Source organism: Gorilla gorilla, chromosome 19 (genome assembly GCF_029281585.2).
Source record: "Gorilla gorilla gorilla isolate KB3781 chromosome 19, NHGRI_mGorGor1-v2.1_pri, whole genome shotgun sequence".
In the NCBI taxonomy this organism is placed as follows: Eukaryota; Metazoa; Chordata; class Mammalia; order Primates; family Hominidae; genus Gorilla; species Gorilla gorilla.
Genome location: NC_073243.2, coordinates 25956308 through 26021328, shown reverse-complemented (window position 1 = coordinate 26021328; position 65021 = coordinate 25956308). Strand labels below are relative to the sequence as shown.

At 42.1% G+C, this 65021-nt stretch overlaps 3 protein-coding genes and 1 pseudogene across 12 annotated transcripts; 3 read left to right on the top strand and 1 right to left on the bottom strand.

Annotated features, from left to right (window-relative positions):
• The first annotated feature begins 11017 nt into the window (after positions 1–11017).
• Positions 11018–42425, top strand: TMEM220 (transmembrane protein 220). 8 transcript variants are annotated; one of them, XM_055367935.2, is made up of 7 exons: positions 11052–11584; positions 12304–12333; positions 15085–15145; positions 16212–16335; positions 18014–18073; positions 37210–37296; positions 40331–42424. In XM_055367935.2, the coding sequence occupies exons 1-7, from the start codon at positions 11513–11515 to the stop codon at positions 40629–40631; spliced, it is 735 nt and encodes a 244-aa protein (XP_055223910.2). In that variant the 5' UTR covers positions 11052–11512; the 3' UTR covers positions 40632–42424. The 8 variants fall into 8 exon arrangements, with proteins under 8 accessions (XP_004058644.2, XP_055223910.2, XP_063556704.1 ...); XM_063700634.1 differs by having other exon boundaries at positions 40445–42423; XM_004058596.5 differs by lacking the exons at positions 37210–37296; positions 40331–42424 and adding an exon at positions 25774–27285 and having other exon boundaries at positions 11018–11584.
• On the top strand, positions 24841–25281 carry LOC134757586 (protein mago nashi homolog; annotated as a pseudogene).
• On the bottom strand, positions 30142–45805 carry ADPRM (ADP-ribose/CDP-alcohol diphosphatase, manganese dependent). Of its 3 annotated transcripts, none has more exons than XM_019013463.4 (4): positions 45703–45805; positions 35837–36454; positions 34811–34923; positions 30142–30531 (listed from the first exon to the last, which is right to left on the bottom strand). In XM_019013463.4, exons 2-4 carry the CDS (start codon positions 36435–36437, stop codon positions 30361–30363), a joined length of 885 nt encoding a protein of 294 aa, XP_018869008.1. In that variant the 5' UTR covers positions 36438–36454; positions 45703–45805; the 3' UTR covers positions 30142–30360. The 3 variants fall into 3 exon arrangements, with proteins under 3 accessions (XP_018869008.1, XP_004058642.1, XP_055223909.1); XM_004058594.5 differs by having other exon boundaries at positions 34807–34923; positions 45703–45802; XM_055367934.2 differs by having other exon boundaries at positions 34807–34923; positions 35837–36278; positions 45703–45786.
• A 5-nt stretch (positions 45806–45810) lies between these two features.
• SCO1 (synthesis of cytochrome C oxidase 1) lies at positions 45811–62710 on the top strand. The gene is made up of 6 exons (XM_019013464.4): positions 45811–46135; positions 47524–47614; positions 50395–50592; positions 51392–51484; positions 56204–56319; positions 61789–62710. Exons 1-6 carry the CDS (start codon positions 45863–45865, stop codon positions 61921–61923), a joined length of 906 nt encoding a protein of 301 aa, XP_018869009.3. The 5' UTR covers positions 45811–45862; the 3' UTR covers positions 61924–62710.
• Positions 62711–65021: the final 2311 nt, after the last annotated feature.

Here is a 65021-nt window from a genome sequence, read left to right as displayed (position 1 = left end):
GTAACCTCTCTAACCTGAAGAGGATCCCACCAGCTGCCTCTTCTTCCAGATCTTGCCAAGAATTAGGCATCTCCCAACCCCACTCCTGGGCCCCTTCTCCACATTCTCCCTGCCAATCATCCCCTTTAAACTAATAAAAAATGGTGAATAATTTTCTATCATGCATCTTTGGATTGTTTACTGATTACCATAAACATTAGCTGCTTTTGGAATGCATTTTTTCAGCTTACCGTATTTTTTTTTTTTTTGAGATGAAGTCTCGCTCTGTCACCCAGGCTGGAGTACAGTGGCTTGATGTCGGCTCACTGCAACCTCTGCCCGCCAGATTCAAGCGATTCTCCTGCTTCAGCCTCCCAAGTAGCTGGGATTACAGGCACCTGCCACCATGCCCAGCTAATTTTTGTATGTTTAGTAGAGACGGGATTTCACCACGTTGGCCAGGCTGGTCATGAACTTTTTTTTGACATTTTATAATGAAAATTTTCAAACATACAGTAAAGTTGGAAAGTTTTGAGCAGTGAACACCCACACCCCCCCCAGACTCTACATGTACCATTTTACTCTCCTTGCTTTACCCCGCGTCTGTCCATGCATTCCTCCCTCTGTCCACCAGCATCCATCTTATTTTCTAAGCAAGCTGCAGACGTCAGTACGCGTCACCCCAAACACTTCAGCATGCATGTCACGAACTAGAGTTCAATATTGGTTTAAGAGTTTGTTTGGTTTTCCAGATATAATTTGCAAAGAGAGAAATTAACATATCTCATGAGTACGGATGCTGAGTTTGGACAAATACATAAATAGGTTACTGAAATCTCCATCAAGATACAGAACATTATCATCACCCCAGAAAATTCCCTTATTCTCTTTCCCAGACACTCCCTGTCTCACCCCAAAGGCAACTACTGACCTAATGGCTCTCACATCCATGGTTTTTGCCTCTTCTGGAATTTCACATAGAGTCACACAGCATGTAGTCTTCTGTGTCTGGCTTCTTTGGTTCAGCATGTTTTTGCAATTCATGGATGTGACAGCATGTTAGTAGTCTGTTTCTCTTTTTTGCTAGTGGTATTCCATTATGTAATTATATCACAGTTTGCTTATCCATTCTCTTGTTGATTGCAATAATTCTTTTAATAAAATAAAATTATTCTTTCATGAATTTCTAGTTAGGATGCCTCTGACTTTCTGTTAAGAATTCTCTCATCATCATCTAAGGCAAACTGGGCTTGAGTCGTGGCTGTTTAGAGCCTGATCTTTGAAATCAGAAAGCTCTGGATTTCTACTTCAGTCTCCACTGTTACTAACTGGGTGACCTTCGGCCAGTTACCTAACCACCCTGCACCTGCACCTTACTTTTACATCTATAAACTGAGAACAAAAATATCTAAAGGATAGGAGGGGCTTATTAGGATTTAAATAGTTCATTTATTCCTTGGCTCTTTCCTGTAGCAATAGTTAATAAGAACCCACCAAGTTCAACTCCGCTAAGCCTGGGAAGGTAGCAGCAACCAAAAGCAGAGAGAGAGAGACATTGTTTTCATGGGCCTGTTGTTCTGTGGGCTACACAGACACTAAACAACTAATTGTACAGTTAATTATGTAATGGCCATTGTGGTCAGTGCTGCAAGGGAGATGTGACAGCTGCTAAGAGCCTGTGACAGGCTTACATAAGGAGGCTAAGAGTGGAAAGAGGACAAAGTAGGCAAAGGGGGACCCTTCCCGATAGAAGGAAATGCAGTGTCTGAAAGCTCTCTGGAGGGAAGAAGCACTGCCCTTTGGAAGGACTGAAGAGGCTGTGTAACCACAGGGCCAGGGGTGTGTGTGTGTGTGTGTGTGTGTGTGTAACCACAGGGCCAGGTGTGTGTGTGTGTGTGTGTGTGTGTGTGTGTGAAGTGGTGAAGAAGGAAGGTGAGCTGGAACAAGTGGAGGCTGACCAGGCTGGGCAGTGCTCTGAGTATGCAGGGCTTTGCAGACCAGGTTCAAATGTTGGTTTTTAACCCCAGAGCCATAGGCAGCGAGGGGTGCTGGAAGGTAAGCTTCACACAAGAACATCAGGTGGGAGTTGTCTGTTTCGTTCACTGCTATATCCTTAGTGCTTAGATGAGTGCCTTGGATCCATCTTCGGGAGGAAGCGAGGGAGGGAGGGAGGGAGGGAGGGAGGGAGGAAGGAAGGAAGGAAGGAAGGAAGGAAGGAAGGAAGGAAGGAAGGAAGGATGGAAGGAAGGGGAAGGGAAGGGAAGGGAAGGGAGGTGAGGGGAGGGGAGAAGAAGGGAGGAAGGGGGGGAGGAAGAGAGGAGAGGAGAGGAAGGGAGGGAGGGAGGAAAGGAAGGGAGGGAAGGAGGAGAAAAAGGGAGGGACAGAGGAACGGAGAGAGGAAGGGAGGGAAGGAGGAAGGGAGGAGAGGGAGGGAGGGAGGGTCTTAAGCAGAAATTGGAGATTTGTGTCTCATACAGTCACTGGCTGCAGTGTGGAGACTGGGTGGGATGGAGCACAGAGTAAGTATTCTTCTGCTCAGGCTGCCAGAGCACTACAGACTAGGATGATGATTAAACATTGATTTCCTCATAGCTCTGCTGGCTGTAAGTCCAAGATCAAGGTTCCATCAGGGTTGGTGGCCGGTGAGGCCTCTCTTCCCAGCTTATAAATGCCCTCTTCTCCCTGTGTCCTCACATGGCCTTTCCTCTGTGTGGGCCAGGAGAGAGCCAGCTCTGGAGCCTCTTCCTCTTCTTGTAAGGATACCAGCCCTGTGGGATTAGGGCCCGACCCTTACTACCTCATTAGCCTTCATTATCTCCTTAAAGGCCCTATCTCCAAATACTCAACTTATGAACTAGGGAGTGCAGGGGGAGCACAAGTCAGTCCATAATAGGGTGGATGCCATCCATAATAGGGTGGGAAGCCAGTTAGGAGGTTAATGTGTTCAAAGAGGGGAAGTGCTGATCACTGGGACCAGGTGTCAGCAATAAAAATGGGGGACTACTGAGCAGAAAAGTTCACCAGAATCAGTGGTGGACTGAGAGAGGAGGAAGGATGAGGTGTCAGGAATAACTTCCAGGTTTCTACAATGATCATGGTGGCTCCCATAAAGAGATGTCTACATCCTAACCCCTGGGACCTGTGAATGGGACCTTATTTGGCAAAATGGTCTTTGCAAACATTACATTGAGGATCTCAAGATGAGACATCCTGCATTGTCCAGGAGGGTCCTGAATCTGATGATACATTGCCTTATATAAGAAGAGCAGAAGGACAGACACAGAGAAGGTAACGTGAAGAGATTGGAGTCATGTGGCCACAAGGAGCCACTGGAAGCTGTCAAAGCAAGAAAGGACTTTACCCCAGAGCCCTCAGAGGGAGTGCAGTCCTGCTGACACTTTGACTTTGGGTACCTGGCCTCCAGAACTGTGAAAGAATAAATTCCCCTACTTTTAAGGCAAGCTGGTGATAATTTGCTAAGGCAGCCCTAAGCAACTGATAACAAGGAGCACTTGAATGGGTGAGGGAGGGAAACCGGAGGGGCTCAGGTCTTGTGGGATAGGAGGGTGGGTATGAGTTTACATGTAAAAATTCAGAAATTGTGGTGGCTTTCAGATGTCAGGAGGTAAAAGGGCCGTAGCTGGGCTTACAGTAAATACTCATCAATTCATAGTTGTTATCATCATTTACTTTTAGAGTACGCCTACATTAGAAGTGATTGCTCCTCTCAAGCATATCTGAATTTCCTGGAGTACTGGGGTGGCAGTTTCAAGCTCTGCCAGCACCACAGCAAAGCTTAGCTCTTCTTGCTACACCCTTGTTTGGGCATGAATATTTCCTGGTACAAAGTTCTATTTGAATCACTTCTCCGCCTATTGGTTAAGATCAAGTGTAAAGCTCTGTTTGCACTTCTTCACCTCCAGCTGATGCCAACCTCGTACCCACCCAGAAGTCTACATCACAGGCTTCCTGGGAGAGCCAAGGGGAGGCACAGCCCACTCTTCCCTCCTCCCCTCCTTCGTTCCACGCCCGCACGACTCCATTCCCAGCAGAAGTCCGCCATCTTGTGGACACATACAATTCCAACAGCCCAGACCAAAATCAGAAAGTCAAGATCAGAGAGAAGATGGCTTCAAAGTCACTCAACTTCTCTTCCTACCTCCAAATACAGCTTCATCTAATTGGCTCTAAAAGTCAAGGGCATGAGTGGAGAATCTTCCTGGTCTTTAAAATAGCTAAGACATAAGAAGAATGGCATCAAAGGAGGACCTCAAACATCACCCCTTCAGCCTTTGGAGAATTGAGCCCCTGGTCTACAGATGACCCCTTCCACCCTCTCCAGTTCATGGAAACAGGGTAGCTGTTGAGTTAAATGCTCCACTCTTACGGGAGAGAGAGCCCACTTCACTCACTCCCTTCGTAAACCTGCAGAAGGCCTCACCATGAGCTTGAAGAAGTCTAATTTCTGACTCACTTATTGCTTAACCAGGGTACTTAAAAGCTAGTGTATGCCTTTGTTTCTCTATCCATAAAATGGGGATGATAGTACTATCTACCTAATAGATCTGTTGTGGGCACAAGATGAGTTAATATATATGAAGTGATTAGAATACTGCCTAACTCAGTAAATTCAAGACGCTACCTATTACGTCCCCCACCACCAAACCCAATATTCCTACAACATTTCAATGTATCTTCACTCACCTTGGATATTGTTTATATCCAGGTATGTCAGGTGCTACTGGAGAGAAGAAAAAATTAACAGGTTATAGTCCTTACCTTCTGAAATTTGTGGCATAGTCTAGGAGCATGAACAACAACACACATACACACAGAACAATTATTGCGAGATTAAAACTAAGAATTTCCAGCCAAGTGCAGTGGCTCACGCCTGTAATCCCAGCACTTTGGGAGGCCGAGGTGGGCGGATCACCTAAGGTTAGGAGTTCAAGACCAGCTTGACCAACATGGAGAAACCCCGTCTCTATTAAAAATACAAAAAATTAGCTGGGTGTGGTGGCACATGCCTGTAATCCCAGCTTCTCGGGAGGCTGAGGCAGGAGAATCGCTTGAACCCAGGAGGCGGAGGTTGCGGTGAGCCAAGATCCCGCCATTGCATTCCAGGCTGGACAGCAAGAGCGAAACTCTGTCTCAAAAAAAAAAAAAAAAACCCACACACACACACAAAACTAAGAATTTCCATAAAGGGAAAAAAAAAGTGAAAGTATAAGGAGAAGAGCATCCACATTCCCACCTAAGGAGATCAGGCGACTCTAATCGAGGCAAGGTAGGTGCTAGCACAGGCTGACACTCAGCGATTCTGGACGGAGCAAAGGCAACACTGGGAAGTGCTTTGCCATTCCCTTGAAGAGCTCACCTACCTTCTGCAGTCTGTTCTCAGCCATGCAGGATCAAAAACTTGTTTTTTTAAGTACTTTCTATCAATTATTTTTATTTATTGTGTAATCTGCCATGTATGATTTTGAAAGTCCTTTTTTTTTTTTCAATGGGGTCTTGCTCTGTCACCCAGGCTGGAATGCAGTGGTGCAAATCACAGCTCACTGCATCCTCGAGCTCCTGGACTCAAGCAATCCTCCCGCCTCAGCCTCCCAAGAAGCTACGACCACAGGCACATGCCACCATACCCAGCTAATTTTTTAAAATTTTTTTGTAGAGATGGAGTCTTGCTCTGTTGCCCAGGATTTCTTGAACTCCTGGGCTCAAGTGATCCTCTCACTTTGACCACCCAAAGTACTGGGATTACAGGTGTGAGCCACCACACCCAGCCTTGAAAACTTAACTTTGTCATAAGGAGTGGAGGCATTTTTTTATTCCCTGCATACAGTCTGATTGACTTTATCTCCCCAATGTCACTCATTCGTGCTTCTTTCCCTCCATGGCCACTGCTACCCTGTTAGCCCTGGCCAGCATCATCTCTCTCCTGGCCTATTGCAAGCACCTCATGGCCAGTCTCTGCTTCTTCTCTGGGCTCTCCGCAGTGCATCCTCCTCCACGGGGCAGCCCAAGCACACCTCCCATCATGCTCTCCCCACTCAGTGCTCCAGGGGCTCTTCAGCACACTTGGGATAAAACCAAACTTTTTTTGGGGGGGGGGGAGGATGGAGTTTCACTCTGTTGCCCAGGCTGGAGTGCAATGGCGTGATCTCGGCTCACTGCAACCTCCGCCTCTTGGGTTCAGGTGACTCTCCTGCCTCAACCTCCTGAGTAGCTGGGACTACAGGCATGCGCCACCATGCCTGGCTAATTTTGTATTTTTAGTAGAGATGGGGTTTCACCATGTTGGTCAGGCTGGTCTTGAACTCCTGACCTCAGATGATCCATCCGCCTCGGCCTCCCAAAGTGCTGGGATTACAAGCGTGAGCCACCACACCCAGCCAGGATAAAACCAAACTCTTTACCTGCATTGTGCTAGCCTCATCTATGTCTACTTGTACTCTCATTCCCTGCAGGCCCTGAAGACCTTCAGGATTTGGTGTTCTCATAAGCACTTCTCTCTCGGCCTTAAGCACTGGTCCATAAAGTCTTCACCTGTCCTCACCCATTCATCTTTCAGGGCACACCTGAAAATCACCTCCTCAGGAGGTTTCTGAAACCCCTGGGAAGAGGTCAGATTCTCTGGTTTCACACATTCCCATAGCAGCCTCACTTCTCCTTCTCAGCATCACCACCACTGCTGGCTGGAACCCCTACCTATTCGTGTAATTATTGTTTGGCCTGTAAGCTCTACAAGGGCAAACACCGTGTCCCGTGAGGTCACAGTCACATCCTCAGTTATTAGCATAGTGCCTGACACGTAGGAAGTCTTGAATAAATGGACAGAATAAATGGATAGAATAAATGGCTCACTGAGTGTTTCACGCCAATGAATAGGGTGGATATAAATACATGCAGAGGGTTCATTTAACCATATTCTCCTTCCAGTGGCATAAGGGGATATTTGAGGAACATTATTCAAGCCAAGTGTTTTTCATTGTCCATCAAGATGTGTAAGCTTTAAGACTTTCATAACACGGGCTATATTTTGCTAACAGTAGAAACCCAAGTCCTTCATAGAGACTAGATGGGTTTTGTAGAAGCAAATCAATCCTTGCCATGGCGAGGTGCTTTTCTGATTTCAAATATTTTAGCAGAAGGCCGTCTAGCTCCTAGTAGAATTCGTCCACTGCTCCTAGTAGAATTCCTCCACTGTTCTGTTCCAATCCTTTCCTGCCCCAACACTTCATTCACATGGAATCAGCAGAGCCTGGAGACAGCATGGCTTGGCCTTTGCTGATCTGGTGTGCTGGACAGAGGGAGGTAGACGGCATGGGCAGCAGTTTCTGATCCTTGTAATCCTTGTTCCCAATATGTCACCTTGGGAGCATCACCAGCACACACACACTCTGGACATCCAGCACAGGCAGGAGCCACTCACTGGTGATGACCCTGTTTCAGACTTTGTCCGGCCTCCACCCCTGCCACATTCCGGAGTAGCTGACCACACCTGGAAGGATAGATAATGGAGACTACTAAAAGGAAAACAAGTCTATAAAAGAGAATGGCATGGGCATTTCATTGATACACACTTTGAAATGCACCTGGCTCAGAGAGCCACATGTTCTCCACTCTGTAGGCCAGCTAGGTGGGAAGCCAAAGTCTCCAAAATTGGCCTTCTGGAATCACAGCAAGGGGAGGGTTGAGCCTGTGAAATTTTCAACCCACATAAGCCCCAAAGAGGTTGGCCCGACCAAGAAATGTGAGTGTCCACATCTGGTGGAGCAAAGCACTCTCTCCAGTCTGTGTGAGGATGGACTTGGTCTACGCTTGCCTTTCAGATGACCTAACTTGGAGCCTCCAAGCCCATCATTCCTCCTTTGCTGACATTCTTCTTTCACATACTTTCATGCATTCATTTTCTCTCTCTCAATCCTGTGACCCTGGGAGGCCATTTGTGTCTTTATATGAGCTTCCTGTCTCTGCTCCAACTCTTAGCATTGGATTAATAACCCTACTCTCAGGGAATAAGCAAGCACCTCTATTTCCAAGTTCTCAGAGGGCAGATGTCCAGCCATTCTCGGATTCCAGCGGGGAAGTGAGTCCAGCTCACCTCACTCCTGTGGCTCAATTGCTTTTATGATGCTGTCACTGACTGGGCAGCCACGGAGTGTCCAGCAGGATGAAGGGTCCTTTGTGCTGCCCTTTCTGCAGAGGGAAGCCGGCTTTGACAAGACCCTACTGCCTTTAAAACCTCATCTTCTCTGCAGTATTGTATCATAGCCTTTTGCTAAAAAGGGAAATGAAATTACTCTTCAAGCAGAGCTGTCTGAGATACTGGATTCATTTAAACGTATTTTTCATTACTTTTCAGACTAAGCCTTCTCTTCCGTGTCTCTGCAAAGCCTGGACAAACCTATAGCAGGAGGTTTGAGAGGATTTCACACATTGCCTTAACTATTGAATCATGACTTTACAAGTCATCATTCTTTGTTGCAAATTGCAAAAACCCAATTCACACGGGCTTATGTAAAGAAGAGACTCTGTTGGTTGTGAGATTGTTCCAGCTTTCAGGCATGGCTGGATCCAGGCTTTTAATCTCAGGTCCACTTCCTCTACAGTGACTTCACCGGCAGAAAGCCTTTCTCCCTGTGAGGCTTTCTCCTGACAGCTCCAGGCTCACATTCTACCAGCTCTACACATTCATCACAAAGAAAGCTTCTCTTTAATAGTGTGAGTAGGATTGCCAGATTTAGCAAATATTTGGAACACATCATTGATGATCCAAAATTCAGTTCAACTGAGGTTGTCCTTTACTGACAACCTAAGTCCCATATAGGTCCTAGGATTGAATCTGGGCAATTTGGATCCTATACCCATCCTAGACCCAATCACAGTGGTCAGCAGAATGGGATATGTCAGCTGGCAGGCCAAAGTCACCTGCCTATCCCCAAAAGGAGGGGAGCATGGTCAACCCTGTAGTCCACATCCACCCATAGTGCATGTGGTAACCCACAGTACTAAAGACACTGATCCTCGAAGAAAGGGGACTGAACCCTGCAAAGGCAAAACCAACAGACGCTCACTAAGGTGACTTTGAAAGTCCCAGCCGGGTGCAGTGGCTCATGCCTGTAATCCCAGCACTGTGGGAGGCCAAGGCAGGCAGATCATGAGGTCAGGAATTCGAGACCAGCCTGGCCAATATGGTGAAACTCCATCTCTACTAAAAAAAATACAAAAATTAGCCCAGCATGGTGGTGGGCGCCTGTAGTCCCAGCTACTCTGGAGGCTGAGGCAGGAGAATCACTTGAACCCAGGAGGCAGAGGTTGCAGTGAGCTGAGATCGTGCCACTGCACTCCAGCCTGGGCAACAGAGCAAGACTTTGTCTCAAAAAAATAGAAATAAAAAAAGAAAGTCCCAGACAACAGTGAAAACTATAAAACTTCATGGTGGTTGAATGGCATTCAAGAGCTTAAAAGCACTTCCATGCCATTGTTTCCTTGTGGGTATTATAATCATTCCCTGTATTAATTTGCTAGGACTGCCCCAACAAAGTATCACAGACTAGGTGGCTTAAACAACGGAAATTTATTTTCTCACAGTTCTGGAGGCTGGAAGTCCAAATTCAGGATGTTGGTAGGGTTGGTTTCTCATGAGGCCTCTCCCCTTGGCTTGCAGACGGCCGTCTTCTCCCTGTGTGCCCATGTGGTCTTCCCTCTGTAACTGTCCCCTCTTCGTATCAGGACACTAGTCATATTGGATTAGGGTCCACCCTATAACCTCATTTTAACTTAATCATCTCTGTCAAGTCCCTGTCTGCAAATGCAGTCCCATTTTGAGGCACTGGGGGTTAGGGCTTCAGCATATGAATTGGGGGTGCAGGGGGAATGCAAGTCAGCCCCTAGCACTCTCGCTCTCGTTTTTTTCTTTTATGTAAGGAAAAGCACAGTGAGAATAGTCTTCGCTTGTTTCCAATCCCAGGGCTGATTTAGCTGTGGAACTCCACCCAGTGCTGGTCCCCGCTGTCCCCACCCCACCTCTGCAAACACGGGTGCCCACCCCCGCCAGCCGCCAGGCTCCCTGCCTAGTCCCGGCATGGGACCTTCACGGTCCCAGCACCAGGCACAGAGCAGAAAACGTTCTTGAAATAAGTGTTTCGTGAAAAGAATGAAACTGAGAGGGAAAGAAAAAAAAAAAACTAGACAGTTTTAGGAGATTTAGCTCAAAGGAAAAGAGGACAGGCACAGAAGCTCCTGATTTGAAGCGATAAAGACTCTTTAGAACAGCAGAAATGAGGCCTATGGATGTGTAAATGAGCCCGGGGAGGAACTAAGCAGAAGGGCGAATTACAAAACAGAAAAAGACCAGACAGACTAGGGGAGAACAGTGAATACTTCAGTGTCTTCGGTTCATAAGAAATTCATGAGCAATTTTGGAAATTTTGTTGGTTTTGGTGGTGGGAGAGAATTGTAAATATGTATAATATGTAAATATCTTTTATAATAAAAGCGCGTGAAGATAAATGAGCCTGTCTGCCGAAAAGCTGTGAGCCGTATAAGATGTTAATATAACTGTCGTCACTCTAGAAATTACCATAATGCTTACAGGGATTTGAAAGTTCCTGAGCTTTGGAAGGAAATGCATAAATACTAAACAGAACACACACACACACACACACACACAAACAAACATCTCTTTTTCTTTCTCTTTCTTATTTTTGTAAAAACAATTTTTTTCCTTTTTTTTTTTTTTTTTTTTTTTGAGGAGTCTCGCTTTGTTGCCCAGGCTGGAGTGCAGTGGCACAATCTGGGCTCACTGCAACCTCCGCCGCCCGGGTTCAAGCAATTCTCCTGCCTCAGCCTCCTGAGTAGCCGGGATTACAGGCTCCCGCCACCACGCCCGACTAATTTTTTCGTATTTTTAGTAGAGAGACGGGGTTTCACCATGTTGGCCAGGCTGCTTTCGAACTCCTGACCTCAGGTGATCCGCCCACCTCGGCCTCCCACAGTGCTGGGATCACAGGCGTGAGCCACTGCGCCCAGCCCTTTCTTTCGCGTGAGTCACTGCGTCCGGCCCTTTCTTTCTTTCCTTCTTTCTTTTTCTTTCTTTCTCTTTCTTCCTCTCTCCCCTCCCGCCTGCCTTCCTTCCTTTTTTCCTTCTTTTTTTTCTTTCTTCTTTTTTTTTTTTTGTGAGGAAGGTAGCTTTAGTGAAAACAGGGTTTGGAGTTGAACCTATACGGGTTCAAATTCGACTTCCGTCCACCACCGAGACCTGCGCTCCCTGAGGGACTCACTCGCTTTCCCATCCGCGAAACCAGGACGGCGCCGCCTACACCCCGCGGCGTTCGGGGCGGGCTGAATGGGTCGCTGAGTAGGGGCTACACCCACGCCCTTCGCTCCCCGCCCCCGGCGCGGAGCGACGGCCACGGCAGTGTCCCCAGGGCACCGAAACCGAGGCGGGGTCTCGGTCCCTCCGCGGAAGGAGGGAGCCGGACCGTACGTGGCAGGACTCACCGCCCCGCGCCGCGTTCTCCGAGCCATGGCGCCTGCCCTGTGGCGGGCCTGCAACGGACTCATGGCCGCCTTCTTCGCGCTGGCGGCCTTGGTGCAGGTCAGGCGGCCGCGGTGGGAGGGGGACCCGCCCGGCTCCCAGCTCCGCCCCCTGGCCTAGCGGGCCGTGTAACTGACAAGCGGGCAGAGTCGCAGGGGCGCACAGTTAGTGGGGAGGACGGGACTTGGGCTTTCTGCTTGGGGAGCCCCCAGTTTCTCCCCCGTCTGAGAGACGCGGATGTGTTCATGGAAGCGAGTCCCATACCAGGGCTCACACCCTGGAAGGGGCTGGTTCCGCGCGTGGAACTTCCCAGGGGACCTCAGAAGAAGCGGCCCTGGCTCCTGCGTTAACGTCCAGCCCGCGGACGACACTGAACATATCTCAGGGCCTAGGAGACGAAGCAGACCAAAACCCTTTATAGCATCATTAAACTTTTTAGTCGGCTTGGGGACCCCCTTCATAATAATTTCCCTCATTTCTTGAGACTGGTGGGGGTGGAGGGCCCTTAAAATACCCGTTCTGGGTTGGCGAGTCCTCTCCAGAGCTCTCGTGAAGGCTTTTCAAAAATGTGTGGCTGCCTGTTAAAAACATCTGTTGTGTCAGCCAGAAACCCCTTCACCCATCCTCATCTGGACTATATCCTGTTCAGATTTTGTATCCTCGATGCCTATTGCAGTGTCTGGCACTTAACAGATTAATAAAAAATGTGCTTAAATGAATTTAAAAGGAATGGAACAGCACAGGATGTCTGCTAACACCTTGGTATTCTGGCGTTCCAGGTAAATGACCCAGATGCAGAGGTGTGGGTGGTGAGTATGAGCCGCTTCCAGGCTTTCCTCCGTTTGGAAGAATTGGGGAACGGCACAAAACACATGGTTTTATGTCTTTACCCCTCCTCCCTGCTTAATTTTCTGAGAAACTTAAAAATCAAACCCTTGGGAAGCTCTTTTTCCTAAAATATTAATAGGCAGGATCAGAGTTCTAATGTAATGTGTGTGTGAATTTCGAACTTTCTGGAAACAGGTCTTTCTGCAGTATTCCCTTTGGTTAGATGGCCCAACTGAGGACTTTCTTGAGGACTTAGAGTAGGCCTCTCAAGATCAGTTGAACAATTCCTTATGAGTTTCTAGCCAGACACTCAATGCAAACCTTTGACCGGAAAATAACAGGCTTAAGTTCTGAGGTTCTGCTAATTCAGTGACTTATATTTCTAGAAAGTATTAACTCCTGGCTGGGCACGGTGGCTCACGCCTGCAATCTCAGCACTCTGGGAGGCCAAGGCGGGTGGATCACTTGAGGTCAGGAGTTCTAGATCAGCCTGAGCAACATGGTGAAACCCCGTCTCCACCAAAAAATACAAAAATTAGCCAGGCGTGGTGGCATGCGCCTGTAGTCCCCAGCTACTAGGGAAGCTGAAGCAGGAGACTCGCTGGAACCCAGGAGGCAGAAGTTGCAGTGTGCTGAGATCGTGCCACTGCACTCCAGTCTGGGCGACAGAGTGAGACTCCATCTCAAAAAAAAAAAAAGAAAAAAAAAGGAAAGAAAAGTATTAAATCCTGTAAAACCTACAGTCTTCATAAAGCAATGCTCTGATTTGAACCATTTGGAGGAGGGGGCCATTGTTCCATACATCTTCTAAATATCTTTTTTTTTTTTCTTTTTGAGACGGAGTTTTGCTCTTGTTGCCCAGGCTGGAGTGCAATGGCGCAATCTAGGCTCACCGCAACCTCTACCTCCCAGGTTTGAGCGATTCTTCTGCCTCAGTGTCCCAAGTAACTGGGATTACAGGCATGCGCCACCACACCCAGCTAATTTTGTATTTTTAGTAGAGACAGGGTTTCTCCATGTTGGTCAAGCTGGTCTTGAACTCTCGACCTCAGGTGATCCACCTGCCTCAGCCTCCCAAAATGCTGGGATTACAGACATGAGTCACCGCGCCCGGCTCTAAATATCTTTTATCTTCCAAAATATCTGAATTTTGCCCAGTTTCTCTCAATATAGATACACAAGACTGTACAGTACACCAAGGAGATGATTCTTAAGCTTTAGAATAATATTGACAGAGGAGCAACAAGGATGATGGTATCTGGAATTATAACATGAAATTCTATCCAGGTTTTGTTTTTTTAGTGCAGTAAAACCACATTCTGATATTTACTATCCAGATCAGTATGCCTCTGAATCAAATCAAACTGCCTTTGCCTTGGCACCCTGGTCCGTATCTTGAATTCCAAATATTATTTCCCTGCAGACAAGTCTCAGACATCCAGCTTAATGGTGAATTTCCAAAAGACTGCTGCGTATATTCACCTGCATGTCACACTGCTCCTCAGATATGCCCAAGGACCTACCTAGCATCTTTCCCTCCAAAATCTACTTATCCTGACTCACCCATTTCTGTTATCAGCAGAATCATTCTCTGAGTCATTCTTGTTCAGAATCTCAGTCATCTTTATCATCCCTCTGTTCCTTACCACTGCCTTGGAGAGCCCCTCAAAACACAAAATAAATTTGAGTCGGGCATGGTGGCAGGCATCTGTAGTCCCAGTTACTCAAGAGGCTGAGGCAGGAGGCTCACTTGAGCCCAGGAGTTCGAGGCCAGCCTGTGCAACATAGCGAGACCGCCCCCCCATCTCCAAAAAATTAATTAAACAATCTAGGTCTAATTGCTTATCTGTATAGTACCTGCACATTTTACCTTTCATTCATGCTCAGATGATATAATAGGAGGAATAGACCCCATGTCCCCATAGACATCCTCCCTCATTCACAGTTCAGCCCTCCACTACCTCCCACATGGACCCCTGGCACCTGCCTTAACATCTTCTGATATAAGCACAGAAATTGATGTGATTAGACAGCTACATTGCTTGGAAAGTCCCCATCCTTCTTATAAACCCACCCTCCCTACTTATTCCCTGCCAACAACACACACAATAGTAAGTTTGGCTAGAGCCTGCTTGTTATGAACAAGGCTTAGGAATAGGGCCTCTTTAGGGCCAGTCTTCTCATTTCCAAACACTTATCAGCAGTTCCAAAATGAAGAGCCTGACCTTATTACTGGGCACAGCTGATTGTGTATGCATTATTAGAAAACTTTCTGTGGTCTCACAGAGATGCAGTACTGGCCTGGATGGTCCATTGGGTCCAAAGCCAGCAGGGCCATCTAGCATCGTGGCTGCTCCTGCCCTACTTTTCAAAGAACATTTTCTTTTATGCAAGTGGGGAAAGGCCATTTGGGCATGAAAGTTGCTTGGAAGCGACTGGAAAGTTAGTGTGTCTTAAGACCAAAACCCTGTGCTCAGTGTTAGAGCTCAAAGATAAATGAGCTTCTGGAATAGCCTATAGTCTAGGAGGAAGGTAGATAAAATTGCAGGCAGACATGCTAAGTGCCACAAAAGGAGAATCTACCACTTTCTCAATCACCATTGAAACTTAGAGGCAAATCATGGGGCACAGCAGCCACTGATCTCATCTTTCTTTACTTCCTGTATCTCTGAACATCTCATATGTTGGGCATACATCTTAACTCATGTAATTTCCTCCCTTTTTGCTAACAGGTGGTGTACACAATCCCTGCAGTACTGACCCTGCTTGTTGGACTTAACCCTCAAGTCACAGGTATAAGCCTTGCATTCTAAATGGAGAGACAGCAAATCAGATTTCCTCATAATAATGAGGGTCTATCTGCCCAACTCCCAGGAGTAAAACGGGGCTCTCTAGGCCTTTCTTCTCATTTCTGATAATAAAAGGGGCTAATTCTAATCATCCTTACCCATCTTCAGGAAAACGTCAGAAGGATCTGCTATAAAACAGCGTCTTCTGTTTTATAGAAGTGAGAGGACAGATTCTTCTTCACTTTCTTTAAAACAGTTTCTCCTAGTGGGGCTCGAATGTTCTCAGGGGCCTTAGAATAAAGACTAATGAGTCCCACCTTAGTGGGGAAAATTCTAGTTCCCTAGATGCCTGGGCTTGTATAGGCAGCTAGAACTCCATCTGTATCTTTAAGGTAGATCAGTTAGGGCTCCTTTAGATACAAGCTAGAAAATAACTCAAATGTGCTATGAGCTAAGAAGAAAAGGTATTGGTACAGTTTACTGGAAAGGTGAAGGGTGGTGCTGGCTTCAGGCTGGTGGACTCGGAACTTTACCTTCTCTCCACCTCTCAGTTCCACCATCTGTCATGCTAACTTCACTCTTGGGCTCCACACAGTGGCCCTGCAGCCCCCCGTTCACATCTTCACGATGCCATGTCCAGTGGAATATGGACTGTGTTTCTTCACTCTACCAAAGTCTCAGAATGCAGTTGCTGGCCCTGATTGCTTGTCCTTTTGTGCTGATCCAAATCACTGTGGCTGAGGAGATAACATGTATTGATTGACCTAGCCAAAGTCCAGTTTGCTGGGAAACATGGACTGTGAGTGTGGACATGGTGGATCCCCAGAGAAAATAAGGGTAATCATCCTAGGAAGGGGAGCTGCTGAACAACCCAAACAAGAAATGGCCACTGAAGTTTATAATTAGTGCTGTGACCTCTGTGTTGTCCTAAAACAAAAAGGGGCGATGGGGCTGAGGGAGTCTGAATGTCTTTTCTGAAAGCAGACTATGGCAAAACATACAAAAAGATCATTTTTTTTTCCTGTGGGCTGTGATTCCATGGTTAACAACATCAGAACATCTATTTTTAGGTAATGTTATTTGGAAAAGTATCTCTGCACTACACATACTCTTTTGTACGGTGTGGGCTGTTGGCTTGGCGTCCTACCTCTTGCATCGTACACAACAGAACATCTTACATGAGGAAGAAGGCAGGTGAGCGGTGACGGTTGCCCTGTGGAGGGATAGAACTGTGGGATAGAACTAAGGAATCGTGTTTGCAACACCTCTTCTGTGCACAATGATAACTGAATTCCCCCAGTGTACCCTGTGGAGCAGGGAAGGTATTATCTTCTTTATAACCTGATGAAACTGAGGAAATAATGGAGCCAGGATTCAAACCCAGCCCCATCTATCAGACTTCATTATCACTGCTAGTGGCAGTCACTACATATTACATTATATTACTGTCAGGCCGTTGGACTTTGGCCCCCTTGTAACTAGCAACGGTATGATACAGTAATACTCAGTCCGATCTAATATGGTGATAACTCTGTCAGCCTTAAATTCAGTTCTGGTTTAAGCCAGAATCTTATCTACAAGTATGAGCAGCCATCTCAGAGGTCAGTCCTTTTTATTTTTTTTTGAAACGGAGTCTTGCTCTGTCACCCAGGCTGGAGTGCAGTGGCGCGATCTCTGCTCACTACAACTTCCGTCTCCCAGGTTCAAGCTATTCTTCTGCCTCAGCCTCCTGAGTAGCTGGGATTACAGGTGCGTGCCACCACGGCCAGCTAATTTTTGTATTTTTAGTAGATACAGAGTTTTATCACGTTGGTCAGCCTGGTCTTGAACTCCTGACCTCGTGATCCGCCTTCCTTGGCCTCTCAAAGTGCTGGGATTACAGGCATGAGCCACCGCACCCAGCCAAAAGATCAGTACTTTAAGTCAACCTGTTAGACTTGCCCTGGTATGTCTTGTGTCATTTCCTTGTCATGACCACTTGCTCCTATTTTATCACCTCTTCCTTTGCTTCCTCCCACCCTTGTCTCTGAGGACTTATTAATAGGTCCTTTTGTTTCTTTTCTACTCCTACTGCCATCTGCCAACAACAAAATTCATAGACCTGTAAGTTAAACATCACTGAAAAGGTGTTTCTTTGTTATAACCCCCAATCTTTAGAACACTGGAGAGCCAAACTATAGGTTGGGTCTGTAGATAAGATTGTAGACCAAATGGGTTGAATCACTTCCAGCATGAAGCCCATGGGTTATAGTGAACTCAGCCTGGGGCTTCTAGTGGTATTATGGCTGAAGTGATTGTTTTTTATTCTGTGTAAAAGATATGTGCATATAATACATATTTATAGAAGCATATACCCACCCCCAAATTATTAGTCTGATTTGTACTACAAATCATTCCTCTCCCCTAGGAAGTCACCCAATCTCTTGTAGTATATACACAGATCATGTATTGGTTGGGCTCATTCTGCCTCACACTGAAGCCTCTTTAAAAATGTAAAAGTATTGACTGATCAAATCTGGGATTTTCTTAGTTGCACTGTTTCTTCTAGCAACCTGAAAAAAGTGATATATCTGTGGATTTTATAAAATATTCATTTCATTTTGGGGGGATCCACTTATAAATCAGGGCATAGTCAGGGATCTCATACCTGCCTTTTAAGATGAAATGTATTTTCATACGAGGCTTTAAATTCTCTGAAAATCTAATTTATGAATCATGGTCAGATTTGGAAATATTCCATCAATGCCATAGATCTTGAGGGAGAGTCAGTCACTCAATCAGAATGCGCTATCAGGTGGTCATGGAGAGAATGCGATGATATGCATCTCACTTGTAGCCACTTCCAAAATCTGAAATGTACACCCTTTTATAGGGAGCTGTGTGGTCTGGTGATTATTACAGCATGGATTATCCTGTGCCACAGTTCCTCAAAGTAAGTATTCAACTCATCAGTTAAAATCACATCTTCACTTTGGGAGGCCGAGGCGGGCAGATCACAAGGTCAGGAGATCGAGACCATCCTGGCCAATATGGTCAAACCCTGTCTCTACTAAAATACAGAAAATTAGCCCTATGTGGTGGCACACGCCTGTAGTCCCAGCTACTTGGGAGGCTGAGGCAGGGGAATCGCTTGAACCTGGGAGACAGAGGTTGCAGTGAGCCAAGATTGTGCCACTGCACTCCAGCCTGGGCGACAGAGCGACACTCTCTCAAAAAAAAAAAAAAAAGAAATCACATCTTCGAGGCTGACAAAATCAGGTAGTAAGTGAAAATACTGCCATACAAGTAAAAACAGGAATCTTTTGAAAGAAATCTTCCCTTTTCTTAAGGGAAGTTAATAGTAGTTGATTTAAAGTGTCCTGGTCACTCTTGTCCACAAAAACAATAGTTTTCTACAAGGCCCAGTATAGTCATGGGCAGTTGTCAGCCTAAAGGGTGTTCTTCAGGGTGAAGGGAAATGATCTCAGGAGGAAACTTAGAGATTCAGGAAAGAATGAAGAGCAAAGACAATATAAGTGCGTGTGTACACATCAATGAATGTTAACTAATTAAACATATACAGGATAGAAATACATGACAACAGTGGTATAAAAGCTGGAAAAGAGTAAATGGAGTTTAAATGTTCTAAGGTCCTTTAATTGTGTGAGAAGAGATAAAAATATCCATTTATATTAAACTTTGATAAGTCAAGGATTAATGTTGTAATCATTAGGGTAACCACTGGTAGCATTAAAATGAGTACAGAAGGCAGGAGAAGGGGAAGGGGAAACAGAAACAATGGGACAAATAGGAAGCATGTGTTAAGATATAGATTTAAACCCAAATATATCAGAAATTACATTAAATGTAAAGGTAAAGATTTCAGTTAAGAGTCAAAGAATTTCAAAGTATGTAAAAAGATTAAAAACCCAACTCTAGGCCAGGCGAGGTGGCTCACACCTGTAATCTCAGCACTTTGGGAGGCCGAGGCAGGCGGATCACCTGAGGTCAGGAGTTCGAGACCAGCCTGGCCAACATGGCGAAACCCCATCTCTACTAAAAATACAAAAAAATTAGCCAGGCGTGGTGGTGGTCACCTGTAATCCCAGCTACTTGGGAGGCTGAGGCAAGAGAATCGCTTGAACCCGGGAGTCGGAGGTTGCAGTGAGCTGAGGTAGCGCTATTGCACTCCAGCCTGCACAACAGAGCAGGACTCCATCTCAAAAAAAAAAAAGAAAAGAAAAGCCAGCTCTACACTGCTTACAAAAGACAACCCTTAACTGTACTGATATAGAAAGATTTAAAGTGAAAAGATGAAAAAAACTACAAACACCAGCCAAATGAAATACAATATTGCAATTTTAACAACAAAGTAGAATGTAAGGCAATTATTGGAGAAAAACAACTTTTTGTAAATATTTTTAATTTTTTTGTTTTAACTTTTTATTTTGAATTTTCAAACATATATAAAAGCAGAGAGACTAATATCTTGAATCAGATATACTTATCACCCAGCTTCAACAATTATTGGTATGTCCAATCTTGTTTTATCTAAACCTTATCCACGCCACACTGCCAAACTATTTTTTTTTTCTTTTTTTTCTTTTCTTTTTTTTTTTTTTGAGACAGAGTCTCGCTCTGTTGCTCAGGCTGGTGTGCAGTGGCGCGATCTTGGCTTACTGCAACCTCTGCCTCCCGGGTTCAAGCAATTCTCCTGCGTCAGCCTCCCAAGTAGCTGGGATTACAGGCAGGTGCCACCACGTCCAATTTTTGTGTTTTTAGTAGAGACGGGGTTTCACCATGTTGGCCAGGATGGTCTCAAACTCCTGACCTCAAGTGATCTGCCTGCCTCAGCCTCCCAAAGTGCTGGGATTACAGGCGTGAGCCACTGCACCCAGCCAGTTTAAACATATTTAATGTGTTTCAGTCCATGACAGTTATTGTCTTTATTGATGCTCAGACTGTCCCATTTTTGTCCAGTGGCACTTATTCAGGTCTGCTCCTGAATTCTTTCTGACACGACCCTAGTAAACCTTTGATAGCTTCCTTGCTTTCTGGTATGACAAGATGTTCCAGGCGCATGTTATACCCAGGATCATGTTTTAGGCCACAGACCTGGAATCAACAGTGTTTGCAATGTTCGTGAATTCATATATATGTCATAAATGTATATGCATACATAAATATATACATGTACACATATACATTTAAAGTTAAGATGTCTTATGAGTTTATACTAACTACTCAAATTCAGAGGTACCAGTTCTTATTAACCTTATTGAACATTTTATATCTGGATCTCCTTTTAATCATGGCAAAATTTCTAGTCTCAGTGACCTCAACATAATCACCCATTTGATTTATTCTACAATACAAATGCAATCTCCAAATAATAATATGACTACTGAAAACAGGTTCTCTTGTTTGTTTTTGTTATTAGGATATAACCTACTAAGGGATGTACACTCAAATTACTGGGCATATAGTGTTCTGTATGCTAATCCCACCAAGTAAATACACAGTTAGATTCATTTATTTCTAGGGCTAATTGTATTGAAAATATATTGATATTATTTTATAATTATGTAAAATATCTACATGGCTCAAAAGTCAAATCTATAAAATAAGATATATTAAAAGAAATTCGGCTTCTCCAGCCCGCTGACCCTATAGCTTCCCTTTCCCTATGGGGGAAAATTTTTTCAGTTTTATAGTTTATCCTTCCATGATTTTTCAGTGGAGCAAATGTGTGACTTAGTTGTATTCCTGCTTATCTAAGGTAACTGGCAGTGTATTGTACACAGTTGTATTCCACTTGCTTTTCCAGTTACTACATCCTGGAGATCATTCTATAGTATAGAAAAACTTTTCTTACTCTGCTGATGGCTCCATAGCTTAATCAACCAGTTCTCTACTATTTAGATAGTATCCAGGCTTTTGCTATTAAAAATAGTGCTGCAGTTAATAGCCATATGCATATATCTAACATATTTTTACCAGTGTGTCTTTGAGATGAATTCCTGGAAGTGAGACTACTGGGTCAAAGTGTAATTGCATAGTTCGTATTTCTATATACTCCCGAATTCCCCTCCAGATGGCTCTTCCATTTTGCATCCCCACCAGCCATGGCTAACAGTGTCTGTTTCCCCGTAGCCTTGCCAGCAGAGTATGTTATCAAAATCTTGAATTTTTACTAATCGGATCGTTGAGAAAGGGGTAGTTTTAGCTTGCATTTCTCTTATTAAGAGCAAAAGTGAGCACATTTTCATATGGTTCAGAGCCATTTATATTTCTTTTTCTATAAAAATCTTGGTCTATCTCTGAGCAATGTAGGTTTAACCTGATTCTAAGGTTGCTGGTCTTCTCTATTTTTAGAAGCTCTATCTGTGATGTAAGCTGAAAGTATTTCTTTGCAGTTTGTTATTTTCCTTTAACTTTGCTTATGCAAAGTATACTTTGCCATGAAAAAGTCTTTTGTTGTTGTTTTTTCATGTAATTGTATTTATCAGTCCTTTTCCTTATTGCTTCTGGATTTGGAGTCATAGTTAGGAAAACCTTCTCTCTCTCAGGTTTTATTGTAACTTACTCAAGTTTTCTTCTAATACCTGTATGGTTCCATTTGTACATTTAAATATTTGATCTGTTTAGAATTTATCCTGATGTAGGCTAGATGCTGTGGCTCACACCTATAATCCCAGCACTTTGGGAGGCCGAGGCGGGCAGATCACAAGTCCAGGAGTTCGAGACCAGCCTGGCCAAATGGTGAAACCCCGTCTCTACTAAAAATACAAAACTTAGCCGGGCATGGTGGCGGGTGCCTGTAGTCCCAGCTACTTGGGAGGCTGAGGCAGGAGAAACCGGGAGGTGGAGGTTGCAGTGAGCCGAGATCGCGCCACTGCACTCCAGCCTGGGAGACAGAGAGAGACTCCATCTCAAATAAATAAATGAATAAATAAATAGATAGATAGATAGAATTTATCCTGGTGTAATGTTATGAAGAACATGTCCAATTTCATATTTTTCTGTGTGGCTATCTGGTTATCTCAACACCACTTATTAGAAAGTAGATTCAAGATGCCAAAGGAAGACACTTTTAATGACAAAAGATTCAATTCATCAAGAAGATATAACTGCTAAATTTGTATGGACCTAATAACATAGCTTCCAAATAGAACAAAAATTGACAGAGCTAAGAAGAAAAATGGAAAAAGCCACAATCATCTTGGGAGACTAACACACTTCTCTCAGTTACTAACAAACAAACACAAAAAAGAAAAATAACAATATAAAAGATTTTAACCCCACGATAAACCAAGAATGGCAGGATACACATTCTTTTCAAGTACACATTGACTATTTTACAAAAAGACTATATGTTTGGCCATGAAATAAGTACTAACAAATTTCAAAGGACTGAAATCCTACAGAGTATGTTATTTGACCACGGTGCAGTTAAGCTAGAAATCATTAACAAAAAGATAATTAGGCAATTCCTGTGTATTTGGAAGTTAGGAAATATACTTTCAAATAACACTTGGGTCAAAGAAGAAATCACAATGGAAATTAGAAAATATTTTGAACTGAATAAGGTGAATACTACATATCAAAATGTGTGAGATGCAGCTAAAAATCATGCTTAGAGGGAAACATATAGCCATAAGTACATTTTTTTTAAGCTTCCAGGAAGTTAGGAATTTTTCATTTCAAGAAGTTAGGAAAAGAACAGCAAGTTAAACCCCAAAGAAACAAGAAAATAAACATAAAAGCAGAAGTCAGTGAAATAAAAAATCAACATAAAAATAGAGAATTAACAAGGTCAAATATTGGTTCTCTAAAATGATTTATAACATTGATAAGCCCTGACAACACAAAAAGGAAAAAAGAGCACAAGGAAGTACAAATAACAAATATCAGGAATAAAAAAGAGAATACTACTATATATCTAATAAGTATTGTAAAAATCATAAGTGGATATGATGAAGAACTTTACACCAATAAATTTGAAAATATAAATTAGACAAATTTCTTGAAAAAATACAGTTTACCAACATTTACATAAGAAGAAATACTCAGAACAGTCCCATAACTATTAAAGAAATTGAGTTCATAGGGCCGGGCGCGGTGGCTCACGCCTGTAATCCCAGCACTTTGGGAGGCTGAGGTGGGCGGATCACCTGAGGTCAGGAGTTCGAGACCACCCTGGCTAACATGGTGAAACCCCGTCTCTACTAAAAATACAAAAAATTAGCTGGGCGTGGTGGCGGGCACCTGTAATCCCAGCTACTCGGGAGGCTGAGGCAGGAGAATCACTTGAATCCCGGAGGCAGAGGTTGCGATGAGCCGACATCACACCACTGCACTCCAGCCTGGGTGACAAGAATGAAAGAAACTCCGTCTCAAAGAAAAAAAAAAATCGAGTTCATAATTTAAATTTTTCCTAAAGGAAAACTCTAGACCTAGATGGCATAGCTGGAGATGTCTACATAATATTTAAGGAAAAAAATAATACCAACTTTCAATAAATACTTCCAGAGAACAGAAAAAGAAGAAATACTTTCCAACTAATTTTATGAGGACAGGTAACCAAAACTTGACAAGAACATGACAAAAAAATGAAATTACATGGCAGTCTCACTCATGACCACAGATGGAAAACTCCTAAACAACACATTAGCAAATCAAATCCTGCAATATATAACCCAACTACCAAGTTGGGTTTATTCTAGGAATGCAAAGTTAGTTTCACATTAAAAAAACCAACCAATGTTTTCCACCACATTAATGGAATAAAATAAGAGAATAAACTATCTTCTAGAGCCATACAGAAACAGCATTTGATAAAATTCAGCATCCATTTATGTTAAAAGCTCTTAGAAAATGGGCGTAGGAGGGAACTTAACCTGACAGAAGATATCTACACTGAAGCCTGAGACTTAATGGTGAACAGTTGAAAACTTTCCCTCTGAGATCAGGAATGAGATGAGGCTGGCCATATTGCCACTTGTACTCAATGCCATGCTAGCTATTGTCCCAGCTATTGTCCCAGCCGGTAAAATAAGGCAAGAGAAAGAAATAAAATGCCCAACGATTGGACAAGAAGAAATAAAATTTTCATGATTTGTGGGTGATATGAATACGTGTAGAAAATAAAAAAGAATCTAAAAAATTACTAGAATAAGTGAATTTTGTATGATCACTGGATCAGGATACAAGAGTTAACTGCTTTTCTATCAGGAAGTAACAGAAAGTGATAAAACAAAAAGTTAACATTTATAAAAACATTCAAAAAATCCACTCCGTGGGAATAAATCTAGCAGAGATATGCAAAATCTCTGCACACAAAACTATAACACATTATGGGAGAAGTTGAAGAAGACCTAAATAATTGGAGGGCTAAACATATAATGACAAAAGGATGACTAAATAAAATGATAGAACAATAGAATTTAGAAACGGATCTATACATATGTAGGGTTTTGACTTATGGCAAAGATGGTACTTCAGGGTAGCTAAGAAGGCAGTCTTTTCAATAAATAGGCTAGGATAAATTCAATGTCCATTTGGAAAAAAGTGAAACAACCCCTACTTTACAACTTTCATAAAAATCAATTCCAAGGGGATCACAGGTCTATTATAAAAAAGCAAAACAGAGTGTTAGGTGCCGACCGCGGTGGTGCGGCTTTCTTTTAGAAGTTCAGTCTCAGTTGTCTTTTGCAAGCCATGAAGAGTGACTTTTATCTGCGCTACTACGTGGGGCACAAGGGCAAGTTCAGCCACGAGTTTCTGGAGTTTGAGTTCTGACCGGACGGGAAATTAAGATAAGCCAACACAGCAATTATAAGAATGATGTCATGATCAGAAAAGAGGCTTATGTACATAAAAGTATGATGGAGGAACTGAAGAGTATAATTGATGACAGTGAAATTACCAAAGAGGATGATGCGTTATGGCCTCCTCCCAACCGAGTGGGCCGGCAGGAGCTTGAAATCATTATTGGAGATGAACACATTTCTTTTACAACATCAAAAATTGGTTCCCTTATTGATGTCAGTCAATCCAAGGATCCAGAAGGCTTATGAGTATTTTATTATCCTGTCCAGGACCCTGAAGTGTTTGGTCTTCAGTCTTACTGGATTACACTTCAAGATTAAACCAATCTAAACTGAATATTGATGTGGACATGGGGGGGTGGGAGTAGTTTTTAATTACCATTATCAAGAACATTTTGTGTCTATCAGGGCAGTATATTTTTATAAACTATAAATGATTATCTTTAATAAATATGTGATAAAATTTAAAAAAAGCAAAACAATAAAACTTCTAGAGAATACCTTCAAAACCTTGGTGAGGGAAATTCTTAAACAGAACACAAAAATCATTAGGAAAAGATCAACTTTAACATTGTCAAATTAATCAATGACTTCTCTTCCTCAAAAGACATCAAGTGGGACAAGGTATTTGTAACACATATAAACAAGGATTTATATTTAGCATATATATAAAGAATTTCTATAAATCAATGTTATATTTCAATAAAACAACTGAGATGAGAACATACTAAAATGTAATTATGTGTTTTATCAATTCAGTCTTTATACTTGTTTCCAAAGCAATCCATGATTTTTATTTATAATAATTTTTGTGTCTTTATAGGAATCCAGTTGGTGGAAGAATTCAATTGGCTATTGCCATTGTAATCACACTTTTCCCATTTATCTCATGGGTCTACATATATATTAACAAGGAAATGCGGTCCTCTTGGCCAACTCACTGCAAGACAGTAATTTAAATAAATTCAAGAACTTCATTTTTAAAATGAATATTTTCAATCAATTTTTTATAAACATTAGGAGAACAAGCCAGGAGTTTATTTCAGGTAATTTGGGCTAATAGAGTTTTTTAAAACTCCAAATAACTTTTTAAGGGTGCATATAATTCGATGTAAGATTGGATGGGACAAGTAAGAGATGGTCTGATATTTTCCAGACGACTTTCTGCAGGGTCTTGTGTCATAATGTAGTGGAAAAGGCTAGAGAATAGAAGTTTAAAAATACGAGTTCTAACTTAACTTTGTAACTATGTAATTTGGGCAAATATATAAACCTCCTGGTGGATATTTATCTATAAAATTGGATTAATGCCAGATCTACTTACTTACACAGTAACAAGGATCAATCTAGATAATGTAAGAACACTCTGAAGATATAAAGTGTTTGGAAAGATTACGGAGGGCTGCCCATGATTAAAATAGAGGGGAGCAGGGATTGGGTAATATACTGAAATAGACATTCAAGAGAGGGCTATACCCCGATCTTTTTTTTTTTTTTTAAAGACAGTCTCACTCTGTTGCCCAGGCTGGAGTGCAGTGGCATGATCATGGCTCACTGCAGTCCTGAGCTCCCGGGGCTCAGGTGATCCTCCTACCTCAGCCTCCCAAGAAGCTAGGACTACAAGTGTGCACCACCATGCCCGGCTAATTTTTTTTAAATTTTTTGTAGAGGCAGGGTTTCACCGTGTTGTCCAGGCTGGTCTTGAATTCCTGAGTTGAAGCGATCTGTCCACCTTGGCCTCCCAAAGTGCTGGGATTACAGGTGTGAGCCACCATGCCCAGTCCAGCCCTAAACTAATCTTATCCAGAGCTGGCATAGTGCAGTGAACTAAAGGAGAACTCTAGATGAATCAAATGAGCAGGCATGTCTTGGAAAGAAAGGGAAGCTGGATAGAATAAAGGAATTAGGGACCAAACAAGAAGGCAATAGGGAATATAACTACATTCTAAATGAGAAATAAGGTCAAAATCTATATACATTCTTTATAAATGGATGTCCAAAGTAACCCTAGGGAGGAGAGCTTTTTTTTTTTTTCATTTCCATTTTCATTTAAAAATGGATACTTGATTATTAGAAAACTTACAATTGTGTTTGGAACAACTTGGGTATTTGAATCTAATTTTCCAATTGCAAATTTTATGATACCTAAATACAGATAAAGTACTTCCAATGAAAATTTAGTGTCCAAATGAGTGGGGCTATAAATGTAAAATACACTGGATTTTAAAGACATGGTAGAAAAAGAACGGAAAATATTTTTTGTATTGATTACATGTTGAAACAATATTTTGGCTATAATGGGTTAAATATACTATTAAAGTTGATTTTATCTGTTTCTGTTTACTTTTATTTACGTGGCTTACATTGCATTTCTGTTGGACAGTCCTGTATTTAAGTATCTAGATGGCAACATTTTACATACGCAAGCATCAAACTCTGTGGTCAGATACTGTTTTTTCTGATCTAGGAAAGAGATCTGGGAAATACTTCACTCAAAAAGAACGAGTAGTACTTTCCACAGGTTAGGAGAGTGTAAATGAGTCTGGTAGTTTGTCTATTTTTATTGTCTTTATTACTATAGTAAATATTCTATAAATATTTGTTAAAGGAGGTATGTGTATTTTGTTTTTGTTATTGGCACAGTGGCCACTGAATGGTGAGAAATTATCTAAGATTAAGACTTGAATGAGTAAAAAGGGGGAAAACAAATCTAGTTGATATTAAAACAGTCAAAGTGAAACTTAAGGGTCAGTAAAATACACATAAAGGATTTGACTTTTCCAGTGTATATTTTGCTTACATATTTGTGGCTTTTATAACTCCTTTAGTATTAATAAACTACTGAAGTCACGTGCAAAAAAAAAAACAGACTCATTTGCAAATTCCCTGTGGGCTCTATCCATTGACCAAGTCATGTTTACTTCTGTGCTTAAAGACAGTAATGTTCAAGATGTGCTTTCATCATGTATGCCTCTCCCATATCAGACTACGAAATTATATGACTATTCATAGTCTCTTTTGCATCTTCAGTTAAGCATATAAAAGGCACTTTTGGTGGAATAGTCTTTTGAAGAGTATTAATGAAATTGAATTTAAGTATTATTATTAAATGTTTCTATTATTAAAATCTTTTTTTTTTTTTTTGAGATGGAGTCTTGCTCTGTCCCCCAGGCTGGAGTGCAATGGTGCGATCTCAGTTCACTACAATCTCCACCTCCTGGGTTCAAGTGATTCTCCTGCCTTAGCCTCCCAAGTAGCTGGGACTACAGGCACCTGCCACCATGCCCAGGTAATTTTTGTATTTTTAGTAGAGACGGGGTTTCACCATGTTGGCCAGGCTGGTCTGGAACTCCTGACCTAAGGTGATCCACCCACCTCGGCCTCCCAAAGTGCTGGGATTATAGGCGTGAGCCACCATACCCAGCCTCTATTATTAAAATCTTTCACACCTTCACATTTTTCTTCCATTGTTCTCTATTTCACACAAATCTAATCATGTATTCCCCAGCTCAGAAAGCTCTAAGGGCTCCACACTATCTGGCAAGTTAAATTCTAACTCTTGGCTCATCATTCAAGGCTCTCCATAATATGGCCCCAGCCTGTCCTTTTCTGCCATATTTCTTGCCATATCCCCCTTCTCCCAGCCCGGCACCTTTCTGGTGAATCGTCACAGCATGACTTGCCATGTCTGACTTTGGCATATCCTTCAATGCCTCTGCTTTTGCTATTCTACTTGATATACTCTTCCCCACTTACTCAAGCCATTTTTCTTCATTTTGCATGTCATCCCCAATCCCTTCGAACAAAATTAAATTCATCTTCCATGTTCCCTCAGTCCTTTCTTTGTGTGACAGCAAATTTCACACACTTGAATCATGGATGTCTGTCTAATTCATGGTAAGGTCTATGAGTGCAAGAGTACATTATAGTCACCTCTGTGGTCAGCTGAACAGTGGCCCTCAGAGAGATACATGTCCTAATCCCTGGATACATGTTACCTTATATCACAAAATAAATTTTGCAGATGTGATTAACCCACCCTGAGATGGGGGTTACCTGGATTATCTGGTTGGGCCCTAAATGTTACTACAAGTGTCATTGCAAGACGAAGGCTGAAGTAGATCTGACTACAGACAGCAGAGAATATGATACGACAGTAAAGAAAGATTTGAAGATGCTACACTGCTGGCTTTGAAGACAGAAGAAGGGGCCATGAGCCACAGAATGCAAGAAGTACAGCTCTGGAGGCTGGAAAAGGATTTCTCCTAGACCCTCCTCAGGGAGCATGGCCATGCCAACACCTTGGTTTCAGCCAAGTGGAAATGATTTCAGACTTCTGACCTCCAGAACTGCAAGAGAACAAGTATATGTTGGTTTAAGCCACCACGTTTGTGGGAATTTGTTACAGCAGCCATAGAAAGCTAACACTCCTTTATATCCCTATAGTGCCCATGTATTCAACAGGCATGCTTATTTCTTATAGTTGTTTAGGCCCTGAATCAAACTTTCTCCACACCTGAATAGTCCCCATTTGCCATCTAATGTTTCTACACATAAGCCTTAGCATATATGAAAACGGTGTTAAACGTGTCCCATTAGTGTATAAAGGGAGTCAGTGTAAATTTATTTACCTACTGTAGCTTCACACAGCAATGGCTGGTGGCCCAAACAGACCAGGCCGGGTGGCACATGGCTGCACTGCCACTTGGTCCTATGAATCCCAAGAGGACTACATGACTTTTCTGGAGGCCCTTCTTACAGGGATGGGAGTGCCACACGCTTACCCGTGAAATAACTATTGGTAATTTTGTTTACAAAATGGGAATACAAGCCTATAAAAATCCAAGTATAGGTGTTCTGAGCAAAAATTGTCCAAAGCTCATTTACACAGCAGGGTGAATAGAAAAAGCTTACCTGAGCTTATATGCTGAACTTGAAGTTACATAGTTAACACATGTGAATACAATCTCCTTGTAAAAAGTTAAAAAAAATCAGGTAGGGCCAAATAAGATCCCTCATGAGGACTATATGCCCCTTATGAGGACTATACACCCCTGCCTCAGTTTCCTCCCTGGTTTGTTTCTAACTTACAATGGATACATGATCCAAAATAAAATTTCTGAGTATTTTATCAACCATCACACACTGAAACTATAAATACATTTTGTTATGCAAGCTGAATACTAAACAATGAGACAGAGGATTTTTATTTTTTTGTTTAGGAGGGACAAACACAAAGCTCATTTTCTATCAAGTTAAAATAAATTAGACTAACAATGGAAGGCTCTTTCTTTCTTGTAATTCATAATTCTATCTGGAACTCTGCCTCTCCCTTTCAACATCATTTTGTCAGGATAGACATGAACTGTGCCAAAGGCTTGGCTGTCTGGAGCTGTTTCAATAACTCCTTCTAGGTTGACGTGGTATACACCAAAAGGATCCTCAGAGTAGCCACCATCATGGGTGTGACCAGCAAAGAAACACACCACACACTCATGAGACCAAATGACTGCCAGGGCATCTCTGTAGTTCCAGGCCAGGCACACATTGTCAGAGGCGTCCGGGTAAATGGGAAGATGGCCTGTTAGTTAAAGAAAAGAAGAGTTATGAGCCAATTAAGAAATATCTCTTCTATAAAAATAAATGGCTAAAAGCTAGTACTCAGAAAAAGAAAAAAAATTGCTATCTCATTATGCAAATGAACTGAGACCAGAGAGAATTCACACACAAGAAAACTAGGCCATCTACAGCCACATCTCTGGAGCATAGAAGAAGGGTAAGACAGTTCACATGAGGCGCGACAGGCTGCTGTAGAGGCAAAATCCGGAATCTCTGAGGCCTACGTCATCTCAAGTTGCCCAAACACCGAGGAAGATCAAGGGTGTCCTATGCAGGGCAGTCTGCAAAGGCAGCCTGAAACTGGGCAGATGCTGTGCTGGAATCCAATCCAATTGATTTCCTTAAATATGAATGTTATATACACAGAATGATGTAACACTAAATAAAAGAACAGGCTGGGTGTGGTGGCTCATGCCTGTAATCCCAACACTTTGGGAGGCCAAGGCAGCCGGATCACCTGAGGTCAGGAGTTCAAGACCAGCCTGGACAACATGGTGAAACCCTGTCTCTACTAAAAATACAAAAACTAGCCAGGCGTGGTGGTATGTGCCTGTAGTTCCAGCTACTCGGGAGGCTGAGGCAGAACTGCTTGAACCCGGGAGGTGGAGGTTGCAGTGAGCCAAGATCACACCACCACACTTCAGCCTGGGTGACAAAGCGAGACTCCATCTCAAAAAATAAAAATGTAAATATAAATAAATAAACAGTTTAGGCATGGGCCATGGATTATGTGTCATTGACATAAACAATGCCTCCGAACTGATTTATGGGACTTTAAACACTCATGAGATCAAGGTAGCCATATCCACTTTTCAGATGAAAAACTGAGTTAAAACAGGGAAGATTTATACTGGCATCCACAGGAGATATGTGGAAGTAGAGTTAGGAGAAGTTCGAATTTCTGACATCAACACATCTATGATCAAGCCACGGTTCTCACTCTGAAGTACAGCTCACGTTGCATCTTCCCATTAAATCACTTTTTGTCTATTACCGTTCATTTTTATTCTAAAATTTAAACATGCTTCTATTTAATATATGTTTGTAATACAATTTTTTTTTTTTAAAGTGCATACATGTGCTGATTACCACCTTAGGGCTAAGCGTCCAAAGGCGTGTGCTGCTTTCCAGCACCTCGAAGCCATATTGACTCATCTATCAAGTCCTGCAGCATTTGACGCCATTAGTTGTTCCCTTCTCCCTGAAACACTTGGATTCCAGGACACCACTGTTTCTCCCAGGGGTGTCTTTCTAGTTTTTCCCCAACTTCAATGGCCACTAATTTCCAGTCTCCTATGCTGGTTCCCCCTCATTTCCCCAACGTCTTACCAGGAGTGCCTGAATGCTTGGTCCTCGGACTTCTCTATTTATACTGAATGCATTGGTGATCTCTTAGTGATTTACATGCCTTAAATGTCATCTACACTCTTTCAACTTCCACGTTTATTATCTAGCCCAAATCTGTATTCTGAATTTCAGACTTCTAATGTCCAAACTGCCCACTCAACATCTCCACTGATGTCTAGTAGGCATCTGAAACTTCTATTTCCAAACCTGAACCCCTACCCTCTCCACTCGCACTCCTCATCCTGCAGTGTCCCCTATCTCAGCTAATGGCAATTCTATCCTTCCAACTGCATGGCCAAAATTCAAAAGGTATAGGATGACCTTGGAGTAGCCATAATGAAAGTTAAAAAGCAAAAGAAAATTTTTTTATTACACTTTAACTTTTAAACTTTACTAAAGAAAACTTCAATCATTCCGTTTTTAAAAGTTTGCTTTTCCAGTTTCTAGGCTTACATCAAATGGTAGAAGAAATGTAAGAGACTGCTAAATTAGATAGGTGTACCGCCATGAGTAAAAAGAAAAGGGAAGAACACAGGATCACATGGGAAAGGGGATGGAGACATAAAGCATGGATTCTAGTCTCAGTGCTGTCAGCAGCTCCATGATTCTGCTATGCAATTCAGTCTCTTTGGGCTTCAGTTTCCTTATCTTTAAAATTCAAAGGTTTGGCTATATGACTCTAGCTTCCTTTCAGCTCCAGAACAGGCTGAGAGTGGAAAACTTAAAAGCAGACACAAGTCAAGAAGTATCCTAGTTTCTGAGACCACTTATTATAGAGCCAAAAGGTGTCACATCATTCCAACAACCCAAGGGCACTCATCTCTTCCAACCCTTGAATGACACCTGGTATTCCAGTGGTAGCAGAAACACTTCTGCTCCTTCTACGTGTTTTTACCACATCAGTGGAAGATTAGTAAGTAAAAACTACCTTTACAGATAGAAATATAGTTTTATATAATCAACTATCTGAATAGCCTATCATTTTCAAAGGGTTTTTTTTTTTTTTTTGAGACGGAGTTTCACTCTTGTTGCCCAGGCTGGAGTGCAGTGGGGTGATCTTGGCTCACTGCAACCTCCGCCTTCTGGTTTCAGGTGATTCTCCTGCCTCAGCCTCCCGAGTAGCTGGGATTACAGGCGCCTGCCACCACGCCCGGCTAATTTTTGTATTTTTAGTAGAGACGGGGTTTCACCATGTTGGCCAGGCTGGTCTCGAACTCCTGACCTCATGATCTGCCCACCTCAGCCTCCCAAAGTGCTGGGATTACGGGCGTGAGTCACCGTGCTTGGCCAGGGGTTTCATATTCATAATTTCATTAGATACACTATTGAGAACACTGCAGTTTGTAGGTTTGCTGTTTCCCCAGGACTACACAGTTCATATAAACCAGAGCCAGAATGGCATCCTGTCCTTCCGGCTCTCAGTCTAGCCTTCTCACCTGTTATCCCACATCAATTCTAACTCTAAACCAAGGGCTCTAATCTCAACCTCCAAACCAAGTCTCCCAGCCATGCTGCAAACCCAAATTCAGTTCCGTGTACGTTTTCACGTGCCCGTGCGCACACACACGCTTGTATGTTTTAAGCACCCCTGGATTCCTACAATCTCTGATGGCAGTGTACCCATCAAAAATGATTCTAAATGAAAATACAAATCTAACTTCCTTGTGACTGTGTGGGAGGCACAGCTTGCACAGTGCTCACTGCCAGCCGAGCCTGTAGCACACATGCCCTGTGATACCAGTTTTGCTGCATCTGGGCAGCAGTGGCCTCTGTTTGGTGGCCACTTTGCTGATAGGCAGGTCTCTAAGGCTGAGATTTGGTATGGTCCCCTAACTGAATTTCTCACTTAGAAATTACTTCATTAGAGTTTATGAAACTCAGGGCTTCCTACCTTGAGGAAAGGATCCAAGCCCTGGTAATGACTTCCACTAACAAATTGTTTAGTGTGGTGTCAAACTCCTTTATAAGCTGATTGCAACCTGGATTCCACACTTTAGAATTCAGCTTGGTGTTTTTTGTTTGTGCTTGGTTTTATTTATTTATTTATGTATTTATTTATTTATTTATTTTTGAGATAGGGTCTTGCTTTGTCACCCAGGCTGGAGTGCAGTGGCACAACCTTGGCTCACTGCAACCTCCACCTCCCGGTTCACGCAATTCTCCTGCCTCAGCCTCCCAAGTGGCTGGAACTACAGGCACGCACCACCATGCCCTGCTAATTTCTTTTTTGTATTTTTAGTAGAGAGAGGGTTTCACCATGTTGGCCAGGCTGAATTCAGCTTGTTCTTAATTTTGAGTCAAGTTTCTTGATAATTTTTACGTCTTAGTTATCATGGTGAAGTCATCTCACCTTTGGGTTCTTGCTTCTCTTATGGAGAGAAGGTTCAAAAAACAAAAAACAAAAGAAACTTAGAAAAAGCCAAACTTCTGGAGTTTTTATTTTTGTATTAATGTCAATATTCTGCTTGTGATATTATACTAAAGTTTTACAAAATGTTAATGTTGGGGGAAACAGCAAAGCATATAAGTGATTGCTCTGAATTATTTCTTACAAATGCACGTGACTCTACAATGATTTCAATAATAATATTAATGTTTAAAAAAGAAATTACTTCATAAACTGATCTCATTTGAGGAAATTCGACTTTGAACCTAAAAGGCCAACTCACAGGCTCCAATATATGGCAAGATGTTTCTGTTATTTACCTTTTCCTGGTTCATCCTTAAATGTTAATCTTATATTCAGGTGGTTTCTCAATAGAAATTTTTAAACTAAGTGTCCATTTTATAGAAAGAGGATATCGAAACACAAATATTGTTAGTATGCTTTAACGCCTAACTTTTCCCAATCTCTAAAATGTTAGTGTAATCAGATAAATTAAATACTTACTCACAATCACCACCTTTTCTTGGTTTGTGTCAGAGAATGTTAGCACTTCATTCAACCAGTTTAGCTGTTCTTGGCTGAATCCTCCATTAAACTGGACAAACTGGGGCTCAGAAAGTCCTGAAATGAATTCAGTAAGTTAGCCCCATCAAGTCATTTTTCCCCTCATTTGGACATTCAAATTTAGTTAATGTAGAGACACTTGTTTTTTCTTTAGGAATATCTGATTAGCAACAATCAACTTAAAATAGGAAATCACAAGCATTTAGAGAAATATATAAATAAATCACACTGCATCTCACTCTTGACAGTCCCCTGCTTACTTCGCTGGCTTTCCATTATATTAAAAATGCAAACTTCTTAAGTCCACTCAGCCGCTACATATTCTTGGCCCCGTTTACACTCCAAAATCACCTTGCACCCCACTGGCCCTTTCCTGTGCTCTTCAACAATGCTCAAGTCTTACTCCATTTAGTGCCTTTGCAGGTTTTTCCCTCAGTCTGCTAACTCCCTATGCCCATTCATTCCAAGGGAGACTCCACTCCTCCTTGTCATTTAGGTCTCAGCTTAAATATCTTTCTCCTTGGAGAGACCTTCCCTAATCACCTAATCTAAAATAGCAACCCTAATCCTTTTCCGTAACACTCTATAACATCATACTCTATTTCCTTGGCAGCACTTATGACCATGGAAATAATCTTGTTTCTGTTTCATTTATCATCTGTCTTGCCCACGTACTGTTTGTTCCCTCCATTCCAGCCATCAAAAAAGTAATATTGTTAGTATTGTTTACAGCTCGGAATATCTACCCCTAGAAAAAGTGCCCGGCCTAAAATAGGCATTTAAAATATCTGTTAAATCAATCTTGAATCAACTGTAACCAATCCATGTGAGAGAAGGCTTGTGAGAAATCCTGACCCTGAACAAGTGACAATATACTTTTACCTTAATTGTCCATCTTCCTGCTGAATAAAAGGTAGCTGAAGAATTTAAAGACAATCTATTAGATTCTCAGCTCAAAGGAATAATTCACCTTGAGGACTATTCAGTTCCGTATTTGGATTGTGCTCCCTCAATATCTTCATACACTGCTCGTATTTTGGAGAAGACTGATCCACGCCCAAGACACTCAAGTCATATGCATCAAGTAAAATGAACCGGAATTTAGGGAATGGTACAAAATGATAAGCGTAATAATCCTCTGAAGGCATGGTCTCAGGATGATGTACAATCTGATCTTCTAGAAACTTAGTGTTAAGTTTAGAGTGTGTTAAATACTCTCTACTGAAGTTATAGAATTCATGGTTTCCCCATGTATGATGAACTGGAACTTTAAGCCTCTTGAACATGTCCATAACAAGTTCTAGGGACTTTTCGGATGCATTATACTGTGCATTATATCCATCGATGATATCTCCAAGCTGAAGGACACAACAGGGCATGCTGTTTTCATTATTCCAGTCTTCAATGGCACCCTGTAAGTGAAGAAGACTATGTTTGTAGTATCGCCGCCTGGTTCCTTGGAAATTAAAGCCATCTTCTAAGTCTGCATATTGAACATCTGCGATAACGCCAAAGGAGAAAAGATGCTCTGAACTGTCACTTAGGGCTTCAGGATTGGGTTTATCATCCATAACCTCCAAACAGGTTTCTAAATAAAGTAAAAAGAAGATAACTAAATTATAAACGTTTTAGTTTCCCAATTTCACTTAAGAAAATGATAGAGGGAATGTTAAAGGTTAATTCATTAGGCAGCTTGGTACAGGAAAAAGTACATGGGCTTTAGAGCCCAACAGTCTTAGGTCTAAACTACTAACCCTCTAAAACACTTGCTTTCTCTTCTGTAAAACAGATGATAATCTCTTTCAGAAGAGTAACAATTTACAAAAAGGTACTATCCTATCAATAAATAGACATTCTAATGCTAATATAGCCCAATTTAAATCTGGAATAATTGCTAATTTTTAAGAAATACTCATTTTAAACACACACGCACACGCACACACACATACCCCTGTCCCACAAACACCAAACAATTCTATCAAAACTTCAAGATTTTTTTTTTTTTTTTTTGGAAAGCTGTGTATTACATTCATTCACCGTATGTACTTTGTAAAAGGTTCCTGTTATGGGTTATTTTGTGTCAGACTGAATCTTTTGTCTTCTTTGGTGGGTAGGTCACCCAGTTTCTCATATTTTATATCTGAATAGGTGAGGGGGAGGCAATGCAGATATGAAAGGAGAGGAATAATTTTAAACAACAACAAAAATCCAGCACAAAAACTAACTGACATGACTATTATCATTTCTGTGAGCAGTGGTTCCCGGTTCTTCAATAGCTGGGATTAAAATTTGCTATCTTTGTTTGTGGTTTTTGTTTTTTGTTTTTGTTTTTGTTTTTGACAGGGTCTCACTATGTTGCCCAGGCTGGTCGTGGACTCCTGGGCTCAAGCAATCCTTCCACCTCAGCCTCCCAAGTAGCTGGGATTACAGGTAAGAGACACCACACCCAGCCCTGGATCCTAATTTAAACCAGGATTTTTTTTTCGTTTTAACTTGAATATTAACCTACCCCACAATCAAAACCGAAAATATGAAATCTTTTCTTCTTACAAATGATCTCTGCCCTGCCTCAGCGGCCAAAAAGAGCAAGATTTAAACTTGAAAAAACTATTATTCGATTGTTTAAACTGTAAATTATAATCTCTTAAAAGAGCCCAGAACACTAATGATTCAAACAAAACTCAAAGGCCAAGATTCTAAATTGTCAACAATTTTTGTCATAAAGACTACAGTAATAAACTGTTGCTGTGATGTCTGAATTATTTAAAACCTAAAAATTCATTTGACTTTCTAAAATTACTTTCAGACTCCCCATCTCTAGTCATTTGACAAATATATCTACAGAGTTCCTACTTAATCCTCTGTGGACATGTAAAATCCCAACTCTAAGAGTACTCCTATAAGAGACGAAAACAACAACTCCACAATTGGAATAAGGATAAGACTTCAATTTGACTTATTTGAGAATTAGGGGCCTCTTTTCATCCTAAAACTGTTGTTACTAATGATACACTCTTTAATCCACCTAATTATGAGTTTCAGCTACTTTCTTCCTTAATCTGGTTGGGTATAACTAGCCCTAAAATAGGTAACAGCACCAGAAAGAGATGGAAATCCTTAAACATGGTGTTCTCATACTTTTTTTTAATTTGCCCATTTCTTCCTGCAGCCCCTACCTGAAAATCTCATTAGATATCAAGTCAGTATGTATGAGGGTGTATAAATGAGAGGTAATCTGATTTGAAAAGTGGGTAACTTCAATACAATTACAGGACAAAAATCCATCTAAGTCAGTTTAAAAATCTTTAGCCTTATGTTAGGTTTCAAATATTTGCGATTCCAAGTTCAGATTAATAGAAGAATCAAATCAGAAGATAACTTCGCAAGTATATAACATGAATATTATCACCAAGGTTGTATTAACCTTGGTGATATTAACCATTAAGGTTATATTAACCATTAAGAGTTATATTAACTCTTAAGAGAAAACTATTTCTGGGGGTGATCTTATCCCCTGCCAAGTGGGCTTGTTGTTATCTTTAAACTCAGAGCCTTTATGGTGATAATATGTATGGTGGATCTCCTAGAGGGGATTTAGTCCCAATGAATTGGATCTTCTCTCCAGTGGACAGCTGTTATTTTTGCCTACCCAGCATTCATTTCCTGTTCTTAAGGTGACAGCACCCAATTTTTCTCTAGGCATTTATCCAATTCCCCACTCTCAGTTCTTGTGGTCTGACCTCCAACCCCATTCACTGGCTGGGGAAGTGAAATAGCAGACGCATGGCCCAGACCTGGCCCGTAAAAACCCAGTTTCCTCTGGCCAGTTAGGGGTAGGCATGTAACTCAACCTGGGTCACAATAAGCATCAGCCCTGGGACAGGCACTGCCACTACTACAAACGCTGATAAACTAAGGCTTCAATTTTTGGAGAAAAATGAACTGACAAGAAATCCAACTTAGAAGGAAACGATTCTGAATGATGGAAAGATGGAGATTTCTGAAAACATTAGTTGAATACCTAAATTCACCTGTCCCTGCTAGAACACTGGTCATTTAGTTACACATATCAGCATATAAATTCTCCTGGGCTTAAAGCTAAATCAAATTGATTTTCTGTCATTTGATACCAAAATCCTCTCAAATACACCTTCCACTGGAACACAGTTCAGTTTAGAAAAACTCAAGGCTATCCTAAGAACTGGCAATTTTTAAGGAAAGTTAATGTGGAGAGAAGCACCAAGGGGCACACACTTCAAAACAGCAATGTGTTCTGGGGTAAAAAGAGAGATCCAAAGTGTTGAATATACATGGCTTTTAAAAATAAGGTTAGTATCCCCTTATCCAAAATGCTTGGGACCAGAAGTGTTTTAGATTTAGGACTTTTTCAGATTTTGGAATATACTTAACAGTTGAGCATTCCTGATCTGAAAATCCAAAATCCAAAATGCTCCAATGAACATTTCCTTTGAGCTTCATGTTGGTGCTCAAATTTCTGATTTGGGGCCATTTCAGATTTCGGAAACATATTCAGGGAAAGATAGGATCAGAAGTGAGTATGGCAGGGCAAAAAGAACCAGGTGGTCAGGGAATTGACTCTCCTGGCGAGTTTAGCCTTTCCTTTCTTGGTTCAGGGACATGTAGGGGGAGCTCAGAAAGATTGGTCCTGGTGAACAGAGAGATCAAAAACTCAAAGCCACCTCCAGTGAGGAAACTTAGAATTAATAAGCATTCTAATGTCAGGAAATTTTTTCAAAATAGCTCCCTCCCTCCATCAAATACAGACACACAAAAAAATCAGTGAGTACAGGATAATTGTGGAAGCTAGAAATGGGTGCATGAAGTTTATTCTAACTACTTTTATGTGTGTTTAAAAATGTATATATAGGCCAGGCGTGGTGGCTCACGCCTGTAATCCCAGCACTTTGGGAGGCCAAGGTGGGCGGATCACAAGGTCAGGAGATCGAGACCATCCTGGCTAACATGGTGAAACCCCATCTCTACTAAAAATACAAAAATTAGCCAGGTGTGGTGGCGGGCGCCTGTAGTCCCAGCTACTCAGGAGGCTGAGGCAGGAGAATGGTGTGAACCTGGGAGGCGGAGCTTGCAGTGAGCCGAGATCGCGCCACTGCACTCCAGCCTGGGCAACAGAGCGAGACTCCATCTCAAAAAAAAAAAAAAAAAAAAAGTGCTCTCCCTCTCCCTCTCGTCTCCCTCTCCCCACGGTCTCCCCCTCCCCTTTCCACGGTCTCCCTCTGATGCCGAGCCAAAGCTGGACGGTACTGCTGCCATCTCGGCTCACTGCAACCTCCCTGCCTGATTCTCCTGCCTCAGCCTGCCGAGTGCCTGCGATTGCAGGCACGCGCCGCCATGCCTGACTGGTTTTCGTATTTTTTGGTGGAGACGGGGTTTCGCGGTGTCGGCCGGGCTGGTCTCCAGCTCCTAACCGCGAGTGATCTGCCAGCCTCGGCCTCCGGAGGTGCCGGGATTGCAGACGGAGTCTCGTTGACTCAGTGCTCAATGGCGCCCAGGCTGGAGTGCAGTGGCGTGATCTCGGCTCGCTACAACCACCTCCCAGCTGCCTGCCTTGGCCTCCCAAAGTGCCGAGATTGCAGCCTCTGCCCGGCCGCCACCCCGTCTGGGAAGTGAGGAGCGTCTCCGCCTGGCCGCCCATCGTCTGCGATGTGAGGAGCCCCTCTGCCTGGCTGCCCAGTCTGGAAAGTGAGGAGCGTCTCTGCCCGGCCGCCATCCCATCTAGGAAGTGAGGGGCGCGTCTTCCCGGCCCCCATCACATCTGGGAAGTGAGGAGCGTCTCTGCCCGGCCGCCCATCGTCTGAGATGTGGGGAGCACCTCTGCCCTGCCGCCCCGTCCGGGATGTGAGGAGCGTCTCTGCCCGGCCGCCCCGTCTGAGAAGTGAGGAGACCCTCTGCCTGGCAACCGCCCCGTCTGAGAAGTGAGGAGCCCCTCTGCCCAGCAGCCACCCCGTCTGGGAAGTGAGGGGCGTCTCCGCCCGGCAGCCACCTCGTCCGGGAGGGAGGTGGGGGGGTCAGCCCCCCGCCCGGCCAGTCGCCCCGTCCGGGAGGGAGGTGGGGGGGTCAGCCCCCCGCCCGGCCAGCCGCCCCGTCCGGGAGGGAGGTGGGGGGATCAGCCCCCCGCCCGGCCAGCCGCCCCTACTGGGAAGTGAGGAGCCTCTCTGCCCGGCCAGCCGCCCCGTCCGGGAGGGAGGTGGGGGGGACAGCCCACCGCCCAGCCAGCCGCCCCGTCCGGGAGGGAGGTGGGGGGGGTCAGCCCCCCGCCCGGCCAGCCGCCCCGTCGGGGAAGTGAGGGGCTTCTCTGCCCGGCCGCCCCTACTGGGAAGTGAGGAGCCCCTCTGCCCGGCCAGCCGCCCCGTCCGGGAGGGAGGTGGGGGGGGGTCAGCCCCCCGCCCGGCCAGCCGCCCTGTCTGGGAGGGAGGTGGGGGGGTCAGCCCCCCCGCCCGGCCAGCCGCCTCATCCGGGAGGGAGGTGGGGGGGTCAGCCCCCCGCCCGGCCAGCCGCCCCATCCGGGAGGTGAGGGGCGCCTCTGCCCGGACGCCGCTACTGGGAAGTGAGGAGCCCCTCTGCCCGGCCAGCCGCCCCGTCCGGGAGAGAGGTGGGGGGGTCAGCCCCCGGCCCGGCCAGCCGCCCCGTCCGGGAGGTGAGGGGCTCCTCTGCCCGGCCGCCCCTACTGGGAAGTGAGGAGCCCCTCTGCGCGGCCACCACCCCATCTGGGAGGTGTACCCAACAGCTCATTGAGAACGAGCCATGAAGACAATGGCGGTTTTGTGGAATAGAAAGGGGGGAAAGGTGGGGAAAAGATTGAGAAATCGGATGGTTGCCGTGTCTGTGTAGAAAGAGGTAGACATGGGAGACTTTTCATTTTGTTCTGTACTAAGAAAAATTCTTCTGCCTTGGGATCCTGTTGATCTGTGACCTTACCCCCAACCCTGTGCTCTCTGAAACATGTGCTGTATCCACTCAGGGTTGAATGGATTAAGGGCGGTGCAAGATGTGCTTTGTTAAACAGATGCTTGAAGGCAGCATGGTCGTTAAGAGTCATCACCACTCCCTAATCTCAAGTACCCAGGGACACAAACACTGCGGAAGGCCGCAGGGTCCTCTGCCTAGGAAAACCAGAGAACTTTGTTCACTTGTTTATCTGCTACCTTCCCTCCACTATTGTCCTGTGACCCTGCGAAATCCCCCTCTGCGAGAAACACCCAAGAATGATCAATAAAAAATAAAAAAAAATAAAAAAATAAAGTATATATAAAGTTTTTTTAAAAAAGAAAATTCAAAAATTTAGAGAAAATCAAATCCGGAAAAATTAGAAGACCTAAGGAAATATTTCGCTTTTGAATAGAAAGGAGAATGGCAAGTTTTTAGTGAACTTTGTTTTCAAAGTTTGCCTGCACCATTTATTACATGCTACGCTAAGTTTTAAAGAGGTATTTGAAGTGCTGAACCCTTTGAAATGAAAAACCCAGAACTGAATTATAGTCCTCGTGTTTCCTGAAGCAAAATAACCCTCAATAGGTTATCGTGAGCTTCAACTGAGTTATGATCACAGTAAACTATTACTCTGTAAATCTCTGTAAACCATAAAGTACTATATGCATGTTAAGAAAATAATTTTAAAATTATATATCTGAAAATCTGTCTAATGAGCCTCATAACTGAAACTACGGCAACATTTTAATAGAAGAGAATAATGTAGAAAAGTTTACAAGAGCTGCTCTCAAAATTCCTATCACGTCATAGTACAGGATAAGCAGCCAGTATTTTGAGAAAACTACCTTAGGCATGAGAGATTTTTTTTTTTTTTTTTTTTTTTTTCCTGAGACAGGCTCTGGCTCTATTGCGCAAGCTGGAGTGCAGTGGTGCAATCATGGCTCACTGTAGCCTCGACTTCCTGGGCTCAAGTGATCCTCCTAATTCAGCCTCCCCGGTAGCTAAGACTACAGGCATGTACCACCACACCTGACTTTTTTTGCTTTTTTTTTTTTTTCTTTTGTAGAGATAGGGTTTTGCCATGTTGCCCAGGCTGGTCTCAAGCTCCTGAGCTCAAGTGATCCACCTGCCTCAGGCCTCCCATACCCAAGGATGCTTAATTACTGAAAAGTTGCTATAAGATCATACTAATAAAACTTTTCCAATACTTAAGATTGGCAGAAGGCTGAAGTTCCTTGTGGAAAGCCTTCAAGCATCAATAATGAACTTGTAAAAGAAGTAGCTCTACCCTGAAAAGAGTATGTTTCCTTCACTCTGTTGTCAAAGGTGAAGGGGGCAGCAGGGAAAGTCTAGAGATTAATAGAGAGAGACTTTGTTAGGAGAAACTATTGTAACAGAGGCTCCTAGCCTAAGGGTGCAGCAAACGTTTTCTACGCAGATACCATACCAAAAGGAAAGTTAAGTTGGGGCAGGAAATGTTTGTGGTTAGGAGTTAGGCACAAGGGGCAGGGGCCTGGAACAAAAATGAAGTAAACACATCAGGGTGCTAGGAAGTTCACAAAAGTTAGGGCCTAGCTGTCCCCAGTCAAACCAGCCTAAAGTTATGTCAAGAACAAAATCTGATCACTATTGATAGAACCAATATCAGATGATACTAATCCATGCCCTGCTTCTCTCAAGAAAAATATCTAAATTGGGGCCGGGTGTGGTGGCGCAAGCCTGTAATCCTAGCACTTTGGGAGGCCGAGGCGGGCAGATCACGATGTCAGGAAATCGAGACCATCCTGGCTAACATGGTGAAACACTGTCTCTACTAAAAATATATTTTTTTTAATTAGACAGGCATGGTGGCACGCACCTGTAGTCCCAGCTACACGGGAGGATGAGGCAAGAGAATCGCTTGAACCCAGGAGGCGGAGGTTGCAGTGAGCTGAGATCGCACCACTGCACACTCCAGCTTGGGCGACAGAGGGAGACTTTGTCTCAAAAAAAAAAAAAAAGAAAGAAAAGAAAACTATCTAACTTGGAAAACAAAACATAAACCTCATTTGGTGACTTTGGTGGTTTCACAGCAGTAATAAAAGTGATAAGGTCTATACGGGATAACACTGTAGGCGCCTTCTGGCACTAAAGTTTCATGGGTCCTTGCCATCAGGCTCAGGCGTTACTAGCAATTCATCCAAAATGCAGTTATAAAACACCTACTTTGAGCCAGGAACTATTTTATATTTATTTTATTTATTTTTTAGAGGCAGAGTCTTGCTTTGTTGCCCAGACTGGAAGGCAGTGGCCCGATCACAGCTTACTGCAGCTTCAAACTCCTAGGCTCCAGTGACCCACTCACCTCAGCCTCCCAAAGTGATGGGATTACAGGCGTAAGCCACCACATCTGGCCCCAAGAACTGTTTTCAATGATAGTATTTTATTTAATATTATAAAATTACTATGAAGAAGTTGCTACTAAAAGAAGCACTTTAGCAAATAAAATTTAATAGATCAGCTAGAAACACTGACTTCAATCTTAATTTGGGTGGCTGATCAGGTAACCTACAATTGGGCAATTAGAGATGAACAGTAATTTTGTATGCTATCTGCCTGACTACACAAGGTACTTTTATGTCTTTTTGTCAATTACAAGAAAAAATTATCCCTGGGCAAACAAACACACAAAGATAAAAGAGTAAAAATCTTACCCACAGGCAACTATAAGATAGAAAAAAATAGTTTGATTAACGGCTTGAAGTGCTGAACAAACATTTAAGAACTTTGGCAGAAATTTCTGAAAATTCTAGTCCAACCGCGAATCAAGAAACACAGGTAACACTATGTTCCGTTACTGGGTTAGAGAACAGAACAGTTGGCTAGTTTGGCTAACTCATAGAAAACAAGCAAACCAACCATGCTCTGGTCCAACAATCATCAGAGCACGAGTTTCTCCTACTCAGTGTCGGTCCCATGGGGGAAAAAAAGCCACACAGGAGCGGGATCTGTAGTTAAGGAAGATAATTAGAGGACGATTTTCCTTTTTTTATTTCTCTGTATTTTGTAAAGCAACCACCGAGGTAGGGGCGGGGAGGGAGTGGTTAATATTGCGGATATTAAGATATAAATAAAGGCAGATGAAATGAAGTTAGACTTTCACAAACAACGAAAAACCTACGAATGCTCTTGGCCTCATTAACAAGGAACATAAGCAGTTCCAGATGAGGAACCCATAACAAACTTCAAATAACGAAACTGTAGGGAGCAAGGGAGTCCGTGAGAGTATTTTAAGAAACTGGGACCCAGGAAGACTAAGTTAACGGATGAGATATCATGCTGTCTATATTTCTTTACACACTGCTATGCTTTATTAATTAGGTTACATTATAATGTTAAATAACTAGAAGCGCTGGGCATTTAAAGTTCTTCCAGACCACCCTAACCACTCAAATTATCCTAATTAGCAATTTCTTTTTAAGTTAAAGACTATTTCAATCGCAGTGGGTCGGTTTCTATTTCAAAGATGTAAAGGGGTCAACATTCTGGCACTTCCTCTTGGCCGGCAGGGACAAGGTTGACAAAGTCGGCCAGACAAGGTAGGGTTATGGGGGCTGCCCAGTCCCGTGGGTCTCTAGGCAGTGTGTTCTCTCTTCCGAGGTGGGGGTGTCCCCGGGGCGAGGAGCTAGCTGTGGTCACCGAAGCCCACGACCAAAGCGGGGCGCCCCCAGCGCTTGGGGCCGCCTTGCCTCGGCCCAGCCGCGCACCTGGACCCCTAAGGCAGCCCCCCTCCCGGGGCTCCGCTGTCCCGGGACTCCGCTGTCCCGCGGCCCCGCAGCACCGCCCAGCCCGCGCCGGACCCGCCTCCAGCCACAGGGAACTACCTACCGTGCGCCGGCCCCTGGGCCGAAAGGCCTCTGACTACGGGCTATGTAACAGCGCCACCAACGAGCGGGACGGACAGAGCGACTCCTTCCGACTTCCGGAGGAAGCGGAACGTTACCGGAAATCGCGGGGAGGGTCAAAGGAGACCCGGTCTCCGAGGCTCATGGCGATGCTGGTCCTAGTACCCGGAAGAGTTACGCGGCCTCTGGGTGGCCAAGTTTGGCGCTTCTTGCCTCGCGGACTCGAGTTTTGGGGCCCAGCCGAGGGGACTGCGAGAGTCTTGCTGAGGCAGTTCTGCGCGCGGCAAGCGGAGGCGTGGCGTGCCTCGGGGCGCCCTGGCTATTGCCTGGGAACCCGGCCCCTCAGCACTGCGAGGCCGCCACCCCCGTGGTCGCAGAAGGGCCCCGGAGACTCCACGCGCCCCTCGAAGCCCGGGGTGAGTGCACACCTGGAACCCTTCTGGTGCTCGTCGCGGCTGTCGGCCAGCCCAGCGGCCACATCCCACTTGGTCGTAACCTCAGACACTACTCCGCCTCCCCTAAAGTTGTCCTTAGCTTGCGCGCCTTACCTGGGTCATGGAATTTCATCCTACATTTCCCGTGCCTTGCGGGTAGTCCCAGTTCTCCACAGAGAACTTGAGACCTTACACCCTCTCCACGTGCCTGGATGCCCCGACTTGGATTTTATGTTAGCGTTTCCATCAAAAAAAAAAAAAAATTAAGTTTCAGGTTTTCTTAAGGGTGTGAACCTAAAGTTTACCGTGATTGAGAAGTCAGAGGACTTTTATAATTTGTCACTTGAGCCCCATCCAGAGTTCCATGTATACGTTGAAATTGAAACAAAAAGTGGAACTTAGTTATGTGTGGATATGCCTTTTTCTTGGGGTTCTCTCGAGTTCTAATTCTGAAATAACTTGAGAGCCACTACCCTGTGGTAAGAGAAGTGGGTTTTTGGAGCTACGGGAAGGTTAATGAGTTAGGCGTAGTTGGCCAACATCATCTTCATTTGGGGAGTTGAATAAGGGTACAAAGAAATAATGGGTGTAATTTGCAAGAAGCTCCACTTTTAGATTCCTCTTCTACTTTGGCATTGTTACTTCTGGAAGCCAGAGTTAGGTTAACCTCCCAAATTTCGTTTGGTCTATTTATCTCAGTATCAGCATAAGCAGATAATTGTTTTTGTGTGTGTGTTTTTGGATTTTGGTTTTTGTTTTGTTTTGAGACGGAGTTTTGCTCTTTTGCCCAGGCTGGAGTGCAGTGGCCCTATCTCGGCCCACTGCAACGTCCGCCTCCCGGGTTCAAGCGATTCTCCTGCCTCAGCCTCCCTTGTAGCTGGGTTTAGAGGGGTCCGCTACCACGCCCGGCTAATTTTTGTATTTTCAGTGGAGATGGGGTTTCACCATGTTGGCCATGCTGGTCTCAAACTCCCGACCTCAGGTGATCCACCCGCCTCCGCCTCCCAAAGTGCTGGGATTACAGGCGTGACCCACCGCGCCCGGCCATAATTGGTTTTAAAGTCATTACTGGAGCTAGGGTCACACATAGTAACAATCGTGGTATTTGAGCTTTTTTTTTTTTTTTCTTTTATTTACATGAAGAGAACTGACTTAGGGAACTTCCCCTGGAGATGAATGCCTTTGTAGTTCAGATCCCAGACCTAACTGCATCCACAGAAACTTTGAGCATTTTCTCATCCCTGAAACATTTTGCACATTTAACATCATGGCCTGTGTGTATGTATATTAAAAACTACTGTCATAAGTTTGTATGGTTAAATGTTTGCATCTTACTAGAATTTTTATGTTTGAAATCCCTGCCCCAGTAGCCTGTTTCCTGGAAGTCTTTAGCAATCACATTTGCTATTGGAGGAGCTTTACTGGCTGGAATGAAGCACGTCAAGAAAGAAAAGGCAGAGAGTAAGTAGATTATCATCTGCTCAGCCCTGTATAAAGGTCTTCCTGGCTATGGACTAGCACCTTTTTTGTTGTTTTTTAGCTTTTTGTTTTGAAACAACTTTAGATTTACCAAAAAAATTGCAAAGATAGCATAGGTTCTACATACCTTTCACCCAGCTTCCCCTAATATTAACATCTTGTATAACCATGGCACATTTTTCATGACTAAGAAATTTTAAATGGCACACAACTATTAAATTACAGATTGTATTTGGATTTCACTTGTTTTTCTATCAATGTCTTTTATTTGTTCCAGGATCCAAGCTAGGATACCACTGCATAACAGTGTTAAAAGATATACTGTGGATAGATTTGACTGGGCAAGATGAAATCTGGAGGGTACGAGGATGACTAAGATGCATGCAGTCCAGCCTTTGAGGTGCACACGGCAGGGAAACAGACACAGAAGTAAAGGATTTTACTAGAGGCGATTCTGCCAGGCCAGAAGGAAGCTTACCATGTTGTGAGAGCAAAAGCAAGTCCCAGCCTTGAGATTTGAGAAGGCTTCCTAGAGATCAGGCAAGGAGCATAGTGCAAGTAGATATTGCATGCCCTCTGTGGATGAGGGGGAGGTGAAAAGAGCCTGGTCAGGAAATGCCAGGAACTGCTCTGGATTAGCACCTTGAAATATTTAGAAATTATTTATAAGAACTTTGCATTTTAGTGAATATCCTAGGACTTTTAAGATTTGGTTTAGAGGTTTTAGGTAAATCTTTAAAGTATTGCTTAAATCTTTCCATTCTTTGGAGTCTCTTTTGATAACATATACAAAGGTTAATGATTAAATCTGGGAATTCATAGGCTTTAGGAACTTAGCAGTGTTAAGTTTTGTACTGACATACATATATATATGAGACTCTTTGGCATAATAAGTAGTATTGGTAAGATTTTCATAGTCTAATAAGCAGTAAGTTTCTTTAGTTTCACAAAGAAACAAAAGCTAGGAAAGTTGTGGTGGGAAAATTCTAGAATATGGAAGCTTTTTTTGACTTTAGTTTGGAATTTCAAGTGCAATTCTAACATTTGTTTTATTTAAAAAATGTATTATTAAATAATTTGAAAAGTCTTCCTAAATAATTTGAGAGTATTTATTTGCTGACATGTTGCATCATTAGCTCCAAACACTTTTTGGTGTATTTCCTACAAACAAGGACCTTTTCTAGCATAACCACAATACAACCATCAAAATTAGAAAATTGACGCTGATAATTTTGCTGCTGTTCAGTCTTCAGATAATCTTCAGGGTATTGTTCATTTGTTTGTTTTTTGAGACAGAGTTTCACTCCTGTTGCCCAGGCTGGATTACAGTTCAGTCTTCCAAGTTCTGCCACTTGATGTCTTTCAGAGCAAAAGGATCTGTTTCAGAACCATACCATCTTGTATCTAGTTGTTCACCTTAGCCTCCTTCATCTGTAACAGTTTCCCAGTCTTTAACTGACTCCCACGACCTTGACAGCTTTGACAGTTACAGGAGAGTTATTTTGTAGAATGCCCCTTAGCTTGGATTTGTCTGATGTTTCCTCGTTCAGGTCATTCGGGTTGTGTACCTTTGGCAGGAATATCACAAAAGTGATGCTGTATTCTCCTTGCATCTGGTCAGATACCACATAGTACCAGTTGTCTCATTACTGATAATGTCCAGTTTGATCACGTGATTAATGTGTGTGTAACAGGTTTTCTACTGAAAAGTTACTCATGTAATTAATGGTCTTTCATGATTTGTATTGACATACGTATACTTACATATTCTGTTCCCGATCCCACTATCAATGTATTCATTTATTTATATCTGCGGACTTGTTTCCTATATATTCATTCAGTTTAAATCCATATTCTCTTTATTTTGATGCCCAAGTTGTCCCAGATTGATCAGCGGGAGCCCCCTTGGAGCAGGCTTCTGCGTCTTTGACACATCTCCAATATTCTCTAAGTTCTGCGTTCCTTCTGCCACAACAAGAGGTTCCAGCCTCATTTTACACTTTCTTTGCCGCAACCCTGGTATCAGCCATTTCTCCAAAAAGCTGTTTCCTTTTAGTGAAGAATGATATTTAGAAGTCAGGTTCTGGGCTCATGATTCTTGGAGTGTGTCTGCTCCCTGGTCCTCTCAGTGGACATGGTGAGAAAATAGATATATTTATGTATATCTATATTTATTTATATCTATATAGATAGAACTTCACACTAGTACCTGCAGTGTATTTCCAGTACTGCAGGGTTCAGCCTAGCTCTCTTTCTCTCCATAGTTGACTCTTGTTTCCTATTGTAACTCTCTTCTCTTTAATATACTCATTTATTTCATCAATTTCCTGTGTGTAACTAAGGTCCCGTCACCACTATCACCTCCCCACCCAGCTGCCCTCCTTAGCACCCTCAGGATCAGACTCCCTATGCCAGGCCACCCACCGCACCCCACTTGTTTAGACATTCAGCTCTAGGCCACTGCGTCCCCTCCCTGCCCCCAGCATGGACACAGCTAATGGCTTAGGACTGAATTATTCCTGAAAAAGAAGAAATATTTTTTCCTTTTTTACAACATACCATAGCATTTCATTTGATTTTGTTTTAATGTTTTGTGCTTATTTTTCTGAAAAGATTTTTTTAGCTTCTTGAAAACTGAAACTGTTTTTTCCACATTTTGTGCCCCCACCATGAGTAGCGTAGTACTGGCCATATGTCAGGTATTTGAGTACCTCTGGTTAAATTGACTTTTTTTTTGGTGTCTATGTTTTTGTCTCCTTAAGAGTTAGAGAAGGAACGGCAGCGACACATCGGCAAGCCTTTACTTGGGGGACCGTTTTCCCTCACAACTCATACTGGGGAGCGTAAAACTGACAAGGACTACTTGGGTCAGTGGTTATTGATTTATTTTGGCTTCACTCATTGCCCTGATGTCTGTCCAGAAGAACTAGAAAAGATGATTCAAGTCGTGGATGAAATAGGTAAGAAAGCCATCACTAACTAAACAAAGTATATGTTTACTTAATGTTACCAGGTTTTTCACACCCTTGTATTATTGTTAGGTGGGGTTTTGCAATTATGTGATTTGTAAGAACATAAAATCTCAGCATTTGGCTTGTTTGTTGCTTTGAATCTTGTGACCTTATTCTCCGCTGAAAGAAGCTTGTTTTGATGTTAAATGTTAGATCACTTAAAAATGTCAGTGTGGTCTCCCTTAACTCTACTTTTGTGTCCCTTCCTTTGCATCACTGATGCCGCCATTGCCTCTTCCCCACTGATTGTGACAATTAAATTAGGAAATCTTTGCAATGGTCTGCAGTCTGTGGCATTTTACTAGTACCAGTAAGAAGGAAGGGTGCCTCCTCCATACAGTGAATTATTTCAGGATATTCAGCTCTTATTAACAATTTACCTTCTTGCCCTTGAGATATGGTGGGAATGAAAAAAACTACAGATACTGGAGTGGATTCAGAGATAAGATAGCCACATGACATTATCCAGGGGAAGAACATTTATGTGCTGGTGCAGGCATTTGATAGGATATGTAACCTTGTATTATCCACCACAGATAATACTACTGTATATGGGTCTCCTCCTCCTAAAGGCCATCCCTTCTCCATCCCCTTCCCCGTCCTCTTCCTCTTCACCTGAATGTTAAGATGTCCATCTGTTTCCAAAACACCTAGCTGTCCAGCACGTCCTATACTCTCCTGTTATTGCTGGTTTTCTTTGTCTTTTCCCTTAGGGTGTGAATACGGACTAATTGGAACTCTCTTTCAGATAGCATTACAACTCTGCCAGATCTAACTCCACTTTTCATCAGCATCGACCCAGAGAGGGACACAAAAGAAGCCATCGCAAATTATGTGAAAGGTATTTTTTTTAATAATACTTTACATTTATTTAGCCTTAAAGTTTTTGGAATATCAGTTCATTTGAACCTTACAGTGCCTTGTGAAATAGGACAAATGGTATTATCACCAGTTTTGTGGGTGAATAAAAAGGTGAAGCTAGGAATTGTTATTATGGATAGTTAGTGCATAAGTAAGAAATGGGTTTCTCAATTCCTGATGCAGTGCTCTTTATATTTTGTCACAGAGAAAGGATTTGAACTTGGCCTTCATGTATCAACTAAGTTAATCGAGCCTTGAATTGAGAGTAAGGACACATTGCTTCTAATTCCAGCACTGTAACTCATTCTCTGCATTGTAAAATCAGAACAAACATATATTCTGGAAGTATGTTCATTGGTAGATTAAAGATGAATAATTAAATATAAACATATTTTGAACTCAGCGCATGTTTTATAAATTTAAAACATTTACTGTAACAGGCCGGGCATGGTGGGCCTGTAATCCCAGCACTTTGGGAGACCAAAGTGGGTGGATCACCTGAGGTCAGGAGTTTGAGACCAGCCTGGCCAACACGGTGAAGCCCCGTCTCTACTAAAAATACAAAAATTAGCCAGGCACGGTGGTGCACACCTGTAATCCCAGATATTCGGGAGGCTGAGGCAGGAGAATTCGCGTGAACCTGACAAGCGGAGGTAGCAGTGAGCTGACATCACGCCACTGATCTTCAGCCTGGGCAACAGAGCTAGACTCTGTCTTAAAAATAAATAAAACATTTACTATGACAAAATAACTGTTGTTTAATTGACACATAACAGTTGTACATATTTATGGGGTACAGAGTCCCTATCCTCCCCAACCCTTTCCAGCCTCTAGTATCCACAGTTCTTCTCTCTACTTCTGTGAGATCAACTTTTTTAGTTTCCACGTATGAATATGCAGTATTTATCTTTCTGTGCCTGACTTTTTTCATTTAATATATTAATAGTATCCTCCAGGCTCATCTCCATTGCCACAAATGACAGGATTTCATTCTTTAATATGGCTGGGTAGTATTCCATGACGTATGTATACTGCATTTTCTTTATCCATTCACCTGTTGATGAGTACTGTTGGATTTCATATCTTGGCTATTGTGATTAGTGTTGTGGTAAACAGGAATGCAGACGCCTCTTCAATATACTGTTTTCATCTCCTTTGGATATATACCCAGTAGTGAGATTCCTGGATTGTATTGCAGTTCTGTTTTTAGTTTTCTGAGGAACCTCCATACTGCTATCCACAATGGTTATACTAATTTACATTTCCATCAATGGTGTGTGTGAGGTATCTTTGTTCTGAATCATTGTCAGCATTTGTTATTTTTTTGTGTTTTTGGTGATAGTGATTCAAATTGGGATGAGATACCTAATTGTGGTTTTGATTTGCATTTCCCTTGTGATTGGTGATGTTGAGCATTTTTTCATATACTTGTTGGCCATCTGTATGCCTTCTATTGAGAAATGTCTATTTAGATCATTTGCCCTTTTTAAAAATGGTATTTGTCTTTTTGGTGTTGAGATGATTGAGTACATTCTGGATATTACTCCCTAGTCTGATGAATAGTTTGCACATATTTTCTCCCATTCTCCAGGTTGTCTCTTCATTCTGTTTATTGTTTCCTGTGCTGTGCAGAAGCTTTTTATTTTGATATAACCCCATTTGCCTATTTTTGCTTTTGTTGCCTGTGCTCTTGAGGCCTTATCTATCAAATTTTTTCTCAGACTAATGTCCTGAACTGTTTCCCCTGTTTTCTTCTACTAATTTTATAGTTGCAGATCTTCCATTTGTCTTTCCTACATTTATATTTGATTTTTGTATGTGATAAAAATAGGGATCTAGTTTCATTCTACTATGTAGGGATATCCCGTTTTCCTAGCGCCGTTTCTTGAGGAGACTGTCCTTTCCCCAGTGTGTGTTTTTGGTGTCTTTGTCAGAAATCAGTTGGCTTAATTTCTCGGTCCTCTATTCTGTTCCATTGGTCTGTGTGTCTGTTTTTATGCCAGTACCATGCTGTTGTGGTTACTATGGCTTTGTACTATGTTTTGAAGTCAGGTAGTGTGATCCTACCAGCTTTGTTCTTTTTGCTTAAGATTGCCTTGGCTATTAGGGGTCTGTTGTGGTTTCATAGGAATTTTAGGATTGTTTTTTCTGCTTCTAAGGAAGGCATTACTTTCAATGGAGGAATTTCAATCAAACACCTCTGTATGCTAGTTAAAAGCTGTTAGGCACTTTTAAAGACTGCAGATTATAGTAGAATTGAGAGTGGATGCTTAGGTTCTAATTCATCTGTGAGAATGGGCAAGTTTAATTTCTCTAGACTCAAGTTTCTTCAGCATATGTGCTTAAAAATCAGGAATCTGAATTTTAATTATGTTAACATTGATTTAATAACTGGTTAAAAGCACTAAAGAATAGTTTTATATTTATATTTATTATATGACACATTCAAATACATATCTTCTAAACTTTGAGGTTATTTAAAGATATGTTTTATGAAGGATCTGCTGTATGTATAATTACTTTTAACACATTTATTAAGGTATAATTGACATGCAATAAAGTATAGATATTTGAAGTATATAATTTGTTGCCTTTTGTAACTGAAACCATCCCACAGTCAAGAAAATGAACATACCTGTTACCCTCAAAAGTTTTCCTTTGCCTTTGTTAGTCCCTCCCTTTTTCCCTCCCCAATCTCCCGTCTGCAGAACTGCTTTCTATTGATAAAGATTAGTCTGCACTTTCTGTGTATCATAGTTCATTCCTTTTTGTTGCTGACTAATAGTTCACCGATAGACATTTGAGTTTTTTGCATTTATTGGCTGTTACAGATAAAGCTGCTAAGAACATTTATGTACATGTTTTTGTGTAGACACATGCTTTCATTTCTTTTGAGTAAATAGGATAGGAATGGTTAGATCATATGGTAGGTGTATTTTAACTTTCTAAGACACTGAGAACCTGTTTTCCAAAATGGTATATTTCTGCATTCCTGCCAGCAGTATATGAGAGTCCCAGCTCCTCCACAGCATCACCACTCTTGGTGTGGCCAGTCTTTTTAATTTTAGCCACTCTAGTAGGTGCTTAGTGATATCTCATTGTGTTTTTAGCATACATTTTCTTAATGACTGTTAATGTTAAGCTTCTTTTTATGCTCTTATTTGCCATCTGTATTACCTTTAGTGAAGTGTCTGTTCATATCTTTTGACCGCTTTTTATGGAGTTCTTTGTTTTCACATTATGTGTATATGTATTATTTATATTCTGGATACAAGTTAGGTATGTGGTTTGCAAATATTTTCTGCCAGTCTGTGGCTCGTCATTTCAGTCTCTTAACAGTGCCTTTCAAACAGCAGTTTTCAGTTTTAATGAAGTCCAAATTTATCAGTTTGTCCTTTTAATATAGTGCTTTTGGTTTGGTATATAAGAAATCTTTGCCTAACCTGAGGTTACAAAGGTTTATGTTTTCTTCTTGAAGTTTAGAGTTTTTACTACGTATACTTAAGCATAATTTATATCTACAGTTTATAGGTTTGTCAGAAATTTGGGCAATAGTGTAGTCATTTCATGAAGCAATGAAAAACAGATATTTATGAACTCGTTGAGTTATGCACAGTCTTCAATTTAAACATGTGTTATATCGGCAAAAATCACATATTACTAACCAAACCATAATATCCCCAAATAAGTAGACATTTGAGTTGCTGTACCTAACCAAAACACCAGATTTTATGGTAATTTTCAACAGAACATAGCGATTGATGATGTAGTCATTACTAGTTGCATTTTGGGGAGATTTTTAAAACTTTAACTTGGTATTTAGAAAAAAATGCAGTTTCAGCAATTTAGTTTTAAAAAAAGTTTGAATGTGCAGCTAACTCAGGCTTCATTCACCTTTCTCTTTATTTACTCAGAGTGGAAAAAGAAAGCCTGTCTTTTCAGAATCTGAACAATGTCTCATTTAGAATGATGAGTTCATCCAAGGAACAAAAATTGGCTTCTGTACCTTTAGAAAAAGGAACTGCTGTTAAATGTTGGGCTGTCATTTCAGTAGTTTGATGAATCCAGTTGTTTTAAGTGACCTCTACCGGTTCACTTACATGAATTCCAAAAACTTAATAGCAGATACACGCTGTGAATGATTTGCCCTTATTTCAGAACTTTGTTAAGATTGCGTTTTGGGGATGACTAGTATTAATTAATTAACCAGTTTTTTTAAATCAGAAGTAAAGAGTAGAACTTGATACCAGTGTTGAAATTATTTGCAGGAAAATAAGACACAGGTATTTTGACCTGATATGAACTTAGTTGTGAAGCAAATTTTTTTCCCCATATGATGCCATGAAAAGTTATAGTATTTAATTTATGATAATATTTTTAAGCTTTAGTATATCTCAGAACTACGTGTGACTACTTCTTAAAAATCAATTTAAAATGTGATACAAGTGATTTGAAAATATTCCCTCCAGGTCTTTACTAGATAGTCATAAAAAGATTTGACTTATATATTACAAAGGAGAATTTTCATTTGTTCTTTGTGAATTTCTTCTCCTTTTCCTTTGAATCGTGAAGAAGCGTTTGGAGACTCACAGGAAGAAAGTGGCGGTAGAGCTGCTTTACAACTGATACATTTTTTGAAGTAGAGATGGTTGTTTTACTGGCTTCTCATTTTTCACTGTCTCTCTCATTTTTTATTTAGAATTTTCTCCCAAACTGGTTGGCTTGACTGGCACGAGAGAAGAGGTTGATCAAGTGGCCAGAGCATACAGAGTGTATTACAGCCCTGGCCCCAAGGACGAAGATGAAGACTACATAGTGAGTAAATGTTCCAGTTTTAACCCATGGACCAGCTCCCAGATCCCAAATAGTCATAAGGCTTTCAATGACTGACTAGCTTCTGAGAAGAGAGAATACCTAAGATTATTGCAAAGTCCTTAGGAATTTTTTTTTTTTTTTTTTTTTTTTGAGATGGAGTCTCATTCTGTCATCCAGGCTGGAGTGCAGTGGCACAATCTTGGCTCACTGCAACCTCCGCCTTCCAGATTCAAGCAGTTCTCCTATGTCAGCCTCCCGAGTAGCTGGGATTACAGGTGCGCGCCACCACACCTGGCTACTTTTTTATATTTTTTGGTAGAGACAGGGTTTCACCACGTTGGCCAGGCTGGTCTCGAACTCCTGACCTTACCCGCCTCAGCCTTCCAAAGTACTGGGATTACAGGCGTGAGCCACCGCACCCAGCCTCCTTAGGAATTTTGAATATTTGAAAGGATAATAGAAGCATGTTTTTTACTTTTTATTTATTTTCGAGACGGAGTCTCACTCCATCACCCAGGCTGGAGTGCGGTGGTGCGATCTCGGCTCCCTTCGACCTCCGCCTCCCGGATTCAAGCAATTCTCCTCCGTCAGCCTCTCGCGTAGCTGGGATTACAGGCATGTGCTCCCATGCCTGGCTAATTTTTGTATTTTTAGTAGAGAAGGAGTTTTGCCATGTTGGCCAGGCGAGGCTAGGGGGTCTCGAATTCCTGACTTCAGGTGGTCTGCCCTGCCCACCTCAGCCTCCCAAAGTGCTGGGATTACAGGCCTGAGCCACTGCGCCCAGCCAGAAGCAGTTTTTTAAAAGATGATTGTTTGATTTATATTCACTGTTCTCATAATTCAATTGCCTGTTTTTCTCTTATAGTGGCATATAGGATTTTAGGGCAATTTAAAACCAGATACTTGGGTGCCATGTTGGAAATAAAGAGAAGCCATCATTTGGAACAACACTTATTTTAAAGAGATTGTGTTGGTTCTCACTGTGTCCCCAGTAGAGGTATCAGAAATTGCACTTTTGGAGAACCAGTTTTAGGCCATGGAGAACTGCATTTTTAGGTTGAATGAGAATTCTGAAAAGCAAAAGATAAAAGGTTTATTTGCCCATTGACTATATGCCTTGGACAGTTAGGCGTTAAATATGTGCTTTTTAATGATAAGGAACAGAAATTCTGTTGTACTTGTGTAGCTCTTAAATTAACTATCTTCATATTGATCAGCACTGCCCCAGAAGCCTTAAGGTCATGCCCAAGTTACTGTGTTTCTTTTCTTGTCAGTGGTTTCACAGTGAAGCACCAAAAGGCATAAGCACCACCACTATCCACCAATTTTCTTCTCAATTTGGACATTTTTCTCCTATCATATGAAGAGTCGGCATTGTATTTTAGCATTATTTCAGTATTTTTCTTAGTTGTCATACTATGTTTTTTCTATAATATTGTTTGGGCAGAGTAATCATAAGAGCCTTTCTAGCTGCGAAGCTGTCTTTGTAGAAAGAAAGATGGCCAAGACCCTGTGTCACTGATCCAGCAGCTCCCCATGGCCCATCCCAAGAGTTGAGATGCAGAGGGGATGGGATGTCTCACTGCAGTGCTTTGTCTCGACAGCCAACTATGGTTTCTCTGTCCCTTTGAACCTGGAACATGTGTGCCCCTGGAGCCTACAGCCTAAATTAAAAGCAAGCTTCTGGCCCGTTTGCCTTAATTAAGCCTACACAGTAATCCTGTCTTCCAGATGTGGTGCCTCGTAGAATTAGGGAAACTTGGATTCCTTGGAGTAAAAGATGAGAAAAATGAGCACTTTTCTTTAAGCCTTAATTGTAAGGAAAGTAGAGGGACCCTCCTCTGTTTTCCTCTTGCTGCTGCTCTAGCAGAATGAGAGAAGAGCAGAGAGCCACAGTGGCCAAAAGAGGAAACCATAGGAAAAGGACTTTCCGGACTTCTGTCTTTATAGAGAGTTGTATTAACTGGTTTTGAGTTTATCTGATGATGACAGCAGGAATAGATGAGCTCATCAGTCTGATTTCCAGCATTAAATGAGTTATATTAAATTGTTTAAATGTATACAGTCCTAAACTAGGTAACACTCCATAGTCTGATGCTTAGAACTCATAACTCAGAGTCAGAAAGTCAAATCAGAAAGCAGTTGTACAAATAAACCCAAACAGCCTGCAAAACTTAAATTGAAAACATTCAGTTACATTGACAAGAGATTTTGCTGAAACCAAAGTGCTGCTCAGGGCAAGAAGGGAGGGGGTTTTGGTCAGACTGCTATCACATACCCAACTCTACTCAACTGCCCCTCTGCATTTTCTATTTAAAATACTTTGAAACCTTTAATCGTGTAGCCTGCCTTGCCTGGTTAGTGTTGATTTGGCAAGAATGTATCTCATTCATGTCTGCCTGTAACAGCAGTGGGCAGCTAGGTGCCAGTGAGATCATGGAGCAAACACAAGCCTGGGCACTGAAATTTATACTCACAACACAGATAATCCAGAATATGGATATTAATGTTTTTAATTACAAATGAAAATGAAAATATGTAAGTCTTATGGAAACTTCTTGGACCTTGTAGAATGTATCTTTGGCCCCATTTTGAGAAATACTGGCCTACTGCCATAAGAATATGACTTTTGATGAGATTCAATGAGGAATTCATGCTGTACATTTGCTAAATCATCCAATAGGGGGAGACACTTTCCAGCTTCTTAGGTTTTTCATTAGTATGACTTCAGTCCCTTGAGGTCACAGATTTTCATCCATAGGATGGTTTGGGAAACTTCTGTTAACATTTAAGGACCTGCAGGAAGTAAGGGGGTACCTTTAAGGTTAACGTTGAGATGTAATGGAATGAAGTTTTCTTAATCCCAAACAACAGCAACAACAGGCAAGCTTCTGGCTTTTGATTGGACTCTTCAGAGTGATCGAACTGGGTATACCAAATATTTGGGATTCCATAGAAAGCTGGATCTGCACATTATTGTATTTTATATATATAATACTATATTATTATATAGATATTAGTTAGAAAATACTTTTGAAAAAAGAATACAAATAGCTTTCAAACCTAAATGTTCAGTTTCATAATAAAAGAAATGTGAATTGTATAATGAGGTAACATTTTTCTCTTGGCTCAGCAGTGGTCAGAAAATCTGCAAATATATTGTCAAAATTGGAAAAGCAGGAAATAAACTGCAGGAGTGAATTTGGAACAGCAGGCACACTCATGCATTGTTGATAGGAATTAATCTCATACACCCTCTTCAGAGGGCAGTTTAACAGTATTTCTCACATTTAAAGTGATATACTTTTTATGCAAGAGATTCTACTTTTTGGACTTTATCCTATAAATATACCCTATGGCATTGTTTTTAAAGAGAAAAAACTGAAAATCCAGTAACCATTTTTTAACTACTGTGTATAATCTAATGTAGAACAATGTCCAATGTATTGTTAAATGAGAAAGCAAGTACTGTAGAATATATTGTTACTTGTGTATAAAAAAAAAAAGTGGTAGTGGATATATACACATAGTAGATGCAGAGAATTTCTTTGGAAGGATACAGAAGGAACTGATGGCATTGGTTCACTCTAAGGGGAACTGAGGCACTCTGGGTGTGAAGAGGGGGAGAGACATTTTCATTGTATACATTAATTGGATATTCGTTTTCTATGTGCATATATTACCTTTTCAAAAAATAATTCACACTAAAACGTAACTTGCACACTAGAAAAACTGAGTTGCTGCTCTCCATTAGAATTGGAGCTAGAGGCAACGTGGTGATAAAAGTTTGTGGACTTTGAAACTGGACAGGTTCTAGGTTTTAAAGTTAGGCCTGGCACTTATCAATTATATAATTTACTCTCTCCAGCCTGTGATATCATTTGAAGAGGAGGAGAATACCTGTTTCATGGCTTAAGATGACATGTGAAAGAATTTGTCAGTTAATGCTAGTGTCCTTTTTCTATACAAGGAAGTACTAGAACTTGGAAGACCTCTGTATTAGAATAAATGTCAATGTGCTCTGTCACAACCCAAAGGAATATTGAGGAGTGACCTCTGACAAGTTCGACAGATACAGATAAAACAATATTTTTGTTGTGTACTACAAGGTAATTTATATTAAGAACACTCAGAAAATAAGTCCCACATACTGTAATTTGTTTTTTTTAACAGAGAATAGAGAAAAGGAAGAAATAGGGAGAAAGAGTGATGTAAGCTACAGAGTAAGGCTTGAAGAGAGAACTGGAGACTTAATTCTGATTTCAGTATCAAATATGTGGAGAAACATAGCCCCCCGTCTTGCTCCTGCAGTGAACTATCCCACAGCACTTGGAATCCAGTTGTTGGTGCTCTTTTGGTGTACATTCTTTCCTTATGTGGGTAGGCAAGTGCTCTTTCCATTTGCTATCTTAAGAATGTGTGTATAAAAAATAATACCCTCACAGACATATAATGCGTGCTGGGGTATGTTTGGGAGGTGTCTCCAGTTTGGTATTTGTAGTCACATTCCTGTCTTTCTTTGTCTTGCCAAATAGCAGTCAAGCCTGCAATAAATTCCAAGGACTCTAAGTGCCAAATCTCAATTAAAATTGGATTTTATGGAAGTGTCTAACTAAAAAATCTGATGACTAATCTAAGTTAAAGTTAGAGCTGGGACCATTTTAGGACTTTGCTGGGAAAATGGATGCTGAGTTTACGATGACTCTGTGGTTAGGGGGGCAGCATTTATGCTCCCGAGGATTTGCTTTCCAGGTGATGGATTGATTTCAGATAGGATTATTCAGTGGAGGAGACAAAAATTTCCTTGGGGAGAAAAATGTTTCTTTTCCTGTTTCTGTTTGAATTACTAATATTAAAACTAAATATTGTTCAAATTTATAGATTATTTAAACTAATGATTAGTTTTCTGATTTCTTCTCATAAAGCATGGTAAGCAGAATTTTGGCAGTAATGAATGACAACCAGTTCTTTCTAAAACATGAATAAACCCAAGAACTTACTAAAGAAAGCAGTTTTTCACCAACACTTAATTCCATGTGATGTCTTTTTGTAACATGTTTAGGGTCTGAGGAGATATCTTACTCAAAAATGAAGGTATTTTTCAACAAGCATTGCTATTCCACAAACATTGACTGCTTTATGAAAGCCTGCAGCAGCTATTTCTTAGAAGGTGAATTCTTTTCTCAGAGAGTGTGTGAGTAAATATGTTAAGGATTAAACCAAAAGAATTTCAGGTTCTAGCTGATGTGACAAGCAATAACCAGTGCAGATGTTTAGGACACAAAAGATTTTAGACAATTTTTGTTAGAAATTTGCTGTAATAGACTTAAGCCTATTCCATAAATAATAGATGCTGTAAAGGTTATTTAAGCATTAATGTAAAGTTCTCTTATCTTGCAGCATACATTCAGTAAAATAAGCAGCTTATTTTGGTAATCTTTGTCACACTCTCCCCCCTTTTCTCTGCAGGTGGATCACACAATAATAATGTACTTGATTGGACCAGATGGTGAGTTTCTAGATTATTTTGGCCAGAACAAGAGGAAGGGAGAAATAGCTGCTTCAATTGCCGCACACATGAGGCCATACAGGAAAAAGAGCTAGCCAAAGCAGTGTTGCTGGATGCATTATTCTCTTGCTAAGAGGAAGGAAACTGTCTGGCATAGGAGCCTATATAAATATAAACATATGTACGTGCACTCTACAGAATGGCCTTCATACCATGAGAACATTTCTGTTTTGGATGGGGATGTTACCCTTGCGTTCAACCAAAATTGATTCTTGGAACTGTAAAGATTACAACCCAAAGTCTCCCAGGAAGCTGTGGGGAGACCAGAGGATCAAGCTGAAGTGAAGCCAGTGAAGAGCCCACCTGCGGAAGGACATGGCGGGGCGAGGCACAGCCAGTGCATTTCTGCCTGCGAACAGGCCCTCCCAGCAGCTTTGCCGCCTCTGCATCATCTTGGACCCTTGCTCAAATAGCTGTGGGACTGAATTTCACAGAAAAGAATATAATTTCCATAGTGCTCTTGCTTGCTTCTTCTTGAGTTCTTTGCTTTTCTGAGTTCTTGGTGGCTAATAACAGTCAGATTAGGGTCTCTGCCATTCAGAGTTGATGCTTGAAAACTTTAGTTTTCCTTATTAATGAATATCACTATCAGATTTGACTAATGAAGAGGAAATCTATTGTTTGGGGGGAAAAAAACATCAGTTTGATTTCTCTAGGGGTTCCTTTATGTGATTTTTAGCTAAGTGGTGTGCCAGGTTTTCAGTGACATACCAAATGGAAATAAGAGGATATTGATCACGAGTGTGATGCTGAGTACCTTTCTGCATACACTGGATTGTACTTTGTGTAAAGTAAACATACTCAGTTTTGCTGTTCAGACAAGCGTGATCTTTTTCATGGGTGATGAGTGGGTGCATAGATGGCTGCACACAGTTCTCAGGGAAGAGACCCACAGGCTCCAGCAGGCAGGTGGGTGGGACGCTTGCTGAAGTGCAGGTTCCCAGACCCAGAGCTGAATTCACTGAATCTGCAGTATGATGCAGAGACCTGCTTCCATGACAGATACCCCAGGTGACTCAGATGCTGGCAGACTGGGACCATCCCTTAAGAAAGTGTTTTTTGGGGAAATAACTTGCCTGGCACAATGGCTAATGCCTATAATCCCAACACTTTGGGAGGCCAGAGCCTGAGGATTGCTAGAGGTTAGGTGTTCAAGACAAGCCTGGGCAACATAGTGAGACACCCCCCCCCCCCGCCCCCATCTCTACAAAAGATTTTTTTGGCATGGTGGCACATGCCTGTAGTCCTGGCTACTCAGGAGACTGAAATGGAGGATCACTTGAGCCCAGGAATTCAAGGCTTCAGTGAGCTATAATCACACCACTGCATTCCAGCCTGGGCAACAGAGTGAGACCCTCTAGATATATGTATGTAGAGATACAGAAATTAAAATTAATTTAAAAATAAATAAATTTGACCCTTCTTTTGGTGTGTCAGCCATTGAAGAAAATGATTATTGAGTGATAGAATGAATCTTGGCTTTTGTTTCTAAATTTAACTGCCCTAGAATCCCGGGTTTGGCCTTTTTCTGCCAGAAGCTGCTGCCCTAGGGGCAAAGTTCTCCAAAAGTTTTTCAGTAAATCCTAAGATGCAACAAATATAATGCCTAGATAGACAACAGATTCTTTTTACATGATATGTTTCTACACGCACATGATAGAGGTCTTTTGGTTTTTAAATTCTCAATACTTAAACCTAAATATATCAAAGTAAAAGTATGTGAAAAAAAACTATGCTAGTTGTAGGTTGAATAATGTTCCCCAAAATTTATACATTGAAGCCCTAATCTCAGTACTTTAGAATGTGACTGTAATTGGAGATAGGGTCTTTAAAGAGATAGTTAAATTAAAATGAGGCTGCTAGGTTGGCCCTAATTCTATATGACTGGTGTTCTTAAAATAATAGATTAGCTGGGCACAGTGGCTTATGCCTGTAATCCCAGCACTTTGGGAGGCCGAGGCATGCAGATCACCTAAGGTCAGGAGTTCGAGACCAGCCTGGCCAACATGGTGAAACGTCGTCTGTCTCCTAAAAATACAAAAATTAGCCAGGCATGGTAGCGGGTGCCTGTAATCTCAGTTACTCCGGAGGCTGAGGCAGGAGAATCGCTTGAACCCAGGAGGCAGAGGTGGCAGTGAGGCAAGATTGCGCCATCGCACTCCAGCCTGGGCGACAGAGCAAGACTCCGTCTCAAAAAGAATAGGAGACACAGTGAGATGACCATGAGAAGCCAGAGAGAAAACAGCCATCTTACAAGCCAAGAGAGAAGTTGTGAGAAAAAAAACAAAAACCCTGCTGACTCCTTGATTTTTGCCTTCCAAGCTCCAGAACTGTGAGGAAATAAATGTCTGTTGTTTTAGCCACGAAACCTGGTAAGGCAGTCCTAGCAAGCTAATACAATAGCCTGTTCCTTAATAAACAACTGCAAGATTTAGTTTATAGAAACCAACTCGGAAGCAGTTGGTTTGGAATGACTTTCCTAGGAATCTGGTCAAGAAAGGAACTTACTGAAAGACTATTCTCATTTAACAAGAGAGATATTAAGTATCTCAAAGGCCAAATCTTTAAAAAGATTATCTGTTTTAAGCCACAAAACATTTGTGTGGATCCCTTTGCAGCAAGTTTGCTCTTAGATAAAATTCAGTCTTCGTTCTCAGCTGTTGCAGGTTAAGGCTTGTGAAATGATCCAAAAAGGGAACAGCAGCTTTTGGAGAAAACTTTTATTTGTTCTTCATTCTAGTGTCAAGTTTAAAGGCTTGAAGTCAGAATGTTAGAAGTGGGGAAGGGGACCTTAGAGGTGACGTCTTCCAGATGTTCCTGTTTATGCACAAGGGGACAATCTTGGAGAATTAAGGCGCAAAACTCGGGTCCCAATTTCTAGGTAGGTTCCTGTTTGTTCTGCTGCTATCGTGCGCTTATGGTGACTGTGTGAATCCAACCAAAACAGAGGTTCCGTATGCCAGTGGGGCAACCTTTTTCAGCTGCAAATCTTGGGAAATCAAAAGCAAGGCTGTTTTTTTCTTTTCTTTTCTTTTTTGAGACAGAGTTTCACTCTTGTTGCCCAGGCTGGAGTGCAATGGCGCAATCTCAGCTCACTGCAACCTCCACCTCCCAGGTTCAAGCAATTCTCCTG

Excerpts from the sequence above, each read along its gene's own strand:
- TMEM220 (XM_055367935.2), top strand. The coding sequence starts at position 11,513 with ATGGCGCCTGCCCTGTGGCGGGCCTGCAACGGACTCATGGCCGCCTTC. Across the intron at positions 11,585-12,303 it reads CGCTGGCGGCCTTGGTGCAG|GTAAATGACCCAGATGCAGA; the intron begins GTCAGGCGGCCG and ends CTGGCGTTCCAG. Across the intron at positions 16,336-18,013 it reads TTACATGAGGAAGAAGGCAG|GGAGCTGTGTGGTCTGGTGA; the intron begins GTGAGCGGTGAC and ends ACCCTTTTATAG.
- ADPRM (XM_004058594.5), bottom strand. The coding sequence starts at position 36,437 with ATGGATGATAAACCCAATCCTGAAGCCCTAAGTGACAGTTCAGAGCAT. Across the intron at positions 34,924-35,836 it reads GGAACTGAATAGTCCTCAAG|GACTTTCTGAGCCCCAGTTT; the intron begins GTGAATTATTCC and ends AATTCATTTCAG. Across the intron at positions 30,532-34,806 it reads AGAAAAGGTGGTGATTGTGA|GCCATCTTCCCATTTACCCG; the intron begins GTAAGTATTTAA and ends TTTAACTAACAG.
- SCO1 (XM_019013464.4), top strand. The coding sequence starts at position 45,863 with ATGGCGATGCTGGTCCTAGTACCCGGAAGAGTTACGCGGCCTCTGGGT. Across the intron at positions 46,136-47,523 it reads CGCGCCCCTCGAAGCCCGGG|CCTGTTTCCTGGAAGTCTTT; the intron begins GTGAGTGCACAC and ends CTGCCCCAGTAG. Across the intron at positions 51,485-56,203 it reads CATCGCAAATTATGTGAAAG|AATTTTCTCCCAAACTGGTT; the intron begins GTATTTTTTTTA and ends TTTTTTATTTAG.